We start from the raw sequence: 72,089 nt of genomic DNA, 5'->3' as shown, positions 1-72,089 counted from the left end.
CCCTACTCTCCCTTACACATATACGTTTGGTTCAGCCAAACATGTATGTACATTCAATAGGGAGAGAGGAGAAAGCTGCTGCCAGGCACTTCTGATAATGGCTCATTTTCTGGGACACCAAAAGTATTGGGTAAAAATATTCATTTCACCCTATCCTTTGCTCTGGCGCTCCCCATACACATTAGGGTGGGTTCACACTAGCGTTATGGAGTCCGTTATGGCTTTCCGTTATAACAGGGTTATAACGGAACATAACGGAATCCATAAGACGGAAGGGCGGATCCTTTTTGCTTCCCATAGACTTGCATTATGACGGAATGCAAAACGGACGCCTTTAAAAGGCATTCTGTTTGCTCTCCGTCCTAATAGAAGTCTACGGGAATCAAAACGGATCCATCTGGTTCCCGTTATGCAAGACGGAAAACAAAGTCCTGTCGACAGGACTTTGTTTTCCGTCTTGCATAGCATGACCCAGACGGATCTGTTATGTTTTCCCATAGACTTCTATTAGGACGGAGCAAAACGGAATGCCTCTTATGTTCCGTTATAACCCTGTTATAACAGACTATGAACATGAACACCTTCCCAATATTTAAAATATACCTTTCAATAAATTCTCATAAAAAACTGGCCTACGGCCGGACTAGGTCCCAAGGATCAGGACGACACATACAATCTCATAATGTAATTGTCCTCAGTATCAAAGATACTCCGTATTTACTCACGGTTAGCTGAAATCACATTAGATGGGGTGATTGTCGACCGAGTGGAGGGACAGAAATGGTAGATAGGGTCCAGAGATGACGACAATGAAAAGGTCGTTTGTAGATGGTATCAAAGAAGAATTGAGGATCACACATATGATATCAGATACGCCAAATTACATGGACGACCTAACATATTCCCTGTGCGTCCCTAGATAGGCTAAGCCCAGGGACACCCCTTGAAGGTGGGGGCTCCCTGTCCTCGTACCTAGTCTATTGAACCCTAAACCACCCTATCCTAAAGAAAGCTGAGTACAAAAAGAGAAGACATACTGACAAAAAAAAATATATAAACACACACAATTCCCAACGTTACGTTTCCCCAGCCATTATATACCACGACTGGTTCGTCAGGGGAGAGGAGGGTAATACTCCAACATCAAGACCCCACAATGGAGATTTACATGCAATGTCCCACAATCGACCTTTAGGAACGGCAGCCCCAGGATGTAGGCAAAAGATGAGCGGTGTCCCAATGTCTATTCCAAACCTGGCGCCTTATAATAGGTCTGCCCCCACACTTAGTCCCTCCCCCTTAGTCAACCCCATACATAATATCTCCAATGTTAAAGCCTCACATATACAGCCCACTCTTCAATCAATCATCTGATAAATATGTTCTGATTGCAATAAGTATCGAGGAGTACCTTTAGAGAGATTAGATCCCATAGAACGCCCCTTTGTTATAACAGAAAACCATAACAGACTCCATAACGCTAGTGTGAACCCACCCTTAGATTGTCAGCGAACCTTCTGTTGTCAACAGGTTCAGCCGACATTACCCTAATGTGTAGGAGAGCCATAGTCCTCAGTTCATTATAAACACTGTCAATAAGACTGAAGATGTCAACAATTCCATGTTCAAAACGTGATCTTGACTGTTTATGTGCCTTGGCTATATTCTTGAGCTGAGCACCTCACAGGTTCAAGTAGTGTACTTGCAGAACACACATCTAAAGAATATACCAGGTGAGGCAAAAGTCTGTACCTTTTAACAGGTGTAATTTGTAGAAAATTGACTTCCAATTTGTCAAAGTATTATTTGGGAGGGGCATGCATTATTTGATGGAGGAAACTTTTTTGGCCACCATTTTGAAATTCGCTATATTGAATTCAACTCATGTTTTTCCAATGGTAAGGGGTCATGATATACAGTATATTAATCTTTGCTAGAATTTATTCAGAAACACGCTGGAATTGTCAGTTTTGACCTATCTTTACATGTTTGAGTTCAGCGAGGTCGAAGTTTCTTAAAATTCTTTATATGAAGTGTTCGATGCCAGATACACATAGTTCCTGCTGTGACCATGTCCGGAGGCTGTCTGTTCCACAAATTCAAAGTTCTTACAGTAAAGAAGCTTTGACGCTTCTGGAGACTGAACTTTTTCTTCTCCAGTTGGAGGCAATGCCCCCTTGTCTTTTGAGCGCATTCTACATGGAACAGTTTATCACTAGAGTTGAGTGAACCCGAACTTTAGGTTTTTCGGCACCCGGACCCGAACATTTACGTAAAAGTTCGGGTTCGGTGTTCGGCGCTTTCTTGGCGCTTTTTGAAAGGCTGCACAGCAGCCAATCAACAAGCGTCATACTACTTGTCCCAAAAGGCCATCACAGCCATGCCTACTATTGGCATGGCTGTGATTGGCCAACTGCAGCATGTGACCCAGCCTCTATTTACGCTGGAGTCACGTAGCGCCGCCGTCACTCTGCTCGCATTAGTGTAGGGAGAGGCTGCAGCTGCTGTGAGGGAGAGATCAGGGAGCAATCTTATCAAGAACTGGTTCATGTACTCATCGATCTACAGAAAAAGTGTTTTGTGGGTGCAGTGCACAATATTTTTAAGCCTGCCCTGAGCCAACTACTGCTGAAAACAAACTTTTCTTTCTTCAGTTAGTCAATATCAATACATGATCGGCAGCCATTTTATGCAACGATAGTGCACCAGCACAGGCTATCTGCAAGTCCAGAAATACAGCTTTGGTATACTGGGGTGAAAAAAGCCTCTAATATACTGCACATCTGGGATTAGACAAGCATAAGTTACTGTCACATTTAGGACAGAAATACAGCTTTTTGGTTAGGGTGAAAAAACCCGCTAATATACTGCACATCTGGGATTACACGTGCATAAGTGACTGTCACATTTAGGCCATAAATACGGCTTTGGCATACTGAGTGAAAAAAGCCTCTGATATACTGCACATCTGGGATTACACGTGCATAAGTGACTGTCACATTTAGGACAGAAATACAGCTTTTTGGTTAGGGTGAAAAAACCCTCTAATATACTGCACATCTGGGATTACACGTGCATAAGTGACTGTCACATTTAGGCCAGAAATACAGCTTTTTGGTTAGGGTGAAAAAACCCTCCAATATACTGCACATCTGGGATTACATGTGCATCAGTGACTGTCACATTTAGGCCAGAAATACAGCTTTTTGGTTAGGGTGAAAAAACCCTCTAATATACTGCACATCTGGGATTAGACAAGCATAAGTGACTGTCACATTTAGGCCATAAATACGGCTTGGCATACTGGGATGAAAAAAGCCTCTGATATACTGTACATCTAGGATTAGACGTACATAAGTGACTGTCACATTTAGGCCATAAATACGGCTTTGGCATACTGGGGTGAAAAAAGCCTCTCATATACTGCACATCTGGGATTACACGTGCATAAGTGACTGTCACATTTAGGACAGAAATACAGCTTTTTGGTTAGGGTGAATAAACCCTCTGATATACTGCACATCTGGGATTAGACAAGCATAAGTGACTGTCACATTTAGGCCATAAATACGGCTTTGGCATACTGGGGTGAAAAAAGCCTCTGATATACTGTACATCTAGGATTAGACGTGCATAAGTGACTGTCACATTTAGGCCAGAAATACGGCTTTTTGCTTACTGGGGTGAAAAAAGCCTCTAATATACTGCACATCTGGGATTAGACAAGCATCAGTGACTGTCACATTTAGGCCAGAAATACGGCTTTTTGGTTACTGGGGTGAAAAAGCCCTCTGATATACTGCACATCTGGGATAAGACGTGCATAAGTGAGTGTCACATTTAGGCCACAAATACCGCTGTCATATAGAGTTAAAAAAAAAATAGAGTGCATTACCCTACATTAGGGTTTATATTGGCGGTTAATTATTTTTAACATACTTAACCACTTTTTACTTTGCTTTGTGAACGCTAACTATGAGGCAAACATCTAATAAGGGACGCGATCATGGTCGTGGTGGCGGTGTTGGTGGAGCCTCTGGTGCAGGGAGAGGACGTGGCCGTTCTGCCACAGCTACACATCCTACTGAACCTACTACCTCAGGTCCCAGTAGCCGCCAGAATCTACAGCGATATTTGGTCGGGCCTAATGCCGTTCTAAGGATGGTAAGGCCTGAGCAAGTACAGGCACTAGTCAATTGGTTGGCCGACAGTGGATCCAGCACATTCACATTATCTCCCACCCAGTCTTCTGCAGAAAGCGCACAGGTGGCGCCTGAAAACCATGCCCATCAGTCTGTCACATCACCCCCGTGCATATCGGGGAACCTGTCTGTGCCTCAAGTCATGCAGCAGTCTCTTATGCTGTTTGAAGATTCTGCTGGCAGGGTTTCCCAAGGGCATCCACCTAGCCTTTCCCCAGGGGTGGAAGACATAGAATGCACTGACGCACAACCACTTATGTTTCCTGATGAGGACATGGGAATACCACCTCAGCACGTCTCTGATGATGACGAAACACAGGTGCCAACTGCTGCGTCTTTCTGCAGTGTGCAGACCGAAAAGGATGTCAGGGAGGAAGACTGTGTGGAAGATGATGCAGGGGACGATGAGGTCCTAGACCCCACATGGAATGAAGGTCGTACCACTGACTTTCAGAGTTCGGAGGAAGAGGCAGGGGTGAGACCGAGCCAACAGCGTAGCAAAAGCAGGAGCAGGGTGCAAAAGCAGAGCAGCCGTCGCCAAAATAGTTCGCCTGCTACTGGCCACCGTCAACAGGGACCGAGCACACCAAAGGCAGCTTCAAGGAGTTCCCTGGCATGGTACTTCTTCACACAATGTGCTGACGACAAGACCTGAGTGGTTTGCACGCTGTGCCATCAGAGCCTGAAGCGAGGCATTAACGTTCTGAACCTTAGCACAACTTGCATGACCAGGCATCTACATGCGAGACACGGGCTGCAGTGGAGTAAGCACCTTCAAAACCAAGAAAGGGCTCAGGCCCCTCCTGCTCCCTCTTCTGCTGCTGCCTCTTCCTCCGCCTCTGAAGGAACGTTGGCACCTGCCGCCCAGCAAACAGAGGATATGCCACCAACAACACCACCTCCGTCACCAAGCATCTCCACCATGTCACACGGAAGCGTTCAGCTCTCCATCTCACAAACCTTTGAGGGAAAGTGTAAATTCCCACCTAGCCACCCTTGATCCCTGGCCCTGAATTCCAGCATTTCTAAACTGCTGGCCTTTGAAATGCTGTCATTCAGGCTGGTGGAGATGGACAGCTTCAAACAGCTTATGTCGCTTGCTGTCCCACAGTATGTCGTTCCCAGCCGCCACTACTTCTCCAGGAGAGCCGTGCCCTCCCTGCACAACCAAGTATCGGATAAAATCAAGTGTGCACTGCGCAACGCCATCTGTGGCAAGGTCCACCTAACCACAGATACGTGGACCAGTAAGCACGGCCAGGGATGCTATATCTCCCTAACTGCACACTGGGTAAATGTAGTGGCGGCTGGGCCCCAGGCGGAGAGCTGTTTGGCGCACGTCCTTCCGCCGGCAAGGATCGCAGGGCATCATTCTTTGCCTCCTGTTGCCTCCTCTTCCTACTCTGCTTCCTCCTCCTCTTCTACCATCTTCTCATCCGGTCAGTGACAGACCTTCACCACCAACTTCAGCACAGCCAGGGGTAAACGTCAGCAGGCCGTTCTGAAACTGATGTGTTTGGGGGACAGGCCCCACACCGCGCAGGAGTTGTGGCGGGGTATAGAACAACAGACCGACGAGTCGTTGCTGCCAGTGAGCCTCAAGCCCGGCCTGGTGGTGTGCGATAATGGGCGAAATCTCGTTGCAGCTCTGGGACTAGCCGGTTTGACGCACATCCCTTGCCTGGCGCATGTGCTGAATTTGGTGGTGCAGAAATTCATTCACAACTACCCCGACATGTCAGAGCTGCTGCATAAAGTGCGGGCCGTCTGTGCGCGCTTTCGGCATTCTCATCCTGCCACCGCTCGGCTGTCTGCTCTACAGCGTAACTTCTGCCTTCCCACTCACCGCCTCATATGTGACGTGCCCACCAGGTAAAACACCACCTTGCACATGCTGGAGAGACTGTGCGAGCAGCAGCAGGCCATAGTGGAGTTTCAGCTGCAGCACGGGTGGGTCGCACTGCGGAACAGCACCACTTCACCACCAATGACTGGGCCTCCATGCGAGACCTGTGTGCCCTGTTGCGCTGTTTCGAGTACTCCACCAACATGGCCAGTGGTGATTACATCGTTATCAGCGTTACAATACCACTTCTATGTCTCCTTGAGAAAACACTTAGGGCGATGATGGAAGAGGATGTGGCCCAGGACGAGGAGGAGGAAGAGGGGTCATCTCTAACACTTTCAGGCCAGTCTTTTAGAAGTGGTTCAGAAAGAGGATTTTTGCAACAGCAGAGGCCAGGTACAAATTTGGCTAGCCAGGGCCCACTACTGGAGGACGAGGAGGATGGGGATGAAGCATGTTCACAGCGGGGTGGCATCCAACGCAGCTCGGGCCCATCACTAGTGCGTGGCTGTGGGGATACGGAGGACGCAGACAATACGCCTTCCACAGAGGACAGCTTGTCCTTACCTCTGGGCAGCCTGGCACACATGAGCGACTACATGCTGCAGTGCCTGCGCAACGACTGCAGAGTTGCCCACATTTTAACGTGTGCTGACTACTGGGTGGCCACCCTGCTGGATCCCCGTTACAAAGACAATGTGCCGTCCTTAATTCCCTCACTGGAGCGTGATCGGAAGATGCGCGACTACAGGCGAACGCTGGTAGACGCGCTACTGAGAGCATTCCCGACTGATGCCGGGGGATAAGTGGAAGCACAAGGCGAAGGCAGGGGAGGAGGAAGAGGTCGCCAATGCAGCTATGTCAGCGCTAGCACCTCAGAAGGCAGGGTTAGCATGGCCAACATGTGGAAAAGCTTTGTCACCTCGCCGCAACAACCGCCCCCAACTGCTGATATGGAGCGTGTTAGCAGGAGGCAGCATTTGAACAACATGGTGGAACAGTACCTGTGCACACGACTACACGTACTGACTGATGGTAATGCCCCATTCAACTTCTGGGTCTCCAAATTGTCCACATGGCCAGAGCTTACCCTGTATGCCTTGGAGGTGCTGGCCTGCCCTGCAGCCAGTGTACTCTCTGAACGTGTATTTAGCACGGCAGGAGGCGTCATTACAGACAGACGCAGCCGCCTGTCCACAGCCAACGTGGACAAGCTCACGTTCATTAAAATGAACCAGGCTTGGATCCCACAAGACTTATCTGTACCTTGTGCAGAATAGACATTTATACCACCATCAAACATACATTCTTGTACTCAAGTCAAGTGCAATGATTTTTATTTTTTTTTAAATTTTATTTGTCCCAATATGGCCTACCTACCCCAATAAAAAAAAAAAACTGTTGGCTACCTGTTCCTCCTCCATTGCTGCCTCCACCTACAACACCACATTCACCGCCTCCTCAACCTCCAACTCCATATCCACCTCCTTCTCTGAGTTGCAGGTTAATAATTTGCAATTTTTTGTTATTTTATTTTTAAGTTATTTCCCTATCCACATTTGTTTGCAGAGCAGTTGCCATGCTCTTAAGCACATTTTACTGCCTTTTACATCCCTCTAGCCTTTTCAAGGACTATTTTAGAGCCATTTTAATTTTAAAAAGTGCCAATTTTAGTGCCCTAAATTAAAAAAAAATCTTATTTTCAATTGTCGGGTGACATTTTACCATTTTTGGCGTATACAAACCCCTGCTGTGCCTGGGTGACAGGGGCCTAAATCTCTCAAAATGCTCTGTTGTATTGCTGAGTGACAAGAACCCCCTTTTGCCGTGAATGAACCCCTGCTGTGCCTGGGTGACAGGGGTCTAAATCTCTCAAAATCTTCTGTTCTATTGCTGGGTGACATCTACCCCCTTTTGCCGTGAATGAACCCCTGCTGTACCTGGGTGACAGGGGCCTAAATCTCTCAAAATCCTCTGTTGTATTGCTGGGTGACAAGAACCCCCTTTTGCCGTGAATGAACCCCTGCTGTACCTGGGTGACAGGGGCCGAAATCTCTCAATATCCTCTGTTGTATTGCTAGGTGACATGAACCCCCTTTTGCCGTGAATGAACCCCTGCTGTGCCTGGGTGACAGGGGCCTAAATCTCTCAAAATGCTCTGTTGTATTGCTGGGTGACAAGAACCCCATTTTGCCGTGAATGAACCCCTGCTGTGCCTGGGTGACAGGGGTCTAAATCTCTCAAAATGCTCTGTTGTATAGCTGGGTGACATGTACCCCCTTTTGCCATGAATGAACCCCTGCTGTACCTGGGTGACAGGGGCCTAAATCTCTCAAAATTCTCTGTTATTATTGCTGGGTGACATGAACCCCCTTTTGCCGTGAATGAACCTCTGCTGTACCTGGGTGACAGGGGCCTAAATAGCTCAAAATCCACTGTTGTATTGCTGGGTGACATAAACCCCCTTTTGCCGTGAATGAACCCCTGCTGTACCTGGGTGACAGGGGCCTAAATATCTCAAAATCCACTGTTGTATTGCTGGGTGACATAAACCCCCTTTTGCCGTGAATGAACCCCTGCTGTGCCTGGGTGACAGGGGCCTAAATCTCTCAAAATCCTCTGTTGTATTGCTGGGTGACATGAACCCACTTTTGCCGTGAATGAACCCCTGCTCTGCATTGCTGACAGGGAACTAAATTTATTGAAAACATTTGTAACTGATCGGAAGATGCGCGACTACAAGCGCACGTTGATGATAGCATTCCCACCTGACAGCGTGGGCACAGTGGAAGCATAAGGCGAAGGCAGAGGAGGAGGAAGAGGTCGCCAACGCAGCTGGGGCACCGCCAGCACCTGAGAAGGCATGGTTAGCATGGCCAAAATGTGGAAAAGCTTTGTCAGCCTTGGAGGTGCTGACCTGCCCTGCAGCCAGTGTATAGTGTGAACGTGTGTTTAGCACAGCAGAGAGCATTATCACAGGCCGCAGCCAATGTGGACAAGCTTACGTTTATTAAAATGAACCAGGCATGGATCCCACAGAACTTGTCTGTACCTTGTGCAGAATAGACATTTATACCAGCCTCAACCATCCATTCTTGTACTCAAGTGCACTTACTCTTTATTTTATTTTGTTATATGTCCCAATATTTTGGGGGATACCCCAATTTAAAAATAAAAAATAACACAAATCAGTGTTGGCTACCTATTCCTCCTTCACCGCCGCTTCCACCTACACCGCCACGTCAACCTACACCGCCACATCCACCCATTCACCGCCTCCTCAACCTCCTACTCCTAGATCCAGATTGTTATTTTTAATTTTTCTGTATTTTATGTTATTTTAAGTCATTTCCCTATCCACATTTGTTTGCAGAACAGTTGCCATGCTCTTAAGCACATTTTGATGCCTTTTGCAGCCCTCTAGTCCTTTCCAGGACTATTTTAGAGCCATTTTAGTGCCCAAAAGTTCGGGTCCCCATTGACTTGGGTTAAGTTCGGGTCCCGAACCCGAATTTTTTTTTCAAGTTCGGCCAAACCGGCCGAACCCGAATATCCAGGTGTCCACTCAACTCTATTTATCACCATTTTTGTATGTCCCATTTATATATTTGTATAGGTTAATCATGTCCCCCCTTATACTTCTCTTCTCAAGACTAAATAATTTTAATTCTTTTAATCTTTCATAACTAAGACCTTCCATGCCCCTTATCAGTTTAGTCGTGCTCCTCTGTTCCAAAGCATCCTTTTTATGGACTGGTGCCCAGAACTGAACAGCATTTTCCAGATAAGACTGCACCAAAACTTTGTAAAATGGTAGTATTACATCCCTGCCCCGCGAGTCCATGCCTCGTTTAATGCATGACAATATCCTGGTAGTCTTAGGCCCCTTGCAGACGAGCGTTCCTCCCAAAGCGAGTCCGCAAGGCAGCTCCCGGCCTGACCTCCCAGCACTGCCGGGGGTCACATAGCATTATATTGATTTATGATGCTATGTAACCCTTACAGTTCTGGAATGTATTGGATAACACTGGCATAATGCTGCCAGTGTTATACAATACATTCCAGAACTGTAATGGTTACATAGCATCATAAATCAGTATAATGCTATGTGAATACCGTCAGTGCTGGGAGGTCAGGCCGGGGGCTGCGATGCACACTCGCTGCGGGAGGAATGCTCGTCTGCAAGGGGCCTTAGAAGCAGCTGATTAACACTGTATGATTGTATGATTTGATTTCTCTTAAAAATACATTTGTCTCAGTTTCCATTTTTCACTTTCCTTATTGTAAATCTCTTTTACATTTTGCAGCAAACCTATTAACTTTCTTGATTTTCTGGAGAAGTAATTGCGGACTTTCACCTTCTTGTCGTTGTTATATGATGGCCATCGCGGTCGCGGATACACTGGTCCTCATTCAGATTGTCATTCTGGAGATGATCCTTAAGTTCTACACCCTAGATCCCTTCTGGAGTCGAGGGCCTTGGTGCATGATCCGAGATGTGCTAACGTATGGCGCTTACAATGCTTCTGTTTGGCTGGTTGTCTGCTTTACCATAGAACGTTTCATCGCAATCCGAGCTGTGCGTGTCAAACCCAAGATATGTACTAAAATATGTACACGCTACCTAATAGGGGCTGTCTTTCTCTGTAGTCACCTGCTGTCTATTCCATATTTATGGTCAAATGAGTCCAAGCCACTGAATGGGACCAATGGATTTATATGTGTCTACAATTCTCAGTTGACAAAGCTGTACGTGGATTGTTTGGTATGGCTTCAGAACACTCTTGTATATATCATACCATTGATTATCATCTTTACTCTCAATGGATTCATTTTAAAACAGATCTGCCAAAGCAACAAAGTGCACAGTGAAATGCAGCAAAACCGCAAGAGTTTTTCAGCGTTTGTCATGGTGAAGAAGCAACGTTTGAAGTCAATGGTGCTATTAGTGTCCATTTCCATGACTTTTTCTTATCTATGCACCACACGTTTTGTTACCCAAGTCCTTATCAAAACAATGCACTATGATATAGATAGAGAAGACTATAGTAAAAGCATTAACATTGCTGCAGACATGGGCACCATGCTTGACCTTTCCAACTCTGCAGTCAACATGTATCTGTATGCTTGTACACAGCCAAGATTTCGAAAGGAGATTATACAGCTGGTAAAATCTTTGATAATCCCTTGCAAACATGAGAAGTTGGAAAATAATATTCCTGTCATATCTTGCATGCTTTCCTAGAACTATATAAAAAGTCTTGGGCAACTACACAATGCAAAGTGGCCTCTTATAATTTGAAGCAAACCTTTCCTGCCAGTAAAGTTAAAGGGAACCTGTCACCTCCAAAAAACATCCCAAGCCGGCAGCAGTACCTGAGAGTAGCCAGCAGCGTGTTTGTAACGATCATTTTCTTCCTGCAGGCAGTTGAAGCAAAAGCTGTAAAAACGTTCTTTAATCCCCTGTCAAGTCCTGGGAAAAAAAAGTGTGGGAACTCACCCAAGATCCACTGCAAACCCCCCCCCCCCCCCCCCCCCAAAAAAAAACCACATATATTTCGCTGAAAATTCAGTGCAACATTTATTCTAAAGTGCCAGTTTACACAAACAACTGCAAAATTAACATGAAATAAACAAATATATATAGGGACCCGCACCTTTCAGACAATGGGGGCATATCCTAGCGATATGCCCCCATTGTCTGAGATGGGAAAACCCCTTTAAAATACAATACATGTGAATGGGCTTTTGAAAGCTACGTGTAGCGGAAAAAAAAAAAAAAGCCCAGAAAATCTAGCATGCTGACTGAGCCAAATGTACACATTGTGATCAAAACAAAACCAAAACTCCCCTTATATATAATTTACTTACAGTTCTGAAGACTCAGGGGTGCTGGCTGGTTTTGCCTCAGGGGTGCTGGCTGGCTTGGCCTCAGGGGTGCTGACAGGCTTGGCCGAGCAGAAGGAGTGTGGGACTGTGAGGCCTTTTTTCACCAAGCTGCTCCGGATCAGTGCTCTAGGCAGCTAGGCTTAGGGCTGGAAGTGGGCACCGCATAATAAGAAAAAAAAAATTTTCATTACACCTCAGGTCAGACCACCAATCAGACACCCAATGTTAATAAGACCCCAATAAGACCTCAGATCAGAACCCAATATGAATGACCCCCAATCAGACCTCAGATAGGAGCCCCATGCCTCATAGCAGCCCCCAGTGCCTCTCCATCAGCCCCTTAGTGCCTCTCCATCAGCCCCCAGTGCCTCTCCATCAGCCCCCCCAGTGCCTCTACATTAGCCCCCAGTGCCTCATATCAGCCCCCCAGTGCCTCTCATCAGCCCCCAGTGCCTCTTATCAGCCCTCAGTGCCTCTCATCAGCCCCCCAGTACCTCTCATCAGCCCCCCAGTACCTCTCATCATCCCCCAGTACCTCTCATCATCCCCCAGTACCTCTCATCATCCCCCAGTACCTCTCATCAGCCCCCCAGTACCTCTCATCAGCCCCCCAGTGCCTCTATATCAGCCCCCAGCAGATCTCATCAGCCCTCAGTGCCTCTATATTAGCCCCCGGTGCCTCTCATCAGTCCCCAGTACCTCTCATCAGCCCCCTAGTGCCTCTATATCATCCCCAACAGATCTCATCAGCCCCCAGTGCCTCTACATTAGCCCCCAGTGCCTCTCACTCATCAGCCCCCAGTACCTCTCATCATCCCCCCAGTGCCTCTATATCAGCCCCCAGCAGATCTCATCAGCCCCAGTGCCTCTAATCTGCCCCTAGTGCCTCTAATCAGCCCCCAGTGCCTCTAATCTGTCCCTAGTGTCTCTAATCAGCCCCCAGTGCCTCTAATCTGCCCCTAGTGCCTCTAATCAGCCCCCAGTCCTCTATATCAGCCCCCAGAGCCTCTCCATTAGCCGCCCAGTGCCTCTTACCAGCCCCCATGGCCCCATTCACTAGCGCCCAGTGCTGCCCCATCCACCAGCCCCGAGTGCCCCCTCCACTAGCCTCCAGTCAGTGCCTCTCCATTCAGCCTATAGTATAAAATATGAAAAAAACAAAACACTTACACTTACCTCTCCTGCTCCTGGACGCAGACTCTCCTCTTCTACTGCTGTAGGCTGCGCACGGAGTGACGTCACAGAGCGACTCACTCGGCTCCTGTGCACAGCCCTCACAGCCGACAGCCGAGGACCAGGAACGCGGCGGTGAGTACAAAGCCTTCACCGCTTCCTCCTGGTCCTTTTGCCCTGAAAGGGAACGGCGTTCCTGCCATGAAAAAAGTGCAGGAACGCCGTTCCCACGCGTTCCCCCTCGACTCGACATCTGCCTGCCAGCACGCTTCTCTAGTCAGGCTTGAAGTCACGGAGGCAGTGGCCTCCTTGCTTCAAGTCACGGTAACCACGCCCCTTCGCTGTGACTGACAGCCGGCAGTTCGGCAAAGCCATCCGAACTGTCGTGCATTAGCACTGTCAATCACAGCGAAGGGCCAGGGAAGGGGGCGTGGTTGGAGGTATATTAGACGGTCATTGGATATCAATTTTACTGCAGGCCATTACAAATAGATGTCAAATACATATGTTTAAAAGAACAAAAAATATTAAATTGGATTAAAAACATGGCTAATGAAATCCCCCCTCTTGAAAAAAAAACAAATGATAAGTTGAAATTCGATAACACGTGGTCGTCGTCAACATGTGTTGAATTCCACTGAGGTCCCAAACATTAGGCATTTACCGGACAGAAAAGAACAAGTAATTATGTGGCTGGAGGTATATTAGAAGGTCATTCAAAATCAATTTTACTGCAGGCCAGTGTAGTACAGGCCCCAAACATTAGGCATTCACCGGACAGAAAAGATCATGTGATAATGTGGCTGGAGGTACATTAGGCGGTCACCGTATAACAATTTTACTGTTGGCCAGTTAGATTACAGGCCACAAAAATTATGCATTGACCGTACATAAAAGATCAAGTGATTATGTGGTCAGAGGTATATTAGACGGTCAATGGATATAAATTTTACTGCAGGTCAGTAGACTACAGGCCCCAAAAATTATTCATTCACCGTACAGAAAAGAACAAGTGATTATGTGGCCGGACGTATATTAGACGGTCAATGGATATCAATTTTACTGCAGGCCAGTGGACTACAGGCCACAAAAATTATTCAATCACCGTACAGAAAAGCACAATTGATAATGTGGCTGGAGGTAAATTAGGCAGTCACCGTATAACAATTTTACTGTTGGCCAGTTAGATTACAGGCCCTAAACATCAGGCATTCACCGGACAGAAAAGAACAAGTAATTATGTGGCTGGAGGTATATTAGATGATCATTAGATATAAATTTTACAGCAGGCCAGTGGACTACAGGCCCCAAAAATTATTCATTCACCGTACAGAAAAGCACAAATCATAATGTGGCTGGAGGTAAATTAGGCGGTCACCGTATAACAATTTTACTGTTGGCCAGTTAGATTACAGGCCCTAAACATCAGGCATTCACCGGACAGAAAAGAACAAGTAATTATGTGGCTGGAGGTATATTAGACGATCATTAGATATCAATTTTACTGCAGGCCAGTACAGATAGATGTCAAATACATATGTTTAAAAGAACAAAAGATATTAAATTGGATTAAAAACATGGCTAACGAAATCCCCCCTCTTGAAAAAAACCCAAATGATAATAGTTGAAATTCGATAACACATGGTGATCACAGGTGTTTAATTCCTCCGAGGTCCCAAACATTAGGCATTCACCGGACAAATAAAGGCCTTTTATGCCGCTGTATTTACCTAAGACAGGGACCATTATTTTTTCTGGGTGGTGGCGGATATTTGTGGGCTGTCATCAGGAAATTCAATTAAACGTGGTCGTCACAGGTGTTGAATTCCTCTGATATCCATGTCTCATTAATTTTTAGAAATGTGAGGTAGTCCACACTGTCGTGAGCTAGGCGATTGCACTTATCGGTCACGATCCCCCTGCTGCGCTGAACGTCCTTTCGGACAGGACACTCGACGAGGGGCAAGCCAAGAGTTCCATGGCAAATTGTGCAAGCTCTAGCCTAGGTCAAGGCTGCACACCCAGTAGTCCAGGGGTTCCTCTCTTCTCAGAGCGTCCACATTGGCCGTTAACCCGATGTAGTCGGACACCTGTCTAGGCGTTCTCTGAGGCTGGATCCGGAGGGCGGCTCTTGAATGATCTCATATCCAAAGTGACCAACACATCTTCAAACCGCCCTCTTCTTGCATACGCTGTAGGATTGGTACTCGCAACTGTTTCTCTGTGGGTGGAAATTCCTCTGCCAGCGCCCACAACAGCAGAATGCAGCATCTCTCGCAGCAAGGCCTGGAAATGCTGCATTCTGACCAGGGCTGGTGCAAGAATTTTTGCCACCCTAGGCAAAAGCTAATTTTGCCACCCCTTGACTCCGCCCATTGACCACACCCTTTTACCCGCCCCTTTTTCAGCCACCTATTGCATGCAACATTTAACTATGGTCGTGTACCCTGTGCCAGTCTATGGTAATGTACCCTGTGCCAGTCTGACTATGGTCACGTACCCTGTGCCAGTCTGACTATGGTCATGTATATATAATATCCAGCCATTGTCTGCCACCTAGTACCATCCCAGTGATGCCAATCACTCTGCGCTGTTCAGCAGGTTGGCACACCAAACACGAGCAGTGCCACCTATTCACTGCCAGGCGCCATTCAGCCACTGTCTGAAATCCTGTGCCACCAGGGCAACATAAAACAGTATGCTGCCTTGTGCCCTCTGCCAGTCTGGCACTGTCCTGCACCCTGTACCATTCATAGTCCTTTAGACAGTCTGTGCCACCAATTAGGCTCCATGTGTAACTGCTGGTCACCCTGTGCCAGTCAGAATCTATGGCCCCTAGTCAAGCAGCAGGTGTGCCCTGACCCCTGTACACAAGTGTGTGCCACCCTGCTGCCAGTCACTGTCCTGCAGCCTCTGACACCCTAGTACAGGTTGTCAGAGTGCGGTTGCCAGGGGTGCTCACCAGGTTCTGCTCCTCACTGTGCTCCAGGTCCACATTGCCTTGGCTCTTGCCAAGATCATGTGTCTTCGGCGCGTGATCCCGCGAGACCTACCTCTGGAGGTCACTGGTCTTGCGGGATTGCGCGCCCGAAGTTAGGGCCTGTGCAAGGATTTTTGTCAACACAAGCGAATCTACATTTTGGCGCCCCCCCCCCAATCATTTCACATTTCTGCCCCTCATGATTCATGTCCATTTCTTGCCCCCCCCCCCCCATCATTTCACATTTCTGCCCCTCATGATTCATGTCCATTTCTTGCCCCCCCATGTGCTAATATCATAGAGCCATCCTCTCCCCCTGCCCCCTAATGTGCCAGTATCAAGTGCCTCATTTCACATTTCGGCCCCTCATGATTCATGTCCATTTCTTGCCCCCCCATGTGCTAATATCATAGTGCCATCCTCTCCCCCTGCCCCCTAATGTGCCAGTATCAAGTGCCTCTCTCCTCCCCCTCCATGTGCCAGTATCATGGCGCCAATAGCCCCCCTCCCCGTGGCAGTAAAGTAAAAAAAAATTAAGCAATTAACTATATAGCTTTCATAGCTGTGTGGGTAAATGCCTTGCCACTGATGTGTAAAGGTTGTGTGTCAGCTGCGTGCCGCTTGCTCTGCCCGAAGTGACTGAACAATTTCACTCGCAGCGCATCCGGCCGGCAAGTACAGGAACAGAAGGAGTCAAGGAGATGATGTCAGATGGATCACAAGAATGGGGCGGGGCGCAGGCGGCGGCCGGGTGCTACTGCTTGGGATTCGGACTCCAGAGTGTCGGCGCCCCCAGGCAGAGTGCGCTCTACGCGGTGGCCTACTCTGCTTATGTGGCGCCGGCCCTAATTCTGACAGCCCTCTGTGATGCTGGTAACATGTCCGCCATTTTGTGTAAAGGTCGTGAGTTCGAATCCCAGGAGAAACTTTTCTGAAAGACAGCCTAAATGAGATTTAAATACACCAGGGTCTTGTAGCTGTGTGTCAGCTGCGTGCTGCTTGCTCTGCCCGAAGTGACTGAACAAACTCACTCGCAGCGCATCTGGCCGGCAAGTACAGGAACAGAAGGAGTCAAGGAGATGATGTCAGATGGATCACAAGTAGGGGGCGGGGCGCAGGCGGCGGCCAGGTGCTACTGCTTGGTATTCGGACTCCAGAGGGCCTACTCTGCTTATGGGTGGCGCCGGCCCTGATTCTGACAGCCCTCTGTGATTCTGGTAACATGTCCGCCATTTTGTGTTTGTACCGGCGGTCTAAGTACGTTGACACCCAGTACTGGTCCTTTATCATTTTTATACGGGGTCCCTCTTCAAACACTGGAGCATTAAGGCCCCCATTTGCTCTAAATTGGAAGCGGTGGAGCGGCCTGGCCCAGGAGAATGTCGTCCTCTGTCTCCTCCCCCCAGCCACGGACAACACCAGGGATCCCAGAAAAGCTTAAAGCCTGCTCTTCTTGCTCCTCCTCCTCCACCCAGGCACCATCCTCCTCTGACTCCTCTTCAGACTCCTGCTGACTTGTCTCAGATGGAGTAGCCCCCCTTGGGAATTTATTCAGCATTGCGACTTCCTCATCTCCCTGCTCCTGCTCATCGACGGCTTGATAAATGACACGACACAATGCATGCTCCAGAAAGAAGGCATATGGTACGATATCACTGATGGCACCCTGGCTGTGACTGACCAGTTTGGTGATCTCATCAAATGACCGCAGAAGTCTGCATGCGTCGCGCATGAGCAGCCAGTGGCACGGTGAAAAAAAAACAAGCTCCCCAGAACATGTCCTGCCGCAGAGTTTGTACAGGTAGTTGTTAATGGCAGGTTTCTGCTGGAGAAGCCTATCAAACATATACAAGGTGGAGTTCCAGCGCATCGGGCAGTCACAAATCAGATGTCTAACGGGCAAGTGGTGTCGCCGCTGAATGTCAGCAAGGCGAGCCATGGCCGTGTAAGATCTTCTAAAATGACCAGAGATTTTCCTGGCCTGCCGCAAAACGTCCCGGACCCCACGGTATTTAGCAACGAATCGCTGCACGACTAAGTTCAGGACGTGTGCCATGCACGGCACGTGTGTCATTTTGCCCTGTTTCAGTGCGCTCAGCAGATTGGCATCGTTGTCGCACACCACTTTACCAACTGTCAAATTGAGTGGGGTTAGCCACTGATGGACCTGTGACCGCAGAGCTGAAAGCAGTGCAGGACCGGTGTGGCTCTTGTCTTCCATGCACAACAGCCGCAGCACAGCATGGCAACGTCTCTCCTGGCACGTTGAACAGGTTCTGGGGAGCTTAGGGGGTGCAGCGGAAGAGGCGGTAGCAGTGGAAGAGGAGGAGACGGAGGATGGAGTAGGAGGAGAAGAAGAAGCAGGCCTGCATGCAATCCGTGGCGGTAACACCAAATCCACACGGGTGCCACGGGTTACATGCTTGACGGCCGTCAGAAGGTTCACCCAGTGGGCAGTAAAAGTTATGTACCTTTCCTGCCCGTGTTTTCTAGACCATGTGTTTGTGGTCAGATGTATCTTGGCACCGACACTGTGTGCCAGAGATACATTCACTTGCCGCTGAACGTGGCCATATAGCTCTGGGATGCCCTTCTGGGAGAAATATTACCTTCCATTGCAGTGTGCCAATGTGGCCACAAATTTTCTAAAGGCCTCCGAGTCCATCAATTCATATGGCAGTAGTTGGCGGGCTAGCAGTTCAGACAAGCCAGCGGTCATCCGTTGGGCAAGAGGATTATCCGGCGTCATGATTTTTTTACGCTTGAACATTTGTAGGTGGAGTGGAGGACAAATGGGAGGAGAGAGGAGAAGAAGAAGAGGCAGGACGTGGAGCACCAGGAGTGTGGCTTTGTGGGTTCTGACGGCGTTGCTCCCACTGGGCTCGGTGATGGGAGGCCAGGTATCCACTCTCCAGCCACCATCAACATACAGTCCCATGTAAATAACATCACACCATCTCTCCAGCCCCCTCCAATATACAGTCCCATGTAAATAATATTCTTCTGTCTACAGCCCCCTCCAATATACAGTCCCATGTAAATACCATCCCTCTATGTCTACAGCCCCCTCCAATATACAGTCCCATGTAAATAACATCACCCCCTCCCTAGCCTCCTCCAACATACAGCCTCATGTAAATAAAATCGCCCCCTCCCTAGCCTCCTCCAACATACAGTCCCATGTAAATAACATCACTCCCTCCCACAGCTGCCATCAACATACAGTCCCATGTAAATAACATCACTCCCTCTACCAACTACCATCAACATACAGTTCCATGTAAACATCACTCCCTCCCACAGCTTCCATCAACATACAGTCCCATGTAAATAACATCACTCCCTACCCCAGCCACCATCAATATACAGCCCCATGCAAATAACATCTCTTCTGAACATTTAGTCCCATGATAACATCCCTCCCTTCGGCCCTAATATACAGTCCCAGTTAAATAACCACAATTCCCACCATTGCTCTGCCTCTCCCTTCACTTACCTCTCCTCATGTAGCAAACATCACGACAACTTCTTCCCAATGACTTCTCCTCTTCACTGTGGGCCTCTCCTGCATTGGTCACATGATGGTGACATCATCACAGGTCCTTCTCAACCCCTGCCTTCTGCACTAATCACGTGACCTGTGATGTCATCAGAGGTCCTTCAGATCTTACAGTGCATTATATTCAATTGTTTTGCCATCCTAAGGACGGCAATACAGTTGTATCTGCCTGGCAGGCAGTACATTCGGGGCCTGGGACAAAACATCAGGGGCCCAGGCCCCAAATGTTTTAGCCTAGCAATGCCCCTGATTGACAGACTAACTCAGGTATACATGCCTAGCTCTAATAAACTAGCAAATAAAAAAAATAAAAATATGACAGTTACCCTTTAAGGGTGCACTCCCACTCATATTTTGTTTCAGAAATTTCACAACTGAAAATCAGTTCCATTCACCTGTATGTGGCTTGCCACCCCATTCAAATGAATGGAACTGGGTTTCAGTCGTGGAAAATTCTGCAACAAATTCTGCAGCGTGTGAGTGCACTCTAATAGAGGCTGACTTGCAGACAAGCAGGTGTTGCCAAATTACAGTATAAAGGCCATAGGCTTGAATTTTCAAATACAGTCAGGGTTGAGGCAGGTGGAGTTCAGACGTTAAAGGGAACCTTTCATGTGGATATTTGATTATAATCTAACTAATTATATACAATCAATAACTACTAAAAAGTGCCTTAGATGTATTCACTTACTGGTGTGACAGATGGTTACCTCATAATATACACACAAAGATGCCACATGCCGCATGCTAATGAGCTGATTTGAGTCCAGCGTGATGTCAGTGAGTCCAGCGTTTTTTTAATTCAGAGATATAGCCACTCCCCTGCCCACTTGCTGCTGATTCATATGGAAAAAAACTGTCAATCAGCAGCAGGTAGGCGGGGAGAGTCAGGAGCTCATAAATATTCATGACTCATCATTATCAGCTGGAGCTTTTCAATACAAGATGTTGGCAGATTGACTGGGTCAATTAAAGAAAGTGACCCAGCATTTTGCTAAGAGAATCAGTCACTTATTTATGTTGCCCTTAGTTAGGACACCATAAAACTGGTGACAGGTTCCCTTTAAGCAAAGATCAGACGGAGGTCAGGACAGGCAGCAGACAAGACAATGAGGTCAGGAAAACAAGCTATAAGTGACTCTAGGGTTAGATGCACAACAAAACAGACTGGAACAAAATGGACCTTATTGCCTAGTTCCAGATTGATGTGGGAAAGACCTTTATAAAACCTGTGCCACTTGGATTTTGGTTAAAGTCAGGGGCACATTTGCACTTGTTTACTAAAAAGGACCTGTCACCTCTCCTGACATGTCTGTTTTGGTAACCTCTTGCATCCCCCATGTAATAACAATTGTGAAGCATCTACTCCTATGATTCTGTGATGTACCATTCCTTTATTACTACTGGTAGAAGTTATTAGAGTTGAGGAAATCGAATCCAACGAAGTGGAATTCGATCCGAATTTCTGGATAAATTCGATTCACATTGAAGCTGAATTTGCTCATGCTTCGTGGTAGCAAATCGATTTAACCTGAAATAGTGTAAAAAACCCAAAAAATCATGCTTACCGCCTCCATTTGCTCGTGACGGGCCAGCCACTGCCATCTTGATTGAAGATCTTAGCTGAAATCCTGTGCTTGGTCACATATGACGTCATCACGCTGGCTGGCGTGACAACGTCATCTCGGGCCACGCGAGATTTCGCGCCAGATCTTCAAGCAAGATGGCGGCTGCCGGCCCGCCAAATCAAATGGAGGCAGTAAGCATGATTTCATTTTTTTTCTCTGTTAATTTTACACAGATTCCAGTTTTGTCAGGGCCAAAGTTAGGCTACTTTCACACTCGCGTTTTGGGCGGATCCGTCATGAACGGATCAGTTTGTATTATCTGGAGAAGTCAGGTGGATACACAGCTGATAGTCCTACTGAATAGACTGTTAGAATTTGTATTATGGCAAGAAAAAAGCAGCTAAGTAAAGAAAAACGAGTGGCCATCATTACTTTAAGAAATGAAGGTCAGTCAGTCAGCCGAAAAATTGGGAAAACTTTGAAAGTAAGGGCTATTTGACCATGAAGGAGAGTGATGGGGTGCTGCGCCAGATGACCTGGCCTCCACAGTCACCGGAGCTAAACCCAATCGAGATGGTTTGGGGTGAGCTGGACCGCTGAGTGAAGGCAAAAGGGCCAACAAGTGCTAAGCATCTCTGGGAACTCCTTCAAGACTGCTGGAAGACCATTTCAGGGGACTACCTCTTGAAGCTCATCAAGAGAATGCCAAGAGTGTGCAAAGCAGTAATCAAAGCAAAAGGTGGCTACTTTGAAGAACCTAGAATATGACGTATTTTCAGTTGTTTCACACTTGTTTGTTATGTATATAATTCCACATGTGTTAATTCATAGTTTTGATGCCTTTATAGTCATGAAAATCAAGAAAACTCTTTGAATGAGAAGGTGTGTCCAAACTTTGGGTCTGTAATGTACATACATAAAAAAATAAAATAATAGTCACCTGTGACCCTCTCTCTGTCGCTGCCTGTGACCTGAGTTCCAGCATCCCAGGCACAGACGGTCACCCTGTGCCCTCCTGTTCCACGTCCTCACGTCAATTTGCGAGACACAAAGCAGGAAGTCACGTGAGGTCTCCTGCGCCGTTCTACTGCCTCATAGGTTTCAGGCCTAGTGGCCTGAGACCTATGAGGCTGAACTGCGGGGAAAGAAGCCATAAGCTCCCGTGCCCCACAGTAAACTACTTTACAAGAATCTACACTGCTGCCTGGCACCCCCTGCAGTTTGGCACCAGGGAATTTGTCACCATGATTCTGTACTGTTATCTGCAGTAATATATGAGTAGTACTGCACATAAGGAGTCTAGCTTGCCATTTTTTATTTTCCTGCTGCTCCCCTTCCCCCTCCCTATTTTGCCTCTGTCAGCATATGAAAAACAGAGGACTGCTCTGCTAACACAATGGAGAGGACTCCTGTGCGCATGCACAGCGGTCCCAACAATATATTTCAATACAGATTTAAACACTGACAGCAGGAGAATGGGGGCCAGTAGGAAAATAAAAAACTAGGTTATTTGTCTGTCTACAGATGTTTGTGAGGCCTACATAATGGTTAAAGGGGTCCTAAACCTTTGCTGAAACCACAAAGGAGCAGCAGTGCTTCTCAGAGTGCTTTGCACCTTTAGGATTAATCGGCTTTGCTCAGATCTATGGATCCATAGACTGTATAAGGGATCTGTACTCCGCACACTAGAAAAGCCAAGCAGATCCAATGAAAGCTGAAGCTCTTGAGAAGCCCTCCTCTCCTGCACCTCTGTGGTTTCAGCAAAGGTTTAGGTCACCTTCAAGCAGGCTCTGATACCTGTACCAAAAACATTGGAGGAGGGTGTACTTTCTTTTCTTTCGTGACTGTATTTATGTAATCATAAGCTACAATTCTGTAAGATATGCTGTTGAATAGGAACTTGGGCAACATTTTATTACTACACATGTATGTCCTCATTGCTTACTGCTTATGGTTGCAATGTTACTCGTTGCATGAGTTTAGCAATTTCTTTAGCTTATTGTATTTCTTCATATTGTGTTATCAGGCTTGACGGAGGCTAGCAAGATGAAACTCACCCTGGTTGTCCTCAGCTTATACTGTAAAAACTGCTTATGTACACTATTGTACTAAGATAGCCATCTACTTATATATTGTATATGGGCTTGCTTCTTGTCATGTAGTCGTCTTGTCATGTAGTCGAACAGTCCATTTCCATGTTAGTGCTGTAATCAGATGTCACATCAAAGATGCTCAGACGTAATGGCACAGATAAGAGACGGTTAGAAATTAACTATTATACCATGTGTGTATTTGAGGAAGGATTTACTTAGATTGGATGTATATACATACCTATTTAATCAAGTCTTACTTTTAATTGACTTTGTCATTTCATTTAGTATAGAACGTCTAAAGGCTACAAATGCATTGTAAATATTTGCTTGGATTCAGTTGTAAATGTGAAATGTTGAAATATTAATTTCTGTTCAGGTTTAGTCAAATGAAATCTTACCTCGTCACTGTCTTTAGTTTGTTTTGTACTATGTATTAGGGCTCATGCACACGAAAGTATTTTCTTTCTTTCCTTCTTTTTTTGCAGACCGTATGCGGAAACATTCACTTCAATGGGTCAGCAAAAAAAAAACGGTAGTTACTCCGTGTGCATTCCATTTCCGTATGTCCGTATTTCCGTTGCACAAAAAAATAAAACATGTCTTATTATTGTCCGCATTACGGACAAGGATAGTACTGTTCTATGAAGGGCCGGCTGGAATGCACACGGATGTCATCCGTGTTTTTTTGCGGACCGCAAAATACAAATGGTCGTGTGCATGAGCCCTTAAGTTGTGCCTATTTGCAATTATTGCACATGTAGAGATGAAAGGCAGTTACGTCACACATGCCTACATTCAGGGATCTGATGCTCCATCTGTCTACATTGCTAACTAAAGGAAATCCAGTGACCAAACAAGTTTATTGCCATAGGCAATGATCAGGCAGAGAGTGACTGGTTTTCATAGCCAGGCGCTATGGGACCACATACTATCACCAACCTCTGTAAACAGAGAACTAAGTTTTATTTTTTGTATTTGGATTCCAAACCAACTTTAACCCTTTCATGACTGGGCAATTTTCTTTTCTTTTTTTTAGTTTTTGTTTTTTATTCCCAGCCCTCCCAAAGCCATAACTTTTTTATTTTTCTGTTAACATAGCTGTATGAGGGCTTGTTTTTTGTAGGACAAGAAGCTCTTTCTAATGGCACTATTGACGGTTGCACCAAAGTCATTCCAGGCCTTGTATGTTAGTGTGGTTCAGTTGGACCTTATCCAAATACCGTTCATAGACCTCGATCATATGGAAAACCCAAGCCATGTTTGGCTTACTAAAAAATGGCTTGTCATAATATGTAAGAGTTCAATCACAGACTTGTCAAGTCTCCCTTTTTAGAAAAAGATGAGTTTTCTCATCCCCCTATAAATGCTGACTCCAAGTACCTCCTAAAAAAGAACCAAAAACCAAACTAAAATGTCCAGACTCAAATATCTTATAGCTTACATATTAATTCAAGTCTCTGTAATGTATTTCTTGCCAGTAAATAAGACCCATATGGGAACAGAGCAAATACTGAGCTCTACTAAGACAGTGTACACCCCTTAATGCCCCAGGAAAATCCAGAAGCTCTGTCTGTCCATATGTGGCCTCGTTCTCATCTCTGACTCTAAGTAAGGGGCCTCCATCACAGATTTTGTAAAAAATGTTGGACACAAAAAAATGCAGTATGTAGCACTGTTATGTCATTATATTCAATGGTGTCCATCAGGTGCTGCTCGTGTCCATCATTCAAGTGATCCTATGTTCCTATGATGGAAATAATCATGCAGTCAACAACTTTGCCCATTTAATCAATATATTAGAGAAATCAGCTTCCGTGTATACATCAGCGTTGTGACCATAATGCTTTGTGCCAAGAGTTGCATTCAGACTTCTCCTTGCTAGGTCTTGGTCCTGAAATGCTTTAGAACAGGGATGCTCAACCGGCGGCCCTCCAGCTGTTGCAAAACTACAACTCCCAGCATGCCCAGACAGCCTTCAGCTATCAGCCTACAGCAGGGCATGGTGGGAGTTGTAGTTTTACAACAGCTGGTGGGCCGCAGGTTGAGCATCCCTGCTTTACAACATCACCATTGTAGAACTGAAAAGTAACTTATTTCACACTAACACATGTGGACATTATAATATACAGTTCTTTATAACATTCCAAGAGCTGCGCATTTTTCTACATTTCCATGCTAAATTTACTAGATTTTTGAAAAGTAGGTCTGTGATGAATAGTCCGTCTGCGCTGCCATTGGCGAATAGAATTTTGGGCCTCCCAACTAAGTTTCCGTGAGATTGTGTTAAAGCTGCTTATATGATACAGGGCTCCAAACATAGTAGTCAGGTAGTAGCCACCTGAAAAGAGATAGAAAAAAGTGGTTTCACACAAAGCATTTTTAAACAAACTCCACTTTCTTGTGGCAATTATTTCTGGCATTTTTAGAATTCTGCTGCCAGATATTAGCTGAAATTCAATAGAGATATATGAAAATTTAAGTGTGTTTTTTGGCAATTCTTCATTTCTTTTTGGTGCATTTTTCAGGTCCATGGCACAAGAGGATATCTAATAAACAAGTGTTAGGGATAAGTGCGGTGGCAGATCTTCCAGTGGCTATTAGTTGCCCTGGATTAAAGGGATTTTTCTGGTGACAGAATCCCTTTAAATAGACAATTTATTGCATAGTCCATTTCTTTTCTCCGGCCCCCTGGCCCCTGCCAGAGCATATAGGGAAAATTCTAATGAACGCTTCCATTATCTAAGCAGTCATTAGCATGTCGGAGGCTGGTCTTCTTCCGGTCCCGCTCTGTGTCCTGACACATACAGCATCCGGACATAGTGTATGTAGACGCCCACTGAGATCTCACTCTGTGTGCTGTCAGGTCACAGTACAGCGCAGTGGAAAGAAGACCAGGGAGGTTAAGTGAATCTGCCAAAATGCTTGGGGGTCTGATAGGGGCTAATCTGAAGCTGGGGAGGGTCTGATGAGGGTCTGATCTGAGGCTGGGGGGGGGTCTGATGGAGGCTGATCTGAGGCTGGGGGATCTGATGGGGGTCTGATCTGAGGCTGGAAGGTTTGATGGGAGTCTGCTCTGAGACTGGGGGGTCTGATGGGTGCTGATCTGAGGCTAGTGAGGGTCTGATTGGGGTCTGATCTGAGGCTGGAGGTTTGATGGGGGCTGATCTGAGGCTAGTGAGGGTCTGATGGGGCTGATCTTGGGCTGGGAGGTCTGATGGGAGTGTGATCTGAGTCTGGAGGGTCTGATGGGGGTCTGATCTAAAGCTGAGAGGTCTGACGGGAGTCTGATTTGAGGCTGATGTAGGCTGGGGGGTCTGATAGGAGGCTGATGGAGGTGTGGGGGGCAGATCTGAGACTGAGAAAAGGACAAAGGCAGGGACAGTTGCGAAGGAAGAGACAGGTACAGTGGCAGAGTGAAAGCTGGGTAAATCCCTCTCTGGATCCCCTGGGTTTAGCTTGGCTGCCATTAATGCCAAATAAAGAACTAAATACATAACATTCTGAACTTAAAAATTAGACTGCTATGTTTGGTAATAATGGCGCCTGTACTATATGTAATATACAGTGGATATAAAAAGTCTACACACCCCTGTTAAAATGTCAGGTTTCTGTGATGTAAAAAAATTAGACAAAAGATAAATCCTTTCAGAACTTTTTCCACCTTTTAATATGACCTATAAACTGTACCATGCAATTGAAAAAAAAAAACTGAAATCTTTTAGGTGGAGGGAAGAAAACTAAAATAATGTGGTTGCATAAGTGTGCACACCCTCTTATAACTGGGGATGTAGCTGTGTTCAGAATTAAGCAATCACATTCAAAATCATGTTAAATAGGAGTCAGCATACACCTGCCATCATTTAAAGTGCCTCTGATTAACCCCAAATAAAATTCAGCTGCTCTAGTTGGTCTTTCCTGAAATTTTCTAAGTCGCATCCCACAGCAAAAGCCATGGTCCACAGAGAGCTTCCAAAGCGGAAGAGGGCTGTGCACAGGAGATGCCCTCGCAATCTGACAGATTTGGATCTCATTGTTAAAAGGTATCAGTCAGGAGAAGGGTACTAAAGAATTTTCAAGGCATTAGATATACCATGGAACACAGTGAAGACAGTCATCATCAAGTGGAGAAAATATGGCACAACAGTGACATTACCAAGAACTGGACGTCCCTCCAAAATTGATTAAAGGCGAGAAGAAAACTGGTCTGGGAGGCTACCAAGAGGCCTACAGCAACATTAAAGGAGCTGCAGGAATATCTGGCAAGTACTGGCTGTGTGGTACATGTTACAACAATCTCCCGTATTCTTCATATGTCTGGGCTATGGGGTAGAGTGGCAAGTCGAAAGCCTTTTCTTACGAAGAAAAACATCCATGCCAGGCTACATTTTGCAAAAACACATCTGAAGTCTCCCAAAAGCATGTGGGAAAAGAGTTATGATCTGATGAAACCAAGGTTGAACTTTTTGGCTATAATTTCAAAAGATATGTTTGGCGCAAAAACCACACTGCACATCACCAAAAGAACACCATACCCACAGTGAAGCCTGGTGGTGGCAGCATCATGCTTTGGGGCTGTTTTTCTTCAGCTGGAACTGGGGCCTTAGTTAAGCTAGAGGGAATTATGAACAGTTCCAAATACCAGTCAATATTGGCACAAAACCTTCAGGCTTCTGCTAGAAAGCTGAACATGAAAAGGAACTTCATCTTTCAGCATGACAACGACCGAAAGGATACATCCAAATCAACAAAGGAATGGCTTCACCAGAAGAAGATTCAAGTTTTGGAATGGCCCAGCCAAAGCCCAGACCTGAATCCGATTGAAAATCTGTGGGGTGATCTGAAGAGGGCTGTGCACAGGAGATGCCCTCGCAATCTGACAGATTTGGAGTGTTTTTGCAAAGAAGATTGGGCAAATCTTGCCAAGTCAAAATGTGCCATGCTGATAGACTCATACCCAAAAAGACTGAGTGCTGTAATAAAATCAAAAGGTGCTTCAACAAAGTATTAGTTTAAAGGTGTGCACACTTATGCAACCATATTATTTTATTTTTATATTTTTTCTTCCCTCTACCTAAAAGATTTCAGTTTGTTTTTCAATTGAGTTGCACAGTTTATAGGTCACATTAAGGCCTCATGCACACAACCGTTCAGTTTTTTGCGGTCTGCAAATGGCGGATCTGCAAAACACGGAAGCCGCCCGTGTGCCTTCCGCAATTTGCAGAACGGAACAGGCGGCCCATTGTAGAAATGCCTATTCTTGTCTGAAAAACAGACAAGAATAGGACATGTTATATTTTTTTTTGCGGGGCTACGTAACGGAGCAACGGATGCAGACAGCACACGGAGTGCTGTCTGCATCTTTTGCGGCCCCATTGAAGTGAATGGGTCCACACCCGAGACGCAAAAACTGCATCTCGGATACGGACCAGAACAACAGTCGTGTGCATGAGGCCTTAAGGTGGAAGAAGTTCTGAAATGATTTATCTTTGTCTCATTTTTACATCACAGAAACCTGACAGGGGTGTTTAGATTTTTTATATCCACTGTATATATATATATATATATATATATATATAGTGCAGACGCTATTTTGTGCAGCAAAAATACAGCGCTCTAGATTTTTTTAAATTGAAGCGCAATACCTCTAAGAGTACTTTCACACTTGCGTTTTTCTTTTTCGGCACTGAGTTTCGTCAAAAGGGCTCAATGCCGGAAAAGAACTGATCAGTTATATCCCCATGCATTCTGAATGGAGAGCATTCCGTTCAGGATGGATCAGGATGTCTTCAGTTCAGTCTTTTTGATTGATCAGGTAAAAGATAAAACCGCAGCATGCTACGGTTTTATCTCCGGCCCAAAAAACTGAAGACTTGCCTGAATGCCGGATCTGGCATCTTTTCCATAGGAATGTATTAGTGCCGGATCCAGCATTCAAAATACCGGAATGCCGGATCTGCCCTTCCGGTCTGCGCATGTGCAGACCGAAAAAAAGGTTAAAAAAATAAATGCCGGATCCGTTTTTCCGGAGGACACTGGAAAGACGGATCCGGCATTTCAATGCATTTTTCTGACTGATCAGGCATTTTTAAGACTGATCAGGATCCTGATCAGTCTTACAAATGCCATCAGTTGGCATACGTGTTGCAGGATCCGGCAGGCAATTCCGGCGACAGAACTGCTTGCCGGATCACTCTGCCGCAAGTTTGACCAAATATAGCAGTCCAATTTTTAAGATGAGAATTTTGTATGACCCGCGGATGATGTTACAAGTATCCAAATGGCCCTCAGCAGCAAAAAAGGCTCCCACCCCTGTTCTATAGAACCAACATATTCTGCATAAGACTGTATATTCACTCCCCCCAGTGAGACTAACAGTAATTTTTCTTTCTCGAACACACTGATGCACACAATCGTTTTATCTTTACTAAGGAATTTATTAGTGTGTGAGATAATAAAACCCCAATAAAAAAAAGCAATAACGCACGAATGTTGTGTACCTGTTGCTTGGATAATATTCAAACTACAATCATAGGTCTATGAGATCCTTAGTCAAAGTGAAGTCTCATGTCCATGGCCAACATAATGTTACTGAACAGCAATGAGTATGAGTATGATTTTCTCTTGGAAGGTTAGCAATCCTATTATGTGAACATGGATCATCCTCCATTATCTAACATACCTTCTCCTTGAAGTTGAGTGGGATCCAGAAGTTCCATCATGTACTCTACATCTAGCTGCACAGAAGTTAGGTCACAACCCAACAAAACATGGATGAGAACTGGTAAGAAGTCATCAGCACCAAAGGCTTCTAGAGAAGGCAGATATCACACTTTATTAAATCACTCAGTTAATGCAAACAGGAAAAAAAACTATGCCACTGTATGCTACACATTTGTGTTTTAGCACATTTAACAAACCTTTCTTTCCACTGGAGGTCTCCATTGCCTCATAAATGAGTTTAGACACTTTCAGCAACAGCCGTATCTTCTTCTCTGGGGAATAGGCCATGTGCATGAGGGACAACTTCTGTTGAATCTTCTCCATATTACTGGGCCCAGGTACTCCCGAACGGGGTTTCTGTTCAAGACTGCTAGCCTTCATCTTCTTTTGGTTACCTAATAATTTGGCCAAGGAACCATCTCTGTTGTGCATCTCCAGGAGTTGGGAGTAAATCACACTTTTAAGAGGTTTCAGCAGACATTTGTAAAGTGATGTTTCAATGATACAAGCTACAAGAAATAAATATAGTTTGATTATTTAGTCATACTATGTGACCCTAGTATGGTTAATTTAGTCATTGGTGACCCATTAAAAAGGTAGATCACTGACTAAGAAGCTTCTGGCAAAGGTGTTGTTTGAAAAATAGTATCAACAATGGAATAAAAAGCTGACAATATCTTTGTAAGAATAATATAATAAGAAAAAACTTTAGCGGTCACTTTAATTTCTTATTAGATCCAGTAAAATCCAGTAAAACTTGCAATTTTTATATTTATAACTGCAGCCCTGTGAAGTGCTATCGGTACCGGAGGGAGGTGTTATCAGTGACTGACAGCTATCTCTGTATGGACTCTTATACACACACAGTGCTATCAATCACTAATAACTCCTCTTTCCTATACCAATAGTTGTTCACAGGAGGTAGAAAAAATAAAAATCTAAATGTTTAAATTATAGGTTTCCTAAATCTTTTCCCACAAAAATATACATCAATCTGCTCGGCTCATCCTGCTCTATAACATGCTGCTTTCAGATTGCATTGCATTTTTTGGTGACAGGTCCTCTTTAAATATTACTTTATTATGTATTCCCAAATACCTTTCATTAACTATAATGGCTCGTTTTGTCTAGGGAGCAATCATCAGAGGAAATAAAATGGCCGCCTTCCTATTAGTACACACAAAACCTGTCCTAGTCACACAGCAGAACAAGTTACTTCAGAGAACTGAGCTAAAGAGATCTCTCATTTCCCTCTCTGCTCTACTTGTCAGGGATTATGACCCTGAATAAGATCTTCAGCTGTATCTCTGTAGAAATGGAGGTCATGAGGAGACAAGAAGCACAGAGAGGAGAGTGGGAATGTGGGTAATGAGCAGCAGCATTTGTATGAAGTCTACAACATTACCACAGCCCCACATTACAACCATCTGTCCTGTGTACCTCATGTCTTCTCATGACCTCCATTCCTACAGAGATTTAGCAGAAGGTCATATTAAACTGTGTTCAGGATCATAATTCCTAATGAGTAGGAGAGGAGGATGAGGCAGCTCTTTAGTTCAGTGTTGTGAAATAACTTGTCCTCCTGTGTGATTAGGACAGGTTTTGTGTGTGCTAATTTTATTTCTCTTAATGATCGCCCCCATCCACAAGCATGGCTAAGCATGCATATGTCCTGATTGAGAGAGGGGAGAAAGCCATTGCCAGACACCTCTGAAAGCAGCGTATCTCTATCTGTCCCTGTCATCTGCTACCAAGGGCATACCGCCATTCACATTAGATGATTTGCTGGTCCCAGTGAAATTGTCGGGTTCAGCCAACATTAATCTAATGTGTATGTCCACATTAAGAGCTCCTCAATGAAGAGGGAGACAGATGTCTATATGGCAGCCATCACTTCTACTGTAGATATCTGGATGGAGATCAGCTGTTGTCACCAGAGGAATACATAAACTGTTGCTATGCACTGGCCCAAGTATGTTTCATTGGAAGCCATATTGTCTTTCAAAATAAGTACTACAGATATTAATCTCTTTAAACAGGGGCCTAGCTATAGGGGGTGCAGAGGTAGCAGTCGCTACCGGGCCCAGGAGCCTGAGGGGGCCTAAAGACCCTTGTGCCACATAAGAAGACACTGGTATTATAGAAAGTGCATGCAGGTCAAGTTACACTTCTGGTTGGAGAGAAGGGGTTAGGTCAAGAATTTGGCATGAGGGAGGGGGTGCCATTTCAATTTTTGCCTCAGGCAGCGCGAAGGCTAAGTGCTCCCCTGCCCCTGGCCACAAAGCACTGAGGCAAGGGCAGTCCAAGCTGAACTCTTGCACCAGGGTCCATGAGCCTTTAGCTACGCCCCTGCCTTTAAAGAGTGATCAATCAGGGTGTTACCAGTTGGGGGTGTGGAGGTGTCCATGCACAATTTAACCCTGGCAGAACTAAATAGATAGTGTCAGATTGTGCAGGGACACAACCCAACTGGTAACACCCAGCTGGACCTTCAGTGCAAAGTGCTAGCAGTTCATTCATACCAGTAACTGCTTGCAGGAGTAATAAGGGAATGGATCAATACACTGTAGAGTCATAGGAAAGATGCTCCAGAAGGTTATTACATGCAGAATTCAAGTAGTTACTAAAATAAACATACCTGGAGAGGTGACCGCTCCTCAGCCTAGATATTAAAGGGGTTGTCCGGGTCCAGAGCTGAACCCGGACATACCCATATTTTCTCTCAGGCAGCCCCCCTGATGCTAGCATCGGAGCATATTATGCTCTGTCACCGGGCTTACTGGCAGCCCCATGGAGAGCCCAGTTCGTCACCGGAACTCCTGAAAATGCCTTTGCCCTGCTCGATTTAGCATAAACTGCTCCGATGCTCAAGTCAGGGGGGCTGCCTGGGTGAAAATGGAGGTATGTCCGGGTTCAGCTCTGAACCCGGACAACCCCTTTAAGTGTCACTGTAAAATTTTAGAATCTCACAAAAATGGCCATCAAAACGAAAGAGACAAATGCCAAGAGAATAATAAAGCCTTATCTGATTCATTTGAGGTAAAGTTTTGTATTATTACTTTCATAATGACTGTATGTAATCAAACTGATAATTGTATATGATATGTGTATGAAATCAGCTTTCATTTTCCTCTTCTTTTAGCTGTTGAATGAGAACGGAAGTCTCTGCTGGCATTGTTAAACCACAGCCACATATCAGTTCTGAGACAGAGTGTGGTGGCTTTATACATAGGCTTCACTAAACCAGAGAAGACACATACAGTACATGTGAAATGGTAGCTTTAACCCCTTAAGGACATAGGACGTACCGGTACGCCCTATTTCCCGAGTCCTTAAGGACACAGGACGTACCGGTACGTCCTGACTTAAAATCGGCATTCCGGCGCCGCGGGGGTTAATCGGAACGGGATGCCGGCTGAAATCATTCAGCCGGCATCCCGTAACAATGCAGGGGGGGGGGTCATTTGACCCCCCCGTATCGACGATCGCAGAAAACCGCAGGTCAATTCAGACCTGCGGTTTTCTGCGTTTCCGGTCCATTCGGGTGTCCTGTGACCCGATGAACCGGAAAAAGACTGCGATCGGTGGCGTAATTATACACCACCTATCGCAGTCCGAGGATTTGGAGAGGCGGTGCTGGCCCTGGTGCTGAACGCCGCTGTCCAGGGTGCTGATTGGAGCAGGGGAGAGAGGCGCGAGATTCAAACTTCCTGCGCTCCTCTCTCCCCTCCTCTTCCTGTCCAGCACCCTGACCGTGCAGTACCGTTCGGCACCAGCTCCTGCGTCCCCCTAATCGCCATCCATCACCCTCCTGCACCCATCGCCACCCAGGTAGGTTAGGGTCAGTGAGGGAGAGGCACCGTTAGGCAGGGAAAGAAGGGAAAAGTTAGAAGAAAAAAAAAGTTCTTTTATTTCAAAACTTTTTTTGATCCATCAGACCCCAGACCCCCCCCTGCCACTTGCGCCCCCCCACCAGCCCCACACCCCCCCCACCCCCACCAGCCCCCCACCAGCCCCCCCACCCCCCACCAGCCCCCCTTCCCCTCACCACCACTTTTTTTTTTTTTTTTTTTCTGCGTGCGCTGACTGGCCGGCACTTTTTAGCGTCCGTCCACTGTTAGCGCATCGCCCACCCCACCACCGCACCACCCCACCGACCGCTGATCAGCGTTGTACCGCTGATCAGCAAATTTGAACTTTTTTTTTCCTAACACTTGCGCTTTCTTTTTTTGCCTTTTTTAGTACGTGAACACCCGTTACCCCCACACACACGCACATATAATAAAGGTTTCCACACACGCACACATACACGCACACACACCCATGGCCCGCCGGATGTTCTCGGCCGAGGAGGCATACGCCCAGATTGCCTCCGACTCTGAGAGCCCCAGTGAGGATGAGGATGACCCCACGTTCCTTTTGTCATCCGCATCCTCCTCATCATCATCGGATGACGATGAGCCACCAAGGCGGCGGAGACGCCGCCAGGCGGAGCCAGGGGCCCCACATGCTAGGGATCCTGTGGCCCACCCTAGTACGAGCCGCCCTGGGGTTCGTACTGGTTTCCCGGCCCACCAAATAAGTCCACCGGAGCCCCCTGCCGATGAACTTAGTTGGTGTCCCCCAGTGGACTTTGAGCCTGAGATTCCGGATTTTGCTGGCAATCCTGGAATCCAGATTCCCACAGTGGGGTTTACTGAAATTGACTATTTTAGTTTTTTTTTCAGTAACCCACTGGTGAATCTGATGGTGGAGCAGACGAATCTGTACGCCCAACAGTTCGTCGCTCAAAACCCAGGCTCATTTTTGGCTAGACCCGGTGGCTGGACGCCGGTCAGTGCAGCCGAGATGAGGACATTTTGGGGCCTCGTGCTGCATATGGGTCTAGTCCAAAAACCCAGTGTCAGGCAATACTGGAGTAGGGACGTCCTATACCAGACCCCACTGTACAGTATGGTCATGACACGCTCCCGGTTTGAGGCCGTCCGGAAATGTCTGCATTATTCCGATAATGCAGCATGTCCACCCCGAGGTGATCCTGCCTATGACCGGCTGTATAAGATACGGCCGGTCATCGATCACTTTGGGGCCAAATTCATGGAGGCCTACGTACCTGGAAGGGAGGTCGCGGTTGATGAGTCTCTCGTTGCGTTCAAGGGGAGACTCAGTTTCCGCCAATACATTCCCACAAAGCGGGCGAGGTATGGCGTGAAGCTATACAAAATTTGTGAGAGTACCTCAGGGTACACTTACAAATTTCGTGTGTACGAGGGGCGAGATTCCCGTATTCAACCCCCAGAATGTCCCCCCACTCTGGGTGTTACCGGGAAACTCGTGTGGGACCTTATGTACCCACTGCTGGATAACGGTTACCACTTGTACGTGGACAACTTTTATACCAGTATCCCCTTGTTCAGGTCCCTTGCCGCCAGATCCACGTTCGCTTGTGGGACCGTGCGGAAAAATCAACGCGGCCTCCCTGCCTACCCCCTCCAGGTACCTATCCCCAGGGGTGAGACCTGTGCCCTTACCAGTGGAAACCTGTTGCTGGTCAGGTATAAGGACAAGAGGGATGTCCTTATGCTGTCCACAATCCACAGTAACAGCACCACCCCAGTCCCTGTGCGAGGTACCGCGGCAACGGTCCTCAAGCCCGATTGTATCGTCGACTACAATCGGTATATGGGAGGAGTTGATCTCTCTGATCAAGTCCTCAAGCCATATAACGCCATGCGCAAAACCCATGCATGGTACAAAAAAGTTGCGGTCTACTTGGTGCAGGTTGGTGCAGGTTTGTACTATCCCGAAGCGCTGGCAGCACAGGGACATTCCTCCAATTCTATGAGGCAGTCCTCAAGGCCCTGATCTTTTCGGACCGGGAAAGAGCAGGCCGGAGTACCTCGGGAATTGGAGGCGCCCGGATCGTCCCTGGCCAACACTTTCCAGGTGTGGTCCCCCATACTGGAAAGAAGGGACGAACCCAAAAAAAGTGCAGAGTGTGTCACAAGAGGGGGATACGGAAGGACACCACCACTCAGTCTGACACGTGCTCCGATCATCCGGGCCTCTGCATTATCGATTGCTTCAGGGAGTATCACACTTCCATGGAGTACTAAATTTTTATAATCCCCAACAGTCCACTAGAGAACATAAAAAACTATGGCTCTCAGACTTTAGAGACACGGAAACATTTTTTTTTTCCCCAAAAAATATTAGTTTTAGTGCAGGCATCCTCAAACTGCGGCCCTCCAGATGTTGTAAAACTATAACTCCCAGCATGCCCAGACAACCTACAGCCATCAGCAGGGCATGGTGGGAATTGTAGTTTTACAACATCTGGAGGGCCGCAGTTTTTAGGATGCCTGCTTAGTGTCTCCAAAGTCTGAGAGCCATACATATTGGGCATCGTCGCGTGCGTAAAAGTCGTCGCTATAAAAATAACTTTTGCCCAAACGCCTCGGATGAACGGTGTTAAAAATATAAAATAAAAACGGTGCCAAAACACCCATTTTTGGGCAAAATTTCCATTTGAATCCTTTTTGCCGGTAATAAAGCTAGGGTTAACAGCCAAACAAAATTCAATATTTATGGCCCTGATTCTGTAGTTTGCAGAAACACCCCATATGTGGTCGTAAATGGCTATATAGCCGCACGGCAGGGCATAGAACGAAGGGAACTCCATATGGTTTCTGGAAGGCAGATTTTGATGGACAGTTTTTTTTTTTACACCATGTCCCATTAGAAGCCCCCCCTGATGTAGCCTAGACTAGAAACTCCAAAAAAGTGACCCCATCTAAGAAACTACACCCCTCAAGGTATTCAAAAGTTACTTTACAAACTATGTTAACCCTTTAGGTGTTCCACAAAACTAAATAGCGAATGTAGAAACAATTTTAGAATTGAATTTTTTTGTTACATTGCCTCAAAAAGAGTAATATAGAGCAACCAAAAATCTAATTTACCCCTAAAATAGTCCCAAAACAACATCAACCACCTTATCCCGTAGTTTCCTAGATGGGGTCACTTTTATGGAGTTTCTACTCTAGGGGTGCATCAGGGGGCTTCAAATGGGACATGGTATAAACAAAACCAGTCCTGCCAAATCTGCCTTCCAAAACCCATATGGCGTTCCCCTCCTTCTATGTGCTACCGTTCGGCCAAACAGTAGTTTACGACCACATATGGGGTGTTTTTGCAAACTACAGAATCAGGGCAACCCATTTTGAGTGTTGTTTGGCAGTTAACCCTTGTTTTACTCCTGGAAAAAATTTATTATATTGGAAACTTTTCCAAAAAATAGAAATTTCAAAATTGTTTCTCCATATGCCATTAACTCTTGTGGAACACCTAAAGGGTTAACAAAGTTTGTAAACCCAGTTTTGAATACCTTGAGGGGTGTACTTTCTTAGATGGAGTCACTTTTTTGAAATTTCTATTCTAGGGGTGCAACAGGGGGCTTCAAATGGGACATGGTATAAACAAAACCAGTCCTGCCAAATCTGCCTTCCAAAACCCATATGGTGTTCCCCTCCTTCTATGTGCTACCGTTCGGCCAAACAGTAGTTTACGACCACATATGGGGTGTTTTTGCAAACTACAGAATCAGGGCAACCCATTTTGAGTGTTGTTTGGCAGTTAACCCTTGTTTTACTCCTGGAAAAAATTGATTATATTGGAAAATTTTCCAAAAAATAGAAATTTCAAAATTGTTTCTCCATCTGCCATTAACTCTTGTGGAAGACCTAAAGGGTTAATAAAGTTTGAAAAAACAGTTTTGAATACCTTGAGGGGTGTAGTTTCTAGAATGGGGTCATTTTTGGGAGGTTTCTATTATCTAAGCCTCACAAAGTGACTTCAAACCTGAACTGGTCCATAAAAAGTGGGATTTTGAAGATTTCTGAAAATTTCAAAATTTGCTTCTAAACTTCTAAGCCTTGTAACATCCCCAAAAAATAAAATATCATTCCCAAAATGCTACAAACATGAAGTAGACATATGGGGAATGTAAAATCATCACAATTTTTGGGGGTATTACTATGTATTACAGAAGTAGAGAAACTGAAAGTTTGAAATTTGCTAATTTTTCAAAATTTTTGGTAAAAATTGTATTTTTTTATGCAGAAAAATTAACTTTTTTGACCCAATTTTAGCAGTGACATGAAGTACAATATGTGACGAAAAAACAATCTCAGAACGGCCTGGGTAAGTCAAAGCGTTTTAAAGTTATGAGCACTTAAAGTGACACTGGTCAGATTTCCAAAAAATGGCCTGGTCCTTAAGGTGAAAATGAGCCCGGTCCTTAAGGGGTTAAAGGGCCCACAGACAATTACTAGAGCCAATTTCATATAAAGGGGTTTTCTGTCATTTTGATATTGATGGCCTATCCTCAGCAGGGACGGACTGGGAACTTGATTTGGCCCTGGAAAAAAGCTAAAAGTGGCCCCAATTTTGTAGGTTGGTCCAAATTGAGGGTGTGGTATTACAAATAGATGGGGCCAATACAAGTTGGCAGGGTCAGTAATACAGCAGAAAATACCTCCCCAGAAGCTGTCCCTGTGTGGAGGCCATCAATAGCTGCTACATTCTGCCTCCTCCTCGAATTGTCTCTAATATGGATATGGAGCAGGGCGCTTAGGAGATGAGATGTGGGCCACAACACCAAGCTAGCCCTATCTTCAGCATGTTACCTGAACTTACTCTAATAATGACCCCTATAGTTTTCCCAGCAGTATGTACCCGGCCAGCGGCAGTGAAGAGATTTCGGATGGCACTATGGGCATCGGCCCACCAGGAAAATTCCCTGTAACATCCGCCCCTGATCCTCAGGACAGTCATTAATATGAGATCGGAGCCGGTCTGACTCCCAGTATCCCGCTGATCAGCTGTATGAAGAGGCTGAGGCACCCCCTGAGTGCTTAGGCCTCTTCGTAGGCCTGTGACATTACATTTATCAGTCATATGGCCTAGGAGCAGCTCAGTCCCATTCAAGTGAATGTGCCTGAGCTGCAATACCAAGCACAGCCGCTAACAAATGGGCGGCGTTGTGCTTGGTAAGCTGCGAGAAGGCCACGGTGCTCAAAGGAGCGCCGGTGAGCACTGTTCTTCTACAAACAACTGATTAGAGGAGTATGCGAGGAGTTGGACCCCGTTTGATCTCATGTTGATGACCTATCCTGAGGATAAATCCTGGAGAACTCTTTTAAGTCAATAAAATAACTACAATCTATTTTTTTCCCTTGTACAATGATACTTCAATTTATAGCTGTAGTAGTGAAGAATGTGGTACTTTCAGGCTAGGGCTACGCGGCGCATATGTCGCAGAAAAGTCGTGCAACATTTTTTATAATGATATCCAACGGTGTCGTCCTGCGACATGCCACGACTGCGACACGACAGTCACAAATCTTAGTCGCAGCATGTCGCAGTGCAACACCATTGACAATCATTACAAAAAATGTTGTGTGACATTGGTGTGACACCTGTCGCAGTGTAGCCCTAGCCTTACTAGCAGGAGAAATTTGAGTAATACAACAGGGTATCCATTAGGAGATCATATCGTCCACATTATCTATCCCAGCACAGCCAGCAGAATATACAATATAACAACAGCTCTTGGCACTTATGTACTTTAAATGGCTAAGGCCTCATTCACATTTCTGTTTTTCCCTGATGTGTGAAATGATGATGTACCCACAAATTTTAATATGCTTATTCACAAATCTGTATTTTTTTTAATGACCTTGGGTCAGTGAGAAAACCACGGAGACATCTACTGCTTTGGTCCACGATCCGAATGCGCCTATTATATGGGTCTATGGGTCCGTGTTTAGTCCATTTTTCACTAACTACTAATAGGAGATGCCCTGGAAATTAACTTTCAGCTGGGCAGTGTCCTTGGAATACAAATGAAAAATGGAGGGCAAAAGGCATGGACCAAAGATGAAGATCTTCACGGATAAAACACATACAGTACATGGAAATGTGAAAGAAGTCTAAAGAAGTGCTGCAGTATTCCTGCATGATAACAGCTACTGTGTATTAGTTGTCACTCAACTTTCCAAGAACAGATGTAAAGTATATTGGAATATTTTAGTGAAAAAGCTAATTCTTCGACCATATAGCCAAGCTCTGGGGTAGGGGGGTTACTCATTGAAGAGATCCAGCTGGTACATGGAGACTTACAGGAAATGTTCCATGGGAAAAAAGATGCAAATTATCTCTCCTCCAAACGTACTAAATTGCATATCATATAGTTAAGTAAGACACGATGTACCTAGAGAAAAGTCCATTAATGTTTGAAAGTTAGTGCTGAACCAGACTGAATATCAAAAGTGAAACTGTCTGTTGTAGATATGACTGATCACTATGCTTTTACCCTAGTGTCAGCTGCCAGTGAAATGACCCTATCACTAAGTTCTTGTAATGCTCCTGACAATTCTGGTGCCACCAGTGCACAATATTATCCACAGCTGCTAACTTGCCATCCAGCCAGTATCACACCGCAAAGGCCGGTATTTTAGTGGCCCTGCCAGTGTCTGTAATTTTTTTTCTACCAGCAATATTAATTACCGGTATTTTTCTACAAGCACTGTTACTAATGAGCGCTTCCACTGTGGAGCACTCATTAGTACAGCCTTTACCCCCAACCACACACACACACACACTCACACACACACACTTACACACACTTACACACTTGTGTTAATTAAAAAAAGAACTCACCACCTCCATTTGCTCACGCTGTGGGGACCACTGATTGCTGACTGGAGGACAGGACCTGTGAGACATCATCACGCTACGGTGCAGGTCCTGTCCTGAGCTTCCAGTCAGCAGTGAGTGCGAGCAAATGGAGGAGGTGAGTTTTTTTTTTTGCAAAAGCAGAGAAGGGAGCACTAATGGGGGCATTACTCTAATTGGGGGAACTAATGCGGGAATTATTCTTACTGGGGGCACTACTCTTATTGGGGGCACTAATGGGGGTATTATTCTTACTGGGGGGCACTAATGGGGGCATTACTATTACTGGGGAGCACTAATGGGGGCATTATTCTTACTGGGGGGCACTAATGGGGGCATTAATGGGGGTATTATTCTTACTGGGGGCACTAATGGGGACATTATTCTTACTGGGGGCACTAATGGAGGCATTAGTATTACTGGGTGGCACTAATGGGGGGCATTAATTATGGGGCGCACTAATGGGGGCAGTATTAATTCTGGGGGATGTTAATGGAGGCATTAATATTATTGGGAAGCACTAATTGGGGCATTATTAATTTTGGGGGGCACCAATGGGGGCATTACTATTACTGAAGACACTAATGGGGGCAATATTTATTCTAGGCAGCAGTAATGGGGGCATTATTAATGCTGGGGGGCACTAATGGGGGCATTATTAATTCTGTGCGGCACTAATGGGGTCGCTATTATTACTGGGGCGCACAAATGAAGGCATTAATATTACTGGGGGACATGAATGGAGGCATTAATACTATTGGGAGCCACAGTATCACAGCGACTTAACACCCAGTGTTAAGCCACACCCACAACCACACACCCTTTGGGGTGTGGCTTAACTTGGCCGGTATTTTTTGTTGGGAAAGGTGGCAACTCTACTAGTGGGGCACATGTGGCTCCTAAGCTAGTGGTTGGCATCCTAAAGACAGGTGGGAATAACATCTAACATACATTTATGACATATCCTATGGAGATGAGAATACTCTTTTAAAGGAGTTGGCCAGCCACCAAAAAATTGTTAAAAACTGTCAGAATCGTGTAGAATAATAAAATATGCAATATTCACCATACCAATCACCTGCCACTCCTGTTACAAAGCTTTCTAGGTCCAGCGGTTGTCTCTGTACTTCGTAGCCCCCTAGATCTGGACAAGTGACACTGCAGCCATTCACTGGCTGCAGCAGTGACCCACTGTAGCCAGTGACTGGGTACGGTAGTCACATGTCTGAGTTAAGAGAAACCAGGAATTACAGAGAGAGGTGTGGCACCTGGGAGCATCAAAACAGGAACAGCTGGGGATTGGTAAGGATAGTACTACTATTTATTTGGCTTTTATTGTCTCATATCTGTTTTGAAAGAAACTTTAGCTTCTGAACAACCCTTTCTATAAATAATATATATATATATATTTAGCTCTCTTACCAATTGTTGACTCATCCATTTCTTGATGTTCCACATGCTCCCAAATTTCATTGCTCACAAGCAGGTAACTCTTCATGTTGGTGATCTGCTGACGTAGGGCTTGTAACATTTCCATGGTAGAGATGTACTGTACAGATCTCTTTTTCATATGGCTTATGAATGTTTGAACCGCACTTCCAAGATACGTTGATGAGTCTTCTGCTAGCAACTGGATTCTGTTTCCAAGATGTTTCTCATTGGAAATAAGTCCAGTGAGTGCAGTGCTAACTGCTAGAAGGCTATGTCTAACCATATCTCCAAGTCCATGAGAATGTGTCTTCTTGTGCCTCAAGGTACTGTGCTCCCCTTCTTCTTCAATACTGCTGATGGAAACAGAGTCCATTTCTGGCAACGGTGGCAGTAAAAAGCTGTCTGATGAGTTCAGAGAAGAGTCTGAGCTTGATTTTTTCAAAGAAGCGCCTGAAATATGTTCGTGTTCTTCAATCCATGAAACTCTGTGAGGAATGAGTGAATGTCTCTTTCTATGGGCCTTCTGAAGTGTACTTCCTATGTCAATGGAGCCTTCTTCTGGATTTTGGCTTTTGTTGGATCCATGTCGCATCCTTATGACAGATTTCCTGAGAAACGTTGAATTGGGGAAATGTGGCTTTAAATGGTCTTGACCTTCACAACTCTCACTTTCCGTTGTCTCTGGAGTATTTAATGTGTCAGAGTCTTCCCTGCTGGGTGCTTTATAGACATTTGATTGTTCTTCTGTATCACTGTGTTCGTGGCCATTTATATCTAGAGAAATAGTATTTGGTCAAAGATGTTTAAATTAGTACACTACTGTTTGGCAGTATTGTCTACACCAGGCATGCTCAACCTGCGGCCCTCCAGATGTTGTAAAACATACAACTCCCACAATGCCCTGCTGTAGGGTGATAGCTGTAGGCTGTTCGGGCATGCTGGGACTTGTAGTTTTGCAACAGCTGGAGGGCCGCAGGTTGAGCATGCCTGGTCTATACTAACATTGAATCATATGGTATCTGATAATGGACCTAGGATTAGAGTATTGTATGAACAATACTGCCTTAACGTTTTTATTAATTAAAGTGGTTGTCTGTACTCTTAATTCCTAATTTTTTAATAAAAAATGCTCTGCATGGTGTAAAATAATAAAATAAATCTTATTCACCATACTGATCCCCTGTTCCTATACTGGTCTCAGCTTCTTGTTCCCTCTCAACACATAGGAAATGGCTGCTCAGCCAATCACAGACTGCATCCACTGACTGGCTATGTGGTCTTGCATGTCAAGTGGGACCAAGTAGCAGAGACTGGCATGGAGGAGTTGGGAAAAGGGTTGTCCCACAATTAAATATATAGTCATGAAAAACAGTGTTTTTTTAGTGTGTGTGTGTGGGGGGGGGGGGGTGTTATCATTTGCGTTGGTTTTGGTGTAAGTTTTAAGTCTGTCTTTTCTTTGTGAGGTTGCGCCAAATTTATGAAGTAGCGCCCAGTAACAATATATTTGGCGCAAGTGCAATATGGTGTACACTTATGTCTTAAAAATTCACCAGAGGAGTGGAAATGTGACGTTTTTGCAACTTTTTAAAAATTCACAATCATAAATTAGACTCAAAGGTGTTGAAAGTGATGCAAATGAGCTCTTTACGAGTTTTGCCTCTAAGGCCACTAAGTCAACATGTAACCCTTTAAATATGCCTTGAAACATGACTTTGATAATAAATAAGCCGGCCCATCACCTCCTCTGCAGACAGCTGTTTCAGGGTGATTGCCCCTCATCAGTACAGAGCAGAGAGTACTGGTTTAACTGGGTTGTGTGTGGACATCCCGGTTTCTCACCCCCCTGCAAAACCCCAGACTTAGTAGCCTAGCTCCGTGCCGACACTCTGGGTGGCAGCCTAGGTGAAGCTGTGGCAGATGTCTGCTTGTCGTTTAGCTCCATTAAATGGGGCTAAATCATGTGCAGAAAGTGCTGTGGAGTACTGTCAAGATCTACAGTGTGAACGTACCCTTGCAGTTCTGTAGCACGAAGCATATGGGTGGGTTCTTCTCTGAACCCTATTTTCCAGTTTACATATAGAATTAATCTACTCAGAAAGCTGACAATGTAAACTAATTTTATTTGTGATCCTTACTGGATCCTAAGTCACAGCCTGTATCATAGTCCACAGCTACATTCCCAGTCCTGCAGGCTGTAGAGCAGAGGTCTCCCAGCACTCCCTGGCAATGGAGGTGTAGTCTATATAACAGGTACTGTTCAGTTATCATTGCAGGAATAGCGGTTAATAGCATTAGTGGAGCTCAGCTGATAGCGGTGTGAATGATTGGGGCTATTATTAGGGCTTCAGTCATGTTATGAAGTGGCCAATTCTATGAATCTAATGTATCATACTGGGGTTCCACCTACCTTCCATTGCTGGTTCAAGGTTCATTTGTTCAAGCTTTCTTTGAAAACACCAGGGCACACTCTTTCTTTTTTCTTTACCAGAGTTATCAGACATATGTGTGAGCCAACTGTCTCCATGTTCATGCAGATATAGTGGATTGATGATAAAGAGAGCGCCATTGTCTGATGTGACCTGTATAGAACAGAACTGCTGTTCCTGGTTGTTGCTCTGTGTCACATCCAGTTTCATGCTCTGTATGTAAGATTCTCTAGGTAATTCATGTACGCCCTCCAGATTCCTGAAATTAAGTTCCGTAAAGTGAGACAGAGTTTGGTTTTAGTTGCTAACATCATGAAATATCATCAAGAACATACAACCTATATGTGTAACTCTACCTTTCTCTCATCTGTCCACAGTACATTGTTCCATAAATGCTGGTATTTGCCTAGGGGTTTCTGATCAAGCTTTAGTCTTGCTCCCGATATTCTTTCTCGGTACAAAGGTTTTCTGTTGACTCACCTTCCATGTAGATCTAATTTGTTTATAATGGCACTCTCATGCATTCTAACTTTGGTGAAAATGCTCAAATCCTGGCCTTTTGTAAGAATTCTTTCAGTATCTTGCTCTCTGTTTTTAAGTTAAACTTGCTGGTATGGCTTGGCCTGAACAAGATAGTAGCTGTTTAACACTTTCCCTCCCCTTTAGGCATTTTTTTGCTATATAGAGAAATCTATGAGAAAATGTCAGGAAAAAAAAAATTGGACCCAGAACATGCTGTAATTAAAAAAAAATGGCATTGACCTAAAAACAGCAATTTAGAATTTTTTTAACCAGGGCGTATAACGGTGGGTGCACTTTTTTTGTGGTGTTTTTGTCGATGGGAAATATGGATCTCAGGGCAAGCTTTTTTTTGATAATGCTGTTTTGTTAATTAGGTGGCATTTTGAGGGTCTCTGATGTTTTTTCAAAAACAGCATGTTGAAGCTTTTGCAATTTTTTTCCTGTTTGGACATTGCCATGTCATTTATACTGCAAGGTGAATAACATACAAATGAAACTTAAAAAAAAAAATAAAAAATGGAATTGTAGTTTTTTTTCCCCACAGTATAGGCACCCCAAAATGGTGCGACACAACCTGCCCCACAAAAAACAAGCCCTTGATATGTCTACGTCAATGGAAAAAGAAAATTTGGAAGAAAAGATAGGCCCCTTTTTTAAAGGGGTTATCCTGTTTTTTTTTATTTTGATGGCTTATCCTCAGGATGGGTCCTCAATATAAGATTAGCACCGGACCTCAGTGTCGGAACTACACAGTTCCATCCTTTGTTTAGTGGATGGCGCAGGTAACTACAGCGCTGCTCCTTCTGAGATACGTTAGGGCGGTGCTGCAGTTACTAGCTCCATCCACTGCACAATGGACAGGTAACAGCTGATAGGTGTTAGACCCTATCCTGAGGATAGACCATCAATAGCAAAATCCTGGGCAACCCTCTGGGGTTAGAATCATGTGGGCTGACTGATGTCTAATAGTTTGGAGATCGTAATCTTTCAAAGATCAAACTGTGGTCATATCAAATTTCTTGCTAAAATTTTCACAAAGTTAAATTTCACCAATGAAAGCTGTGAGTGCATTATACATTATTACATATAAGGATGTACTTACTTTATCCACAGAAGGAAATCTCATATTGCTGAATTATTACATAATTGTAAGATCAGTTAGTTGTGTTTTTGTTCACTTTTATCTGTGCATGTTTAAATGGAAATTAAATACTGATATGGCCACATATGTAAAAACAAAAAACATTTACATGGGGCTCTCTTTCACCTGACTGTAAGATAGATAGATATGAAATAGATACTGTAGATAGATAGATAGATAAAGCAAAAAGCAGCAAACAAAAAAGTAGTTAAGCTGGGTGCAATCCACCTCTGGATCGACGACCAGGATCCGCCTTGTATAAATGTTGAAAAAAGAGGCAGCACTCCAAAAAGCATGGGTGAATAAAGACATCCACTTTTTCTTCACAATTTTTGGAGTGCTGCCTCTTTTCCTACCGTTTAGAAAGATAGATAGCGGTATCTGGATAATACATATATGATAGCTACATAGATTGCTTGCCTATGAGGTTAGAGAAGTTGGAGGCTGGAAGAAGATGACTTCCTAACCACTAATGTGTTTTTATTAACAATATGTATTACTTCTTCTTTCCAGGTTAGTTTAAGGAAGTACTAAAATATATTCTACATCCATTATGTAATTGGAAGTAGAAACTACTGCTTTGACTACTTTCTCCTACTAACAGGCAGTATAAAATATGTCCTAACTGAAAAGGAGCACACATTTCAATGTATTAACTTGCTGAAACTGGCTGAAAAAATGTTACTGACTTTGTATCCCATGAACCCATATTCTTGCATCTCTTGTCGAGCAAAACATTTTGTAACACATTGTTAAAAAGAACCTTTTGTGGCCACCCCATTCCCAGGTTATCATGACCGGCGTATTGTCGAGTCGCTTACCTCTTAAACTCCACTCCCCCCACCCAATAATGACAGACTCAGCAAGTGGATTATATGGCCACAGCAGCCTTTTATTAATAACATAAATACAAATAAATACATAACTTAACCCTTGGCCTTCCCACCTGAAGGCCCCGCCCTAAAACCTTACCAAGAACCCATGAATGCCAACACGGGGAGGGTCCTTGGAGCCCCATAAATGACGGATAACTGACCTCACCCTCAGTTAAATTACCTCTAGCCGATAAACGCCAGCTCAGAGGCAGGAACCGGTAACCAAGGGCAACCAACTTGGGCCGCTATCCGCCATATCAAACCTTAAACCAGTACCTGGGGAGTCCAGAGCCTCCTTTGGCTCCCTCCCCACCACGCCAGAGCCACCATAACCACCAACTCCAAGGACCCACCACCGCCCCAGGCCGCTATGACAAAGCTCACCCTCCAATCACTGCCAGACCACCCGTAATCCACTCGCCTAACACCAACACTAAGAAACACTCGAGGACCCCCACCTAACCCAGGCAAACAGCAGCCAAAATAAAAACAAAGGGGTGGGTGGGCAGGGGCTGCTGCCACACTGCTGTCCTCACAAAATGGCCCCTTTTCCCACCCTTGCTATCCCTTTTATGCCCTTAGCCACACCTCCATCCCTTCCGTCACTATCCTTCCTCCTTAACCCTTCGTAACCCCGAATCCTCTCCCTCCAAGCCCCAGTCATGCCAGGCCTCCAGCCAGCCTTGCAGCCCTGATTCCGGCCTGCACTGGAATGCTAGTTCTGGTGCCTAATTAGGACAGTGGATAGCCAAGGGGATGGCCACCAGCACTCATTCCTCAAATGGAAGTGACCTTAGCTGCTATGACACTGTGTAATCTGCAAGAGGTACCTTATCTCACTGTGTTCTCACTGTGGCACAGCATCTGGCACAGCACTGGGGAGGGACACACAGCCAGCACAAACTGACGCTGGTCACTGTCTCCTTGGTTATCCCATGCCTATTAGCAAATCAGGTGCCAGCACTGATTGCAAAGAAAAAAATAGTAGAGTCTTTACGGGGCTGGTCACATATTTTTATTAATTAAAAAAAAATCTAAAAACACTTTGTCCGACATCATTCTACAGTGCATAACACTAAAGAGTACAAACTTTTAGCTGCAATAAACCAAACAACAACAAAACAAAATAGCTCAACACAACTAATATAAGTGTCTCCCCAAATTTAACACAAAATGCAACTTTTGATGACTACTGCAGCCAAAAGAGTGGTCCAGAAAGCTAACAGGCTGTTGCCAGGAACAAACAAGGAAAGGGCTACTAAAAGATGGTAAAGGCGCTCACTGAAGGTGATCCTAGTAATACAGCTGGCAATCATACATGGATGTTTCAGAAAAGTAAAACTATCACTGGCTGACACCATATTCCTGAGGAGACAGGTGGTCAAAAAGCCTTGAGTGACAGCAAAAGACCTGCAGCAAATTTTGCTGGCAACAGGCACTGGGATTTCATTTTGCACTGTAAGGCCGAATGCACACGGCCATGGAACACGTGTCCTAGAATGTGAGCAGGACTGGTTGTCTCCACTTGCAGAGCTGCCTAGGTGGTTGAGGGAACGGAACCTTACTACACATTACACTCTGACACTCACATAAACTACACCTTGGTGAGTTTTACTGTCGGGCTGCTAAGCCATAATGGCATATAATAGGATCGAATCAATACCATCTATTGTAGAGCAGTTGGGTGTGTAGTGCAACCTTACCCACCCTGGGCAGCTTTGCAACTGGTGGTAACCAGTCCTGCTCACATTCTAGTAGCTGGCAGCCTTTTTAAGTCATCCCCAGAGAACCCCTTTAAAGATGTACACTTCTACTGACCCGAGAAAATTTTATTCTAATATGCTCAAAACCATATCAATAAGCCACAGAAGTTTTGGGGTTCTGTGGAGAGATGAAACAAAATTGAACTTTTCTGGCCTTTGGACTGCTGGAGGAGGAAGAATGGAACATGCACTTAAAAGAACACCCTGTCTACAGTGAAGCATGGTGGTGGCTCAGTGATTCTCTGGGCCTGCTCTACTTCTTTTGCCAACTGAGACCTGCAGCAGGGCATGGGCAAGATAGATCCAATCAAATTTCAGGAAAACATCATGCTTCTGTAAGGAAGCGGAAGCTTGGATGTCATTGGACCTTCCAACAGGATAAAATAATCCCAAGAATACTTTAAAGACCACTGAAACTTGGTTTTAAAAGATGTTCTGGAAGATTCTGGAGTGGCCATCTCATTCATTTGACTTGAACTCCACATAAAATGTTTGGTGGTATTTGAAGCAGCACAGAAACCCAGTGAACTGGAGGCCACTGGCCATGAGTAATGGGCTATGGTTTCTCATGAATGTTGCCAGAACTGGTGTCTCGCTATGCATCCCATTTGCAAAAGGGTGACCTTTTGATGCATCATCACTGCAGCCAGTCATTGGCAGCAGTGGTCATGTCACCAGGAGTCAAACTGGATGTTGACACAGGGAGACTCGGGACCTCCAGAGCTGGGGGGCAGTGATGGAGCCATCTGTCTCTGCAGTCATCGGTGCACAAATGGAGCCGGAAACCCAGCAGCGGGGGCTCAAGTAAGTATGATTGCCACTGCAGGTCCGGCCACACTGTGGGGTCTGTAGAAATATAATCAAACAATAAATCCAAATGGATGAAATTATTGTGTTTATTGATTAATGTCTTTATTAGGGTGGGTTTTTAACAGCATTTTTGTGGTGTTTTTGCAGTAAAGACATCAGGTTCAGAAGTATGTAATGCCGGATGAATTTATATAAACATTGATTTTTATTTTTTTCACTAAATCATTTAAAGAGAACCCGTCACCTGGTTTGGGGCCACTGTCACTTGCAGCTATTATATTTCTGATGTGTCATTCTGGTGTAAAAAAAAAAAGCCCCCTTATTCCAAGCACCAGAGGGTTCAAGGAACCCCTCTTTCTATCACAGTCTTATATTTTCAATGACACATCAGAAGATAATTTGTAGCTCACGTATCAGCTTTGCAGAGATTCTATCTTTCACAGCAAAAAAAACATTTCATATTAAAGCAAAGCTCTCATCATACAATCCTGGCCTGGGTAGCATATTATGGGTAAGGTATGCTGTACTATTGTCAGCATAGAAAATATTATACTAGGCTTAGAGGCACCTACTAAAGCTCAACCTGTGGCCCTCCAGCTGTTCTAAAACTACAACTCCCACCATGCCCTGCTGTAGGTTGTCCGGGCATGCTGGGAGTTGTAGTTTTGCAACATCTGGAGGGCCACAGGGTAGGCATCCCTGTACTAAAGAATACAGTGGATTCATTTACCGCTGTCTGCGGTCTATCTGACTATACACCGAGGCCATTAGTCACTAGTGGAGCAGACAAGGGTCCATTGTGTTTTTGTTAAAGACTATTATACAAATGGCAAAATGTTAGAAACTATTAGTTGTGATACATAGGAGAAATCTGGAAATACTTTCAGAGGATTAGATAATAGGTGATTTTATATTCATAGAAAACACGTCTTATATTTCTAACCATGCAAGGCAAGTTTAAGGGGTTGGCAAACTAGTCAATGGCCCAGGGACTCCTTTGAACCCCAGGAATAAACTAAAGTCACCCAACATTATTCAGCATCATATATTGGTATTGCTTGGCAATTGAATTAAATTACTTAAGTGGGAATTATTGCAGTATTATGTGGGCTCCTTACATGATTCTGCAATTCAGTTTGTAAGTTTTTTCTGTATTTTGCAGTATACAATAGTACAGTATAGTGTGGACTTTATATGGCAACATTATTGTATTGGTAGTAAGGACCCACATTCTCTAAGGCTACTTTCACATTTGCGGCAGGACGGATCCGACAGGCTGTTTACCCTGTCGGATCCGTCCTTCCACTATTTCGCCGTGCCGCCGGACCACCGATCCGTCCCCATTGACTATAATGGGGACGGGGGCAGAGCTCCGGCGCAGCACGGCGGTGCACGGCGAAAGCCGCCGGACTAAAAAGTCCTGCATGTCCGAAATAGAGGAAGGACGGATCCGACATGGTGAACAGCCTGTCGGATCCGTCCTGCCGCAAGTGTGAAATTACCCTAATACCTGTCCTGCAACCATGAGAGATTTTCAGTAGATGGTCACCATGCCATTAGGAACATTGCTACCAATGTATCACATCTGCTTACTTAAAAATAATACCACGTGATAGAAATACCTATAGAAAGCAACAAAGTAAACATACAAAGAGAAATATTGTAAATAAAGCAAAACAAATCCATTTATATAACAGAAGGTAGACCTCAAATGGCTCTTTAAAGTGGTTTTCCAAGACTTGTATACTGATGAGCTATCCTCTTGATAGGTCATCAGTTTCTGATCGGTTAGGGTCTGACACCCTGGAGCCCACGATCAGCTGTTTGAGATGACATTGGCGCTCGCAGTAGTGCAGCAGCCTTCTTGCAGCTTTGCCTAGGCTATATGATCTCACATTCATTGGTCACATAGCCTATGCACAGCTCATCCCCTTTAAAGTGAATGGGACTGAGCTGCGAAACCAGGCACAGCCGCCACTCAATGTATTGCAGTGTGCGTGGTAAGTTGAGAGGTAACTTCGCTACTGCGAGTCCTGGCGTCTTCTCAAACAGCTTATCGACAGGGGTCCTGGGTGTCGGACCCCCATAGATCAGATATCCAGGTTATAGGTAATCAGTATAAAAGTCTCTGAAGACCCCTTTAAAGGTTTTCTTCAGATCAGAACGGGTTAAAAATAAAAAAGTACTACTCACATCCACCGATCTCGTTCCATTCTGACACTGGTCCAGTTTCTGCCACTTTCCACTCCCTATCCCAGCTTGACCCACCGGAAATGGCTTGAAATGCCAGAAATGCCATTCAGCTAATCAGTGGCCAAGCCTCCCCGGCATTTCCAGTGTGTCGTGCCAGGACAGGAAGTGCAGAGCAACAGGGACCGGAAGAGCCTCAGAACAGCAGCAGAGTTAAAGGTGAGTAATCATTCTTTATTTATTTTTAACCCATTATGATCAGATTTTTCTTTTTAATTTACTCACTTGAAAACCTGTTTAATAACTATATAAATGCTATTTTCACTTTAACCTTATCAACTATGCAACTATGATGATGAAGTGTACCTAACTTTTTGAAGAAGTTTATTATAAGCTATTCAAAATATCATGCAATTCATTTTTGGACTATATTTTTTTAACATTTTAATTTACAAAATAGTCACCTGAAGTTCAGGTGTCTATCTGTACACCCTTACATCACTGACATGTCAGCCGTGTACAAGTGTATGGATTCCACTGTAATGCATGCATAGGGGCCGAAGTGAGAGCTGTACTGGCAGGAACATACACTGCTGCTCCTGCCTATGCCAGCTCAGCTGTGCTAAAGGCTTGCATAGTATACATCTGATGTGCTATGCCAGGCTTGAGCAGAATGGAGCTGGCACAGGCATGAGCGACAATTTGCTATGCAGAGCTCCTACTTCCTACACGGCTCCTGCCAATGCCGGCTCCGCTATAGCCTGACATAGTACTTGAATGTACAGTGGAATCCAAACACTGCTGACATCCGTCAGTGTACGAATTCCAGAGCGCTGTAGACACCTGAACTTTGGGTGCCTATTTTGTCAGTATAATAGTAAAAAAAGGAAATAAAGTGGGACATTTATTAAGACCAGCGAATTATACGCCAGTCCTAATCTCTCTGCGCTGCCGGTGGATGCGCCAAAGTTATGCAGAGGCATAGGCCTCTACATATCTTTGGCTCTTGCTGCCACTGGCCGTGCTATATGTTTTAAACTACACCAGCTCCCTTACTGGCATAAACTGGTGCGGAAAATGATGAATGAGACAGGCCGGCCCACCCACTTCCACTCCCCTTTTTCCACCACTTCGCGTGGGCGTGAGTAGCGTAAAGTCACAGATTTTGTCACAAAACAACTTTGTGACAAAATCTGCAACCTAATTATGCCAAAAACTGTCATAAATTAGATAATAAATGACTGCCAAAGTTTTTTTTACAAAATGAATTATTGTTCTTTTTGAATAGTTTTTAATAAACCTCTTTAAAAAATGGGCAAAGGCCCATGAAATCTATCCTACTGTGTTGTTTCAGAGGAAGGCAAAAATCAGGAGTATGAGAGCGATATATAGTTTTGTAGAAAAAGATTCAGCAAAATCTGTCTGCTCTTTGTGAGTTCTGTGTCTCATCAGCCACTGATAGCATTCCCTGTGTAAGTGTGTATACAGAGAAGCGAATCAGTCACTGATAAGACAGCCCCATGTACAACTCAGCTCAGAAACGGCAAAAATTTTAATATATAACTTACAAGTTTTACTGAATATCATCCCACAAAATGATACATCCGTCTGCTCAGCTCCTATCCTCTAGAACAGGGATGCTCAACCTGTGGCCTTCCAGCTGTTGTAAAACTACAACTCCCACCATGCCCTGCTGTAGGTTGTCCGGGAATGATGGGAGTTGTAGTTTTGCAATGGTTGGAGGGCCGCAGGTTGAGCATGCCTGCTCTAGAAGAAGTGGATGCCCTTATATCATGGCATCATATTGTATAAAATATCTAACTGTATATATATATATATATATATATATATATATATATCAGGGCAGAATTACAGTTGCAAATGCACCAAATGCCTTACATTGTATTTGTCATGGGTTTTAGACACTTTTTTGACAAGGACATGGACATGGACAGTCTAAAGGTGCACCAGACTTATCATCCAGCACCAGCCACTGTCTTAAATTAATCTTAGACAATATTAGTAAATCTGCCCCTATTTATCTGAAAGAGTTTGTCCCATATTGGCATTTCTTCGGAGAGATGGGACTAAGCGCCAACCTCAGGTGGCCGGGCTTACGGAAACTTTCCGAGCAGGCCAGTGCTCCACTGTTTCCATAACTGCCATTGCAGTAAGTGGGAGCTTAGTAAATAGCCTACAAGAACAAACTAAAATGCTGCTTCTGTAACTCCTGAATTATGGACACAGCATAGCTTGCTGTGCTACGCTGTTTCCAGAAACAGAGGAGCTCCAGCCTGCTCAGCACTTTCCATAAGCCCGGCCACTGTGGAAATGGCAAGATGGGACAACGCCTTTAAAAATCAATATTCACAGATATTATATTGCACTGCCAGATTGTTCAAACTCGTCCTTCAGTAACTCGTCTGTAATAAAGTTGGTATGTAATAAATATATCTAAACACTGATAAAAGCTGTGCGCTTCTTCACTTACCTAAGGTTCTCGTGTCGTGTCCAGGTCAATCAGCCCTGAGTGGGATGCTGCATTAATAAAAGAACAATGCTCAACTTCCTAAAACCCCTTCAACAGGAAGAAGTCATTTCATTAGGTCCGCTCTCCCTCCTCCCTGTATTTCCTTTACAATACAATGTACTTCTCTATGCGGTTTGACTTTACACTTCTGTTTGTATGTACAAAGTATAACTGGCAACAGTAAGTTACCTATTTGCTGACTTACCTGGCTCTGCAAACATTAACCAAGCGATTGATGATAATAATAAGCAGATTGTTACCTCAGCAATGCTACACTCATCCACACTTTTGTATTCCTAGATGTGCAATGCAGGAGAATTCATGAATTCCAGTTCACACCTACAGTAGTATCAAGCAGTTCAATGGATCGGGGGCTCATGAGATTGGCCCCTTGAACAATTAAAGGGCAGAGTTGTAGTGATGTGATTAGGGGCACTGTCCTAGCAAAATAGAATATGACTTTGAGTGACAGAATATTAACCCCTGGACCCATTTTCATTGTTGCATTTTCATTGTTTTCCTCCCCATGTTCCAATAACCTTAACTTTTTACATTTTACATTCATATAGCCATATAGCCATTTAATTTACCATGTCTTGTATTGGAAAACGGGAATAAAATTATTTGTGGGGTTAAATTGAAAAATAAACAAAACATAATTCCACCAAGGTTTTTTGAGTTTTCATATTAGGGTTTTCGCTGCGCGCTAAAAATGACATGACATCCTTATTCCGCGGATCACTAGCAATACGGCAATACCAAACCTGTATAGATTTTTTTTTTACTACGTCTAAATTTTCTTTGCCTTGCCATTTTCTGACAGCCATAACTTTTTTATATTTCTGTCTACAGAGCTATAAGAGGGCTTGTTTTTTGTGGGACAAACTGTAGTTTTTATTGGTACCATTTTTGTGGACCATAAGATTTTCTGATCACTGTTATTCAATTTTTTTGGGGGGGAAAAACATGACTAAAAATGGCCAATCCTGTGTTTTTCTTTTTTTCTTCCCTTACGGTGTTCACCGCACAGAAATTTTTAAAAATATTTTAACAGTCCAGACATTTGCGGATGGGGCAATATCTGATATGTGTATTTTTTTTATTCTTTATATATTTTTATATGTAAAATTGGGAAAGGGGGTGATTTAAACTTTTAATATTTTGGTGGAGAAGCTACTTTGAACACCATTGCCTTCTCTCAGCTCACCAAGCACAGTACTGTCCATTATATAGCGGCTGTGCTTGGTATCACAGCTCAGTCCCATTCACTTCAATGTGACCGATGAATATGACATCACTGGGCTAAACAAAGCTGCAAGAAGGCCACAGTGCTACTGCGAGCGTCAGAGCTTTCTCAAACAGCTGATCAGTGGGGTCCTGAGTGTCAGACCCCCACCGATCAGATACTGATCTATCCAGAAGATAGGTCATCGGTCTATCCAAATCTCACAAAACATCTAATCCTTTACGATTATTGGTCTAGAAAAGTGCCAGAAAACAATTGTCATGTTCAACTAGACGTTAATTTACCACACATCAGCGAGGAGTGCGTCAGATTCGTTCATTTGGTACATTCTGCTCTATGGGAGAGACTGGCGCAATGTTGGTATGTAGCCCAGGAATAATACATCTTCCTCCCTGAATGCAACACTCAGAAATTATAGCTTCCAGTCCATCTTTCATAGTGCAATTCTTTTATCTCTTTTTCAGGTGTATTCCAAAATAGTCACTATATAGATAGAATACCTCATATTCTACAATAATGCCACCGTTATTATTATTTTAGGCATTTATATAGCACTACTATATTCCGCAGCGCTTTACAGACATTGGCATCTAGCTGTCCCCAATGGGGCTCACAATCTAAGGTCCCTATCAGTATCTCTTTGGCGTGTGGGAGGAAACTGGAGTACCCAAAGAAAACATGCGCAAACACGGGGAGAACATACAAAGTCCACGCAGATGTTGGCCAAGGTCAAAATCAAACATAGGACCCCAGCGCTGCAAGACAACTGTGCTAACCACTGAGCCACCAGGCACCATGAATAATAATGTTGATGTGCATTACATGATGCCCTCCTCCTGCTCATTGCCAGCCTTTAAAGAGCTTTTTCTAGATCTACACTGACATTTCTAAAATGTCAACTCACCACAATCCTGCCAAAGGTATAAATACTACGGTATATATCCAGAAATCCTCTGTGCTGCATGTGTGTGCTGTAGCGGGTCCAGGAATACAAGTATGATAGGGAAGAGGTAACCTCCATATTTATTACATGGTTCAGCCCACTCTGGGTTCTTAGTCATAGCTATGCTTATGCTCCACATATGTAATACGACATAAAAACCTATACAATATACAGTAACAGGAGGAGGGATTTCCGCTATGTATCTACTATGTAAAGATTCTATATCTCAATATGGCTTCTTGTAATGACTACGAGCACCGTGCTTACCTTGTGGGTTCAGGAGCGCTGCATGAATGGGAGGTGTGGGCTACATTGAGTCACAAAAAGATGAAACCTTTACTGGAATCTACACACTGCATTTCCACCTTCTCGCTTCCTATGCTGTGTTCTGTCTGCTGCTGGTGTAGTAAAATGCACGCGGTATAGTAACCACAAGAAGACAGCGAATAAAAGGTGTAACATACAGTACTTAAAAACGTATTTCCACTGTAGCCTACAATGAGCGCAGGAGCTAGTAAAATAGCTGAGGGTCTGACAGCCCTCCACGTCTGTTTTATTAAATACTTGTATTCCCCGCTTTCTTTTCTTATAGCTCTGCGTTATGCCGTTCCTCTGTTATTCCTCCTCAAATAGTTGAATAAACTAATAACTCAGGGTTAGGGCTCATTCACACGAACGTGTGCTGCCCGTTGCCGTATTGCGGACCGCATTTGGGGATCCGCAACACACGGGCACCGTTCCGAGTGCATTCCGCATCACGGATGCGGACCCATTCACTTCAATGGGTCCGCAAATCCGGAGATGCGTCACGTTTGCATTACCATGAGCATTTTTTTTTTTTTTGTCATGATGATGCAAACGGATCCGTTTTCAATTGCACCATATTGTGTCAGTGAAAACTGATCCGTTTCCATTGACTTACATTGTAAGTCAGGACAGATCCGTTTGGCTCCGCATCGCCAGGTGGACACCAAAACGCTGCAAGTTTTGGTGTCCGCCTCCAGAGCGGAATGGAGGCTGAACGGAGGCAAACTGATGCATTCTGAACGGATCCTTATCCATTCAGAATGCATTAGGGCAAAACTGATCCGTTTTGGGCCGCTTGTGAGAGCCCTGAACGGATCTCACAAACGGAATTCAAAACGCCAGTGTGAAAGTAGCCTTACATTGCCTTCTTCTGTAGCACCCATACTCTGGGACATTTACTGCTATCCGTATCTTAAGCCTCATTCACACGTCCATGCTCAAATCCGTGAGAAGGTGGTCAGTGATCCATCCGTGAAGCTGTCCGTGAAGGATCCGTGTGTTGTCCGTGTGTCCGTTTTTTGCTGTCCATGTGCCATCCGTGTTTTACTGACCCTGCACAACTGAAAAATAATTTTCAAACATCTCTTCCTAATGATCCGTGAAACACAGATGCAACACGGATGTGCAGCGTACTCAAGTTGTGTGTAATAGAGTTTCTGAGTGTAGTAGTGCAATGACACTAACCTGAGACGGCTGACTCTCTGCATAGGCAGGTGATGGTAGAAATTGTTCGTGACGCCAGTGCCAATTAAACGGTGGCACGCCGTTTGCGGATAGCAGGAATAAATTGAGGAACACGTGGTATTAAAACAGAACTCCAACTTTAGTAGTTTTCATGCAGAGACAATATTGGAATCGCAGTTCCTTGGCATACAGTCGATTTTGCAATACGGTTGATGCAGGCAATTACAGATTTAGCAAGGTGATTACAGAGTGTTGAACACAGGACTTGCAGTACAGGAGCTTGCACTCTATTTCTGTCTGATCCTGGAATATAGCAATTCTTCACCAAGGCCCAATAACCTAGCTCTGGCTTTATATCCTTGGTTGTAGCTTTAGAAAGTACCTCCTCTGTTATTTTGAGTACCTCTTGCTTCTCTGCACTCTGCCTCGGTCTCTCTCAGCTGCTTCCTCAGGCTCTTTAGCCAAGATATTCCTGTTTCTGCATATGGGAATTCAGGAGGGAATCTTCTCCTGGACAGCAGGCTTCAGGCCTGGACTTGTCTCTGACATTGTCTAATCTCCAACTGTAGATTATAGACACTAGACTCCGTCTCTCTTTCCCTTCCCTGACTGGGCCTTATATAGACTAGGGCTCCCTAGCTCCCTCTAGTGACTAGAAGCTGGAATGACACCCCTAGCAGGCCTGTACATGCAAGTGTCATAGTAACAGGGAAGCACATAGCATTGCATTACATGACATTTTATAAAACTGACATATACCAACTTCTCCATAACTAAGGAGGGACGACAGCACACCAAGTGACACTTTGGTAGTGACGGGTATTACAGTCCCCGTACACTACATACCCCACTGCTTTAAGCTGAGTACGACCTCGTACTCCATCATGGGTCGCCCAACTGGAATCTCTACCTGAAATAGAAAATAGAGACATGCAGGCATACATACATGTAATTCATCTGCATTTGCATTTACATCAGGTCCAATTGGCAAAGGTGAAGGGTAGTGACAAGGGGCGTCGTTCTCTTCTCTCAGGATAATGAATGGAACGGGGGCGCTGACCTGGCACAGCGTAACATTATAACCAGGATAGTCCATGACAATGAATAAGTCCATAATAGAACAACAAAATAGATAAAACAGTATAAAAGTTCTTGGAGGCTCAAAGAACAAACATGAGTCCGTACCCAGGTTATTTTTCTATTAAATCACAGAGGCTCTCATGCGGTGGAGTCCATCTCTGGGCACATTTCCTTTAAAAGAGCAATAATCTCAGAGGCTCAGGTTCTTTTGAGTCTGTCTCCGGGCACGGTTCCTTAGTATGAAGTTGCACAATAAAAGGACAGCAAAGACAAGTGCTGTAAGACCCCTGATCAACCTGAAAAGGGGGTGAAGGGTAAAAGGTGCAACTAAAGGAACAGGCACAACTTGGCGTGGGGTAGCAAAAGCAGGCAGGAGGTCCTGGAAACAAACGTGGCCTTGCTGACTTTGTGATTTCAGTGGTCAACACCTACCACTGAGCCGTGGACAAACTGGCAGCCGCAACAAAGGACCAGAAACATAGGACTCCTGTCCTGGAAGGGTTAACATCAAACTTCTGCAGTGAAATAAATCAAAGGCCTAGCAGGCTGATTCACAGTGGCATATCATAACCACTTGGCTCTGCTGGCAAGTACGGCCTGTAGTAGTCCTCTACAGGAGGATGGGCCCACATAACTGTATTGGGGGGCAGCTGTAGGGTGAAGGGGCCCCTAATAGGTATTGGCCCCATGGGCCTAGGGGTAAACCCTTGGGTGGACCGTACCGGTCCCGGCATAAGGATTGTGGGATGGAATGGCGTGGTTACCGCCGCCTCAAGCGGTTATTCACAGCAACCGGGGGTCTCCTTTGGGGCACTGACGGAGCGGTGGCAGCAGAAGGTGGTCTACGGGTGGTGACAGGCACCCTTACCTCGTCCTTCTTTGGCGGCGTCTGGATCCTAGCGGTCGCGATCTTGCGCAGCTCCCGCAACTTCTCCTCCAGCCGGACAATCTGCTCACTGATGCTCTCTGTGTCGGAGTCGCTGTCATCTGCTGGCGCCGCCGGCGCAGGTACAGTCACCGATGGCGCGGACTCGGCCTCTGCAGATTCTGGCGATGCGTCTGGTCTCCGACCCCTCCGGATGTTCTCCAAGGTAGCATGAAGTCCTTTCAAGTTTTCCATATCTTGTATGGTCTTCTCCCGACGAGGCAGCTCGGGGGAAGGATAGGGGCTCACCCATTTCTCCAACACGGTTGGCTGCCAGAAGACGTTAGGCCCAAGGCAGGAGCTCCGCTCCTGGAAGGCGTGATGGGCCGGCTCTGGAGAGCGTTCCGGTTCTCGCTCGCAGCCAGAGTAGTCTTCTTCTTCTGCCTCCCAGTCCTCAGGTGCTCGCTTGGGACGGGTCACGGCAGTTGCATAAGGGCCTCGCAGGCTCTCGGCAGGGGTGTACTCCACTTCCTCTCCCTCACGGAGGCTGTGCTGATAAGAAGGGAGGTAGTCTCTTTTGACAGACCTTCGATTCACATAGAGGTCTCTGCCAGTTAGATAGTCCTGGATGAACCCGTAGCCACGGGTTTTGTCGAATGACAGCACCACTCCCTTTCTCCTTTCCAGGCGGGGTTGGGTGTTAACATGCTTTTCATGGATTGTTTTAGTCAATTCTTCATAAACGATTTTGGTCTTCGTATTCCGCTTTATATCGGCCTCCCGGATCTCCGCCATAAGTGATGACCACTTGAACGAGGGCTGAAAAAAGTCTCTCCACGAGCCATAGTAGGGCTCTGGTTCTTTCTCCCTTGGGCGGCAGGCGGGTGTCTCCGGTCCCGGAGAGTAGGCCGGTGGAGCCTCCTCTGGCTCTACACCAACATCAGGCACTTGCAGTATTTTAGGCGTAGACATTGCAGCACAATGATGCTCACTTTCCAACATGCTCGATCCTTCTGAGGAGAGCGATAGGGTCGCGTCAATTACAGCAGCCAGCTCCTCCCACTGCACTGGGAGGCCGCCCCCCAGGTATTCCAGTATATGGAAGGCGGTGTCCATGCTGGCAGACATGCAAATGTCCAGATAAGCAGTGGCGCCTGACCTTGAACTCCTTCCCGCTCTTTTCTCGGAAAGGCGCCAATTTTTCCCGCCTTTTCGGGATGAAGGTGACGCAGCAGTAAATTCAGCAAGCCCAGCAGCCATCTTTGGGTATAAACGCTGTCTATTCACTGACAGCAAGCAGGATTGTTAAAAGTCCACAAAACCACACTCCAATGTGGCGATTTTCTTCCTCTTGGTAGCGCAACACTACACAGCGCTTTTTAGAATTTTTGGTACACTTTGGGTATGATTTTCAGTCCACAAAGTCCACTTTAATAAAACAGGCAATTTGTCACTTTGGTCACAGGGCAACTGTATAAGGCACAAAGTTCACGCTTCTTGCACTAGAAAGCGTGCGTATCCTGTTCGTGACGCCAAAAGAGAGGTGCAGCGTACTCAAGTTGTGTGTAATAGAGTTTCTGAGTGTAGTAGTGCAATGACACTAACCTGAGACGGCTGACTCTCTGCATAGGCAGGTGATGGTAGAAATTGTTCGTGACGCCAGTGCCAATTAAACGGTGGCACGCCGTTTGCGGATAGCAGGAATAAATTGAGGAACACGTGGTATTAAAACAGAACTCCAACTTTAGTAGTTTTCATGCAGAGACAATATTGGAATCGCAGTTCCTTGGCATACAGTCGATTTTGCAATACGGTTGATGCAGGCAATTACAGATTTAGCAAGGTGATTACAGAGTGTTGAACACAGGACTTGCAGTACAGGAGCTTGCACTCTATTTCTGTCTGATCCTGGAATATAGCAATTCTTCACCAAGGCCCAATAACCTAGCTCTGGCTTTATATCCTTGGTTGTAGCTTTAGAAAGTACCTCCTCTGTTATTTTGAGTACCTCTTGCTTCTCTGCACTCTGCCTCGGTCTCTCTCAGCTGCTTCCTCAGGCTCTTTAGCTAAGATTTTCTGTTTCTGCATATGGGAATTCAGGAGGGAATCTTCTCCTGGACAGCAGGCTTCAGGCCTGGACTTGTCTCTGACATTGTCTAATCTCCAACTGTAGATTATAGACACTAGACTCCGTCTCTCTTTCCCTTCCCTGACTGGGCCTTATATAGACTAGGGCTCCCTAGCTCCCTCTAGTGACTAGAAGCTGGAATGACACCCCTAGCAGGCCTGTACATGCAAGTGTCATAGTAACAGGGAAGCACATAGCATTGCATTACATGACATTTTATAAAACTGACATATACCAACTTCTCCATAACTAAGGAGGGACGACAGCACACCAAGTGACACTTTGGTAGTGAGGGGTATTACAGTCCCCGTACACTACAGATGCCATGTGGCTTTCACGGACCCATAGACTATAATGGGCGTGATGGATCTGTGAACACGGACAAAATAGAGCATGCATCCGTGCTAAAAACACGGACCCACGGACCGTGCTAAAACACCGATGTGTGAATACACACATTAAAATGAATGGGGACGCGTGCTGTCCGTGGAGAACACCGACGTGTGAATGAGGCTTTATAGTTAGAAACCTAGGCACAGTGCATCTCTGACCGTCCTGACATACTGTAGACTCTACACATTCTAAGTTATATTTATATACTGAGCCCCATATAACATTTTACCATATTTTGAAGACTATCAGTGACACTTTAGTGGAAACTCTGCTGCAATCTTCCGGTGTGTCTAATGCTAGGGCTTCACTGCAACATGTGTCGCAGAAACAACCGCGAGACATGTCAGAGCTGAACATGGAGGGAGGACAGATTGCCTCTCATTTATGGGCATTGAGAAGATTAAGCCAGGGGTGAGACGGGGTGATTTTGACAGGAAAATCCTCCAGTGTGAGGCAAAATGGATTTTTTACCTCAAGACCACCTATCCCTTAGGACTTAATGAGCAGTTGAATTATAGCAGCTTCATTTAAAATGAAGGCTGCCTCGTCCCCCTTTTCCCTTGTAATACTTCCCTTAGAACACCTCTTTGTGACACCTGAATGAATGATTATTGACTAATCCTTTGCTGTATATTACAATGAATCGGTATCTTAAAATGTATTCAGCCATTCTGTTTCTTTTAAATCCACTTAAGCGATTCTGCGATTATTTACCAGCTATCAAAACATCATTGGCGGCATACGTGGGCACTGTCTGTACTAGTCGCGTTGTTGCTAAGCGGCGGGCGACGCTCACACACAGGTTCCCACCCCCTTTTCCGGCAACCCGGGATCACATGATTCCTACTTCCGATACGGTGGAACGCACAAAGATGGCGTGCGTTCCAGACGCGGAGCAAGGTGTTCGCGCCACTTGAGCCAGGTGAGGTAGGTAATTGGGGGTTGAACTAGCCAGACTCAGAGTATATGTAGGAGGGACTGACCATAAACAGTTGCTCTCCCAAACCACCACCAATTGCGGCGAGACATAGGTTTATATGGGACACTTCCCTATACCTAGCATGGATATGAGCCACTGACTATCCATTCATAGAATACGACGGGGAACTTACCTTCGATTCTAGTAAGTAGATATTAACATACAATCTCAATACTTTGCTATATATAATCCGTCACTCAGGATTGTAAGTGACCAATATTCCGTGTATTTTTGTATTTCCCTTTCTAGTTAACCCTGAATGTTCTTTGAAGTCCCCTGATGATTTCTGGTAAATCAGAATGAAACATGGCATGTAGGTCTTTTTAAACAGGGTACAATTTAAGCTACTTTCACACTAGCGTTCGGGTGTCCGCTCGTGCGCTCCGTTTGAAGGGGCTCACGAGCGGCCCCGAACGCATCCGTCTGGCCCTAATGCATTCTCAGTGGAGGCGGATCCACTGAGAATGCATCCGCCTGCCAGCGCTCAGCCTCCGCTCCGCTCAGTGAGCGGACACCTGAACGCTGCTTGCAGCGTTCGGGTGTCCGTCTGGCCGTGCGGAGGCGAGCGGATCCGTCCAGACTTATAATGGAAGTCAATGGGGACGGATCCGCTTGAAGATGACACTATATGGCTCAATCTTCAAGCGGATCCGTTCCCCATTGACTTTCAATGTAAAGTCTGAACGGATCCGCTCAGGCTACTTTCAGACTTAGAAAATTTTGTAAGTAATAATGCAGACGGATCCGTTCTGAACGGATGCAAACGTCTGCATTATCGGAGCGGATCCGTCTGATGAAACATCAGACGGATCCGCTCCGAACGCTAGTGTGAAAGTAGCCTTAGGATTAGGCCCATACAGAGGGAAAGGTTCCGTATGGGGTTGCCCCTGTCGGGGCGGGTGCTCTGTGTCTGATAGGCAGGTAAACAGTTCAGCCCGCAGCCCTCCTTCTAGGTAGGGTTTTATGTGAGGGAATAATAGGAGAACAAATTTATGCCTTAACCACTTCCCATCTGGGCCCTTTGCCCCCTTCCTGACCAGGCCAAATTTTGCAAAACTGACATATCTCACTTTATGTGGTAATAACTTTGGAACGCCTTTATTTATCCAAGTCATTCAGAGATTGTTTTCTCGTGACACATTGTACTTCATGATAGTCATAAATTTGAGTCAAAATATTTCACCTTTATTTATAAAAAAATCCCAAATTTACCCAAAAATTTGAAAAATTCGCAATTTTCTAAATTTCAATTTCTCTGCTTTTAAAACAGAAAGTGATACCTCATAAAATATTTATTATTTAACATTCCCCATATGTCTACTTTATGTTGGCATCATTTTGGAAATGTCATTTTATTTTTTTAGGACGTTAGAAGGCTTAGAAGTTTAGAAGGAATTCTTCAAATTTTTAAGAAAATTGCCAAAATCCACTTTATAAGGACCAGTTCAGGTCTGAAGTCACTTTGTGGGGCCTACATAGTGGGTACCCCCATAAATGACCCCATTGTAGAAACTACACCCCTCAAGGTATTCAAAACCGATTTTACAAACTTTGTTAACTCTTTAGGCGTTCCACAAGAATTAAAGGAAAATGGAGATCAAATTTTTAAATTTCACTTTTTTGGCAGATTTTCCATTTTAATCAATTTTTTTCTTTAACACATCGATGGTTAACAGCCAAACAAAACTCAATATTTATTACCCAGATTCTGCGGTTTACAGAAACACCCCACATGTGGTCATAAACTGCTGTATGGGCACACGGCAGGGCGCAGAAGAAAAGGAACTCCACATGGTTTTTAGATGCCATGTCCCATTTGAAGCCCCCTGATGCACCCTTTACAGTAGAAACTCCCAAGAAGTGACCCCATTTTGGAAACTAGGGGATAAGGTGCCAGTTTTATTAGTACTATTTTTGGGCACATATGATTTTTTGATCATTCATTATAACACTTTATGGGGCAAGGTGACCAAAAAATTGGTTGTTTTAGCACAGTTTCTATTTATTTATTTTTACAGCGTTCACCTGAGGGGTTCAGTCAAGTGACATTTTTATAGAGCAGATTGTTACGGACGTGGCGATACCTAATATGTATACTTTTTCTCATTTATTAAAGTTTTACACAATAATAGCATTTTTGAAACAAAAAAATTATGTTTTAATGTGTCCATGTTCTGAGAGCTATAGTTTTTTTATTTTTTGAGAGATTTTCTTATGTAGGGGCTCATTTTTTGCGGGATGAGGTGACGGTTTTATTGGTACTATTTTGTGGGACATACGCGTTTTTGATCACTTGGTGTTGCACCTTGTGTGATGCAAGGTGACAAAAATTGCTTGTTTTGACACAGTTTTTTTTTTTTTTTTTTTACGGTGTTCACCCGAGGGGTTAGGTCATGTGATATTTTTATAGAGCTGGTTTTTACGGACGCGGCAATACCTAATATGTATACTTTTTTTTATTTGTTTCACTTTAACACAATAATAGCATTTTTGAAACCAAAAAAAATGATGTTTTAGTGTCTCCATGTTCTAAGAGCTATAGTTTTTTTATTTTTTGATAGATTTTCTTATGTAGGGGCTCATTTTTTGCGGGATGAGGTGACGGTTTTATTGGTACTATTTTGTGGGACATACGCGTTTTTGATCACTTGGTGTTGCACCTTTTGTGATGCAAGGTGACAAAAATTGCTTGTTTTGACACAGTTTTTTTTTTATTTATTTTTTTACGGTGTTCACCCGAGGGGTTAGGTCATGTGATATTTTTATAGAGCTGTTTTTTACGGACGTGGCAATACCTAATATGTATACTTTTTTTTATTTTTTCTATTTTTAACTTTTTTTTTTTCATTCCTTACTTGGGGACTTTTTTTTTTTTTACATGTGAAACTTTTTTTTATTTTTTTATTTTCAACCTTTTATTTTTATTTTTTTTATTTTACACTTTTCGTCCCCCATAAGGTCATACAAGACCTCTGGGGGACATTTACTTCACTTTTTCTTTTTTTTTACTGTTGATTTCTCCTGTAACTGGGGCTGACATAGTAGCCCCAGTTACAGGACAAATGCACCCCTAGAGAGGCTGTACAGCAGCAATCCAGCGCTGTACAGCCTCAGAGCAGGGCTGATCGAGGTCTCTGAGAGACCTCACACAGTCCCTGCACTCTCCGGTCCCGGCGGTCACATGACCGCCGGGCCGGAACAGGAAGCGCACAGCGCTTCCTGCTCTGCAGACACAGCGCTCGGTGAGCGCTGTGTCTGCAGCGATCGTGAAGGCAGGGACACCTGGGAACTGTCCCTGCCTTGTCTTAGGGTTGCCCTGCTGTCACTGACAGCGGGCAACCCGATCAGCAGCTGCACGATTAGCGTGCAGCTGCTATTTCTGACAGGACGTTTTAAAACGTGCTGTCAGAAATAGACGTCCACCCATAGGACGTTTATAGTCTATGGGCGGACGTGAGGCGGTTAAACACCAGTGCACCGGTCACCAGTGTCCTTCTGCCACCTCACAAAAGGACCAATCGCCACCAGGTGTGGATCTCCCTACAGGACGTGGTAAGATCCACCCAATTATTCTTTTTTCACTCACTTTGTGACATTAGTTAGCGGCGCTTTTGTCAAAGTGTAATTTTTGTCTCACAGCAATGTGGTGTAATTTATACTTATTTTAACATATATAGTAAAAGTTATGTTTTAAGATGCCCAGTTCACACAATTTATTGACAATATTCCTAAATTCCCAAACTATTAAAATATAAACCTATTTACCTCATACAGTGGAAGCTGTAACAAAAAAAATCCAAATGTCTGATGGTTTTATTGCTTCACCTCACCAAAGAAAAAAAATTAGAAAAAAAAGTGATCAAAAAAACACCACACACTCCAAAATGGTATCAATAAAAACTATAGATATTCCAACAAAAATTAGTCCTCACACAACTCCATAGACGTAACTGTAAAAAAGTTATGGGGCCAAAATATGGCAATGAAAATAAAAAATAATTTTTTTCCAAGGGTTTTTTCAGTATTAAAATACAACAACTACTATATAGTTGTGGTATAATCGTATCATACTTGTAGTGACCCAGAGAATGCAGATAACAGGTTAGTTTTACCACATAGGGAAAAAACTAAAGCCGCAAAACTTTTTTCCAATTTCACCCCATTGTGATTTTTTTTCCAGGTTCCCACATCCACTATATCATATGCAATATTAAATGGTGCTGTTAACAGCTACGTGAATAAAAAAATAAAAAAATATGGCTCTGGGAAGGCAACGAGTAAGAAACATAAACATAAAACCAGAATATCACCGTGGGCTGAGAGGGTTAATATTGCAAATAATAAAATGACACAAACATTTACATCACTTTCCTTCACATAATCTGCTTTATATGTTAACCCCTTAGTGACCACCAATATGCATTTTTGCTGAGGTCACCAAGGGGCCTTAGGCTGGGCCACCGCCTTTTTACAGCTGCCCAGTCTAAGTGTTTCACTGGGGTTTAGCTCTAACATGAGAGCCGTGCTCCTGCTCTAAAAAATCGGACTGGCAGAAGCGCCGATCCGGCCGTTTAACCCCTTACATTGCTATTGCCCGCGGCATGTAAGCAGTTACAGAGGGAGCAAACTCGCTCTGTCTCCTACGGGCACCCCACAAATGAGATTGCAGGTTGACGATGTCAGTACAAGCTGGCCCGGGCCTAGTGAAGGCCCCAGGTCTGCCTCTAATGTGTCCCAGCAAGCTGCACCTCTCTGGCGCAGCCTGCTGGTAAATGTCAGTATAGTACTAACATTGAAATACATTGCACTATAGGAGGCATGCTCAACCTGCGGCCCTCCAGCTGTTGCAAAACTATAGCTCCCAGCATGGCCAAACAGCCTACAGCTATCAGCCTACAGCAGGGCATTTTGGGAGTTGTGGTTTTACAACAGCTGGAGGGCCACAGGTTGAGCATGCCTGCACTATAGAAATAGTGCAATGTATTTTAGAAGGGATCAAAAGATCACCTATTATAGTCCCCTTGTGGAACTATAAAATAGTTAAAAAAGGAAGAAAAAACAAGTTTTATTAAATAAAAAAAATTCCAAGTAAAAAAAAAACACCCTTTTTTCATTGTATACTCAGTCAAGTAACCACACTTCACTAGGGTCTCAAACTTTCTCAGCCTCCTATGGAAACAGTGGGGGTTTATTGTACTCACAACAGTTCCATGTTTAATAGCAGAAAACAACAGATAAGACCAGGACTTCAGAAACATGGCCCAATTTTGCACGAGTTTGGCCTGGACAACTTCTTCCAGGACACAAGGACACATTAGTGAGTGTCTTTACTTAAATCTTATTTAGGGCATCAACAAACATTATCATTTTAATAAAAAACCTCTAAAAACAAATACATAAACATGAATTAATTCTTTCAGCTGTTTCTTTGCACTTTGCATAAAATGCAGTGATCCACTAGGCCACTGCTAGTGATTAAACCAGGTATATCTGCTGAATCAAGGCTTACCTCCTGTGCCTGAGATACTGTTTCCAGGGGGTTGGTAAAGCCTAACCCCCTAAAAGGGTTCTCTGGGATTTTCCTCAGGATAGCTCATCAATATGAGAACAGTGGGGGTCTAACTCCCAGCACCCCCACCGACTAGCTTTTTGAGGAAGCCATGGTGCTCACCGGAGCCCTGTAGCTTCCTCGCAACTTACAAACCACAGCCTTCCTTTTGATAGCAGCTGTATTAGGTAATGCAGCTCAGCCTTATTCACTTGAATGCGGTTGAGCTGCATCTAGGCCATATGACCGATATATGGTCGTCCAGTGGCCCTCACATAGCTAATCGGCGGGGTCCAGAGGATGGGCCATCAATATCAAAATCTCGTAGAACCCCTTTAAACTTGACATGCCTTCTGTGAACTCATTGAGTGTGCAGTCTGAGAAGCTTCTGAAGAAGCAACATCCAGTTCTTTAGGTAAGAACCAGCTCATTTGAGACCAAGGGAGAACTCCAGTGAAGCCTTTACATAGGATGCAGATAAGAGCCCCTAAAGGTGGATTTAGATAGGGTGATGGGAACCAGATTGTCGGGAAGGAAGAATTCCTTCCTGACAGTCAGCTGCTCATTACGTACAGGTGAAGTGCTGCATTTACACACAGCGATCATCTCCACAGTATGAGGACAAGGGATCGCTATTGTGATCGCTCATCCTCATACAGCTGCATTGTTTCTGGGCAGCAGATCACTGTTTGGACAGCTCAATCTGCTGCCCAGAAACCATAATTTAGGTGCCCGTGCAATGGGGGGCCTCCCGCCAGGACCCTCTATATATTGCGCGACCCAGGTGTAGGAATGCCGAGTGGTATAGTGCGGCCTAAAATTTCTCTTTATGTGTGTCACGGTGCTCCTACCTGAATATGGTTGGACCCCAGGCTTTGGCTCCGAAGCAATAAATAGAGGGAATAATTGAGGGATTAAAGAAGAACTTGAGATGAAGTTCAATAGCAGCTTTACTTGAGTAAACGTTTTTCCAAAACAGATTTCAGGCTTTATCTTGGTTCCAGCAGGCTTAGCATTAAACTGGTAGGCAAACTCAACTCTGCTATGTCTTTGTTGCTCTCTGACTCTGCTGTACTGACAGGCTGGCTGTATAACTTAGCTTCTTCTGTATGCTGCACTTCTTCTCTGTAGTCTGACTCTAGGTTATGACAGGGAACTTTCCTCCTGGCTCCTGAGGCTTTAGGCTTTGGCCTCCACTGCACACCCTTTCCCTAGCTGAGGGTAAACTAGACTACTAGAACTTCTGCCCCACCCTTCCTGCAGGAAGTAGTACTCACACACCTCTCTCCAGAGGGGGGGGGGGGTGTAGAATGGAATAAACTGTTTCAATCTATCTAAGTATAGCTCTGCCATGTTTGCTGCCACCTGCTGGTGAACCAGGCACATTACATGAACAGTTACATAACATTAGAAATGCACAGTGTGGAGGACCTGGAATAAATGCATAAGATGACATGAGGTTAGACCAATAAAGGCAGTAGCAAGGTGCAGAAGTGGTAACACCACTCTGGGGTGTTACACCTGCATGAACGACAGTTCCACTCGATGAACGAGTGTTCCGCTCGTTCATCGGGTTATCGGCTGTACTTTTTGACGGGCAAATTGTCGGGAACGAGTGTTAGCAAGAATGTTTGTTCTCAATAATTTCCCGATTATCTGGCCATCTAAATCCACCTTTAGACTGTTGAGCAGCTGAGAGAATGAGTGTGTGATTTAGCCTGTGAAGGTAGCGCTTCACGGCCTTTGATTGCGTGTAATAGCTTCCAGCTACCAGTCATATCGGTGTTGCAGCTTGTAGGTGCTGCTTTTTGAGTCTGCACCTCACAGTTAGGAACTGCAGACACTGCATAAGAAAATTGCACCCCTAGGCTGGATGAGTATGTGAGGAATTGTTGCATAAGAAAGAGCTTCACAAAGGGAACTCTGGATCTAACCTATCATTTAGCCAGAACCAGTTGGAACTGTTTAAGACTTGTGCCTCCACCTTGTGTGGAAGTGTTTGTGGCTTGCACTTCAGTAAAGACTCTTGTTACCTTGTTCAACTGCTCTTCCTCTCTGGTCTGTCTTTTACCTGCACTGTAACACTGAGGGCACCCCACCCTCCATCAAGCAGGAAACTCCAACCAGGGTATGCCCTTGGAAAAGCAACTATCACTCCTATCTGCGGCCCTTTCTTCAGCACTGGGGCTGACAGAGATGGATCCAGCAACTGTGAGCACATTACAACCACCCCTATCCTTCCCTCACGCTCTTTCTGGGTTGTTGCATAAATACAAATTAGACAGTTAATATTGCTGGCAATCTCGGCGTGTCTATTTGTAGTGTACGGGAACTGTAATACCCGTCACTACCAAAGTGTCACTTGGTGTGCTGTCGTCCCTCCCTAATTATGGGGAAGTTGTTATATGTCAGTTTTATAAAATGTCATGTAATGTATGTATTTTCCTGTTACTGAAACTTGCATGTACAGGCCTGCTAGGGGTGTCATTCCAGCTTCTAGTCAATAGAGGGAGCTAGGGAGCCCTAGTTTATATAAGGCCCAGTCAGGGTAGTGCAAGGCAGACGGAGTCTAGTGTCTGTAATCTACAGTTGGAGATTAGACAATGTCTGAGACAAGTCCAGGCCTGAAGCCTGCTGTCCAGGAGAAGATTCCCTCCTGAATTCCCATATGCAGAAACAGGAATATGTTAGATCAAGAACCTGAGGAAGTTTCCAGCAGCTGAGAGAGACAGAGGCAAAGATCAGGAAAGCCAGAGGTACTCAGAAAGACAGAGGAGGTACTTATAAAAGCCATAGCCAAGGATATAAAGCCAGAATTAGGTTAATGGGCCTTGGTGAAGAATTGCTGTATTCCAGGATCAGACAGAATTAGAGTGCAAGCTCCTGTACTGCAAGTCCTGTGTTCAACACTCTGTAATTACCCTGCTATAACTGAATTGCCTGCATCGACCGAATTGCAAA

General features: G+C 44.9%; 1 protein-coding gene across 4 annotated transcripts; it reads right to left on the bottom strand.

Annotated features, from left to right (window-relative positions):
* Positions 1 to 25,422: 25,422 nt before the first annotated feature.
* Positions 25,423 to 57,023, bottom strand: LOC120994944 (ras and Rab interactor 3-like). Of its 4 annotated transcripts, none has more exons than XM_040423853.1 (7): positions 56,912 to 56,930; positions 54,417 to 54,463; positions 44,606 to 44,883; positions 42,190 to 42,972; positions 30,228 to 30,539; positions 29,990 to 30,118; positions 25,423 to 25,648 (listed from the first exon to the last, which is right to left on the bottom strand). In XM_040423853.1, the coding sequence occupies exons 3-7, from the start codon at positions 44,832 to 44,834 to the stop codon at positions 25,473 to 25,475; spliced, it is 1,629 nt and encodes a 542-aa protein (XP_040279787.1). In that variant the 5' UTR covers positions 44,835 to 44,883; positions 54,417 to 54,463; positions 56,912 to 56,930; the 3' UTR covers positions 25,423 to 25,472. The 4 variants fall into 4 exon arrangements, with proteins under 4 accessions (XP_040279787.1, XP_040279786.1, XP_040279789.1 ...); XM_040423852.1 differs by lacking the exon at positions 56,912 to 56,930 and adding an exon at positions 56,606 to 56,681; XM_040423855.1 differs by lacking the exon at positions 54,417 to 54,463 and having other exon boundaries at positions 56,912 to 57,023.
* Positions 57,024 to 72,089: the final 15,066 nt, after the last annotated feature.

The sequence above is a fragment of the Bufo bufo genome, chromosome 3, assembly GCF_905171765.1.
Source record: "Bufo bufo chromosome 3, aBufBuf1.1, whole genome shotgun sequence".
NCBI classification, from domain to species: domain Eukaryota; kingdom Metazoa; phylum Chordata; class Amphibia; order Anura; family Bufonidae; genus Bufo; species Bufo bufo.
Note: the sequence above shows the minus strand (reverse complement) of the source record. Positions and strands in the feature narration are given on the sequence as shown.

Excerpts from the sequence above, each read along its gene's own strand:
- LOC120994944 (XM_040423855.1), bottom strand. The coding sequence starts at position 44,834 with ATGAAACTGGATGTGACACAGAGCAACAACCAGGAACAGCAGTTCTGT. Across the intron at positions 42,973-44,605 it reads CCTTGAACCAGCAATGGAAG|ATATAAATGGCCACGAACAC; the intron begins GTAGGTGGAACC and ends CTATTTCTCTAG. Across the intron at positions 30,540-42,189 it reads AATGGATGAGTCAACAATTG|CTTGTATCATTGAAACATCA; the intron begins GTAAGAGAGCTA and ends TATTTCTTGTAG.